The sequence below is a fragment of the Dermacentor silvarum genome, chromosome 7, assembly GCF_013339745.2.
Source record: "Dermacentor silvarum isolate Dsil-2018 chromosome 7, BIME_Dsil_1.4, whole genome shotgun sequence".
NCBI classification, from domain to species: Eukaryota; Metazoa; Arthropoda; class Arachnida; order Ixodida; family Ixodidae; genus Dermacentor; species Dermacentor silvarum.
The window spans coordinates 83074521-83137961 of NC_051160.1; the positions used below are offsets into that span (position 1 = coordinate 83074521).

General features: G+C 42.6%; 1 long non-coding RNA gene across 2 annotated transcripts; it reads right to left on the bottom strand.

Moving 5' to 3' along the window:
* Positions 1 to 47970: 47970 nt before the first annotated feature.
* On the bottom strand, positions 47971 to 60735 carry LOC125946839 (uncharacterized). 2 transcript variants are annotated; one of them, XR_007467916.1, is made up of 4 exons: positions 60072 to 60735; positions 59313 to 59406; positions 54483 to 54747; positions 47971 to 48818 (listed from the first exon to the last, which is right to left on the bottom strand). It is a non-coding gene; the product is annotated as an uncharacterized LOC125946839 (long non-coding RNA). The 2 variants fall into 2 exon arrangements; XR_007467915.1 differs by having other exon boundaries at positions 47971 to 48821; positions 60072 to 60733.
* Between the last annotated feature and the right edge of the window lie 2706 nt (positions 60736 to 63441).

Below are 63441 nucleotides of genomic sequence, written 5' to 3' on the forward strand. Positions count from 1 at the left end.
CGCTGACTTTGATATCCAGTGTGCAATATGGTCGGATTACATAATTACGCTGTCATGGATAAAAGGCGGCACAACTAAGTGGAAGCAATTTGTGTCGAACAGAGTGAAAGAGATCAAGGAAAAAACCGATCCTTCTATGTGGAGGTATTTCCGGGACAGGTGAATCTAACAGACCTACTGACACGTGGAGTTTCAATAGATAAGTTAGTGTCTAACCATATATGGCAGAACGGACCAGACTGGCTATGTGAGGCAGAAGACGTATGGTCACTACAAACCCCAGAACCTATCAGCACCGGCGGTAGGATAATCTGTGAAAGACTGCCGTTAACGTTGCGATCTGCAGTGAGGCGACATCGACATCGGTTCTGGAGATTGACAGGTACAGCAGAATCGAAAAGCTGCTCAGGATCACGGCATGGATCATCAGATTCATCAAACACTGCCGATGCAAAACAGAGCACGCACTGGTGTTCTAGTAGCCGAAGAAATGACTGAATCAAAAAATATTAGATCAGGCATTTACAGCGAAGATATAAGATCGATTTCGACAGATACATCAGCAACGGCGACCTCTCGCATCAAAGACTCTACCCGTTCTTGTATGCCGACAGCATCCTTCGGGTGGGCGGGTGCCTGTTACGCCTTGACGCATCTGAGGAGGTAAAACGCCCAGTCGTCCTCACGCACAATAATCACTTTTCTACGTTACTGAGAATGCGAGAACACTGCGAAATACTACACGGAGGCGTGAGAGACACTCGTCACAGTTGCGAGAGCACTATTGGATCTGCCGGGCACGAACATTGGTGAAGATGATCATACACGGCTGCTGTACGTGCCGACGCTTCAGAACTGGTCCTGGCGACGCTCCAAATGCTCCTAATGCACGTCATTGTTTAACGCCGACGAACCCATTCGAAGTCACTGGAGTTGACTTCGCAGGACCACTATTCGTTATGACTCTAACCCGGAGAGACAAAATGTTACATAGCGCTCTTCGCATGTGCCACATCACGAGCAGTGCACCTGGAACTGGTTTCCAGCATGACCTCAGAAGCCTTCCTCATGTCTTTACGACGCTTGTAGCGCGAAGGGGCCTACCTCGCGTTGTTTATTCATACAACGCAAGAACATTTAAGAAGACGTCAAAAGACTTAGAGAAGCTCTTCGATTTGCTTTCTCAAGAGGACGCAACGGCATACTTGAGCCAGAAGAGTATCACCTGGAAGTTTATTCTTCCCAGCGCTCCATGGTGGGGCGGCTGGTGGCAGCGTCTGGTCAGGACGATCAAGCTTCCAATGAGAAAGGTTCTCGGCAAAGCTCGACTTAACTTTGAAGAGCTGATGACTGTGCTTACGGAAGTAGAAGTGGTCGGGAAGTCGAGGCCTCTCACCTACGCTGAGTAGGACAGCGGAGATTCTGACGCATTAATACCGGCAGACCTCATCATTGGACGGAAGATATATAACGACGCTACCGCAGGGCAGCAACGACGTGTCAGTGGACATTACGCGCACAGGAGCTGCCCGACGACACGCTTACACGAAAGCCTAACTGAGAACTCCTGGAAGAGGTGGACACGACAGCATATCTGCTGCAACTTCCATCAGTGCAATTTTCCGATAAGAGACCCGCCAAAGAAATAAAGACAGGAGACATCGTCAAATTCAACGCCGAGAAATTACCTCGACAAATGTGGAAACACACAAGGGTTCTTGAAGTCTGCAAAGGTGCTGATGGCCATGTCCGCTCTTGCAAGATTCAACAACAGCAAGGAGTTGTTACCACCAGACCAATACAAAAACTTTATTCGCTCCAGCTGAACGAGTGACATGATGGCCAGGAGTGTGTTGAATTAATCTCAGCACTGTCTCGGATTGAAGAAGAGGAAGCGCCTCCTTCTACGAGAGAGCCCGTGCTCACGAGCACGTGCAGCCAGAGTCTACCGGCACGGCGGAATTATTCCTGAAGCTTTAAACCTCGCTTTTTGCCAGTAAACCGTACGCCACCTTAAACAGGCCTATACGCAATCGTTTCTATGAAATCATTATGGCGAACTCAGGTATCCTGCAGTGTAAAACAAGCCAGGTGCATTGGCCGTGACACTGCATATCCAGAGCCCAGAGTCCAATGGCTCATCTATCGGCAGAAACTGCCATAATAATTTCGAAAACACGCGATTATTTACATGACATATATCCCCTACCCCAAGAACCCAAATCTTTTCTTAATTTGGAGTTGCAAGAAAGAAGCGCATGATAAAAATTGAAAGGTGACTTCAGAGCAAGGGGCGGGCGGTTGTTCCGTCACAAGTAATGAAATCACGCCACAACCCACAGTTCACGATCATAATTTTTCATTTTTCTTTATTTTACTGATGTCTATATGTTGTTGTACATTTAAAAATGGGTTTTAATGCAACAGGAATTATAGAATACTCTTAACGCCATCCCATGGTGTCGATGCCGTGATGCCACGAATAAAGTCTAAGTGCGAGCAGAAGAGGCGCACACGCGATGGCTGTTTCTGCGAGCGCAAGCCTGAGAACAATGGTGGCTTGATGCGTGCCGTCTTCCCGCATTCCCAGTATTGGATGCCACGTGATAGAATTCCACGCTACACTACGGCTGCGTTATATAGAAGAGTAGAGCACGTGTGAACTCTTTTATCCCGGATGTGGCTGCCTACGTGGTCCGCGCGCTTTATGTTAGTGGTCAGTAGAACAAAAGCCTGTGAAAGTTTTTATGAAAAAAAGAAAGCCTTGTGCATCAACCACATTTTAGCAGCGGAGCTGTTATTTCGTTATTCCGTTAGTCCAATGGCACATACCCCTATAAACTAGCGAAGCTCACCTGGCTAAGTCTAGCTAAGCATGGTTGGGACTACTTAAGCTTAGTTAGTCATCGATAGCCAATCAATAGCTAATCGATAATCAATCAATTATCAATACATTTCGGAAAATGCTCGGGATGACACGGTAGTGCTTGGCCTAGCCCAAAAGCGAGGACTAGCTAGGTGCCCAACAGCTCCGCTCTCTCTTTAGCATTGCGCCTTCAGTGCACGCTACGCTAGTTTTCTTTTTTATTTGTATAACAGTGCATACCCTGTTAGGTCACTATATCCTTCTAGCTTAGTTTTAGAGGAATCTGGTTCATATGGCTATTTACCGCTTCCTTACAGATGCGCAGGCGTTGACTATTGATCTCATAATAAACGTTTTTCTAATGAACTTTCATTTGTTATTCAGCGCTCGTACTGTTTGTACTTGATTTTCGGTTTCGCGTAGTTTGCGCGATTTTTGTAGAACAGAAAAAGGCTGAACATACCGGGACGGGCTAACATCACCAATTGCTTCATGCACGTCATCTTCCCATGCTCCCAATGTTGAAGGTCACGCCATCGAGCCCGCGCTGCCCTATGGTCTGATTGGAGGAGAGCGCGCGTCTCCTCGTTTGTGCGGGTCATCGCTGCACGGGTCCCTCCGCACGGCTTATAATATATATGCGGCCCGTGCACCAGGTATGTTGTAGGTCAGCCGTTGTAGTAGCAGGGCGAAGGGTGTCCACAAAAGGACAAGGCGTGATGACTGGTGGTTGCATGCTCGCTGTGTTTCCGCGCACCTATTGCGTAGGCGTTCGCTTAATCTCAATTTTCATGTTGCGGCAGAGTTTAAATGATGAAGCTAGCGGCAGCAAGTTACGTTCACATTCGAACAAGCACGTGCGTTTACGGCTGCCCGCGCTCTTTATGACACAGGCGCAGTCACAGTGCAAGCTGGAGGTCAACGAGGGAGACCTGTTTATGATTGAACCTGCGCGTGCGACACCAAGGTTGTTGAGGCAGTAAGCGAATGTTTATTGCAGTTTATGCCACCTACAAAATAGCCAAAGTACACTTCGAAGAATTTTATCAAACTTCGTTATTGCACTCAGTGCCCCGCGTGGGACTTTATTTCTTTGCAAACATGTTATCGCAATATTCACTGAATGACGTTTTGAACCATGTGAAAACCTATTTTGTCAATGATTTTGATGCCAAGAGAATTACTTATGGGACGTTGTACCAAAAACCTTAGTAGCGAAAAACAAAAGTGTAGACAATATTTTGGAAGCGCCGAAAAAGCCTACTGAAGCGCACGTAAAGTGGGGAATGTTTCGATCCAATGCTACTGCAAAATAGAACAGTCATATAAAGAAAAAGATTACGCCTTCCACTAGAAAACACGGCGTCTTTGGTGTGGCCCTCGGAAATTCCCGCCATCTGTCAAGCTTAAGTGAAGCGAATAACAAGTGCAAGATGTGACAATGCCGTGACTTTGAAGAACGACCTGTGTGTATGAAAAATTGACCAGCCCGAGGACCCCGGGCAGGTGGAGACCGCGAGGAGACTAAGTGCGTCGTGTTGAAAGAACGAGGCGGGCTTACGCCAGCTCTGCAGCAAGCTAGTGACAAATACTTCGCGCGATGATTTGTCACTGGCCAAAGCAATGACCTCGCCGTTACCCCATCATGTGCACATGTTCAACCAAACCAACGCGCCTTCCTTGAAATATGCCGCTTCATCACGCAGCACGCGGCAAGGGTATTTCACAATAGTGTGACATTTAAAGGGAAACTGGGGTGAAACTCTAATTTTGGTTGGAGCGACATAGTAGTATTCGAAAACTTTGATCCGAAGTTCTATACATATTGATTTTTTTTTATTTCGCGTAGAAACCCCAGCACCCTCATGTGCATGTGACGTCATGAATTTCAAATTATTTCTTTTTTTCATATTTGGGCTGTTGCGGCTCGGTAATAGCTCTTGAAACAGGTTACTTTCAAATACAATGTAGCCAATCTCTACTGATAACATACTAACTAGGTGAGATAAGACGCGTTGAAAACCCATGACGTCAAGCCGAGCTGATGCGGTAACATTAAGGTGGCGTGGCCACCCGCCTTTCGTTTACAGCGTCCTATTTGACTTACCTAGTCTCCTTTCAAGCTTAAGAGAGGCTTTATTGGTATTGTTGAAGTGTGGCCTAAAAAAATAATACCCTTCACTGGACTTTCCTGTTTATTGTTCGTTTAAATGGTCTTTAAGCATACTTTCTTCTTTCAGGACAGATGATGAGATTAGGTTTTGATGAAGGTGGAAGCTTCTGTGTGTGAGAGATCACAATATTTTGTTTACCGAGTACGAGCTCCTTATTCTCAGACACTGGTGCTAGGCATAGGATGACTCCTTCCGAAAATTCACTCACTCTGAGCATCCTAAAATAATACTAAATCTGAAGGTTGAATGCGGCGGTGTCAGGGAATCGGCTTCTCGCCGATTCGCAGACACCGCCGCATTCAACGTTCAATATAGATGGCAGGTGCTCAAGTAAAGTAGACTGCTCGAGTTCCCCTCCTGGTAATAGTTGTGCACATCATTTCCGGCTGTCATCTCTGGCTGAGATACGCGACGCAATTCTGACGCCAGAGAAACCCGAGCGGTTGTTGATCCGTGTTATTACATATCGATCCTTCTCCGAATGTGCCTGAGAATGGCGCAACCTGCCGTGAACCCTGCGCCGCGATGTGTCAATCTCTTGTCCGAGCGAAATTCAGTCTTTACGACGTGGAAGTCTGTGAAGCCAAGTGTATTTTTTGTTACATTGGTGTCTATGATTTTGTTATGGTGGTAATATACCACTTTTTTATATTTACCAAGACAGTTGCATAGATTCCCTGAGATAAGATATAAACCAGTCCACAGTACGTGACACCGACGTTAAGCAACAGCCGATTTTATTGTGTATTATACATTTATTTATATATAAAATAGAAATATTGCGTTAAACAATCGTGACACTTTTGCATGTGGAACCATCAAATAAGCGCGTGGAATCGCTTATCAGTTTATGGTTATCAAGTGCCAATATGAAACACAATGCACGTATTACGTGAAACTGAGCGAAATGCCAAAGGCGCTGGCAGAAAAAAAGGAAGAAAACGTAATATATATTCTACTCACAGCCTAAAAGGCCCGCCACGTGCTTCGGCGACAACGCGCGCACGACCAAGTACGTACTGCAAAGATTGGCCTTACGGCTATGTGGCCACTGAAGAAAAAGAGTCCGTATTTGCAAATCCGGAACACAATGTACCCTACAGTAACCTTGATAGAAACGCTCCGACATCTTTATGGATGTGAGAGTCGCCTTGGCTGCATTGCCAGTGGTCTATACTTCTATGTTTCTAAACCTCGGCTTGGTTCTCATTCTTATAAAGTCTGGCTTAATGAATTTTCTTTGTACGCAGGTGACAACACTATGCCCAAATTTAACTGTATGAACCATTTTGCTCTAAATGGAAATGAGATGTGTTGCTTGAGAGGCATTGCTTGTTTGCAGAAGCAAACATTATGGGAAACTGCCATAGTAGCCATTAGCAGCGTCTAATAAATTGCGGGACTCATTACTTGTTAATTTCAGCTGACGTTGCCCGCTGATTCACTCCTGTACATTTGTAGTCACCGGAGATTCTGTCATTAAGCATGTTGATTCTACACGAAATTAGCATTTTCACAGAGTTATGAGAATGTCACTGAAACTGTCAGTGTAAAACTCAGTGCCGGTGTAATATGTATATGTCAAATCGGCGCGGGTAGTTATGGATATGTTTCAGGACCTATAAATCAAGTTTTCAAGAAACTGGATATACCGTGAAGAAGGCATCAACTTAAACTATCAAGCAATGAGCGGGTGCGATCGTGAGCGTGCGTGTGTGTGCTAGTGCGCGAATTCGCCGACTCAAGTCGCTTCAGCAACATTGGATAAGACCAAACGACAGTAGAGCTAAATCTCAATCAGGAGAGAGCGAACTGAGCGGAAATGCGAAAAAACGCATTTTTAGCCACCCCGAAAAACATTGATCGATTGTTTTCTGAAAGTGTAGACGAGCTGCGCTTCTCGCGAAAAGAAAGCTAATCTCGGGTCTGTCATCCATAGCCAGCTGTGAATCCGTGCAAGCTACCAGCAAAACAACCCCAGCGGCGCTAACCAATGGTGTTAACGTTGTGGCTGCTTACGTTGTTTCGGGTTGAAGAATTCTACCCGCTTTTCATCATTTCTTTTCATCAACACACGTCACTTACGCAACATGTAATGTAAGGAGCTTTCAATCAAAAAATAAATGCAGACATTGAGTTTGTTTTACCGACAAACAATTGGAATAACCGGCGCATTGTTTTACTTCTATATGTATGTGAAACGCGAAGTGCGTGATTCCATAAAACGTAATGCGATTTTATTATATGGGTGGTTTTGTACTTGTACACACCAGGCAAAGTGCCTCGCTCAATTAAGGAAAAACGTGTATTTTGAAATCGCCACAAACTTTATTTACCAAGGCTACTTTGTATAGTCTGTTTTTTAATCAAGTTGTCTGCTAGTGTTTGCAGTGCGAATCTAATTCTGAGGCTCAGTCAGTGCTTGAACAATACAATAGAAAAAATTTGGAACGGAATAAAAGATTTATTTGAACACTCTCAGCGTTAGGGGCCTCTACCAGTTTTCAGAGAAGCGAATAGGGATGAAGTGGTGAAAGGCAGTAATGCTCTTTATTGTGAAAGTAATATATTCGCAGTAAAGAACGGAAGTGAAACTATGAGGTAGTTTCATAGACTTCATAGCGTCTGAAGATTGTTTTCGGGATATGGGAGTAATGCTATAGGTAGTCAAGGCAAGTAATTGCCCATAATTGTAGCTATTTATTTAGTATGATAGTTTTAACTTGAAGAATAAGAGAGGCTGAAATATCGTAGTACTGGTGGAACTTCAGAAAGGCATGTGACTACCTTAGTGTACGTAAAGGAGAATTGATTTTATCTTAGAAGTATATTACCTCAAGCCATTCTTTATTTATTTTTATTTATTTACAATACCATCAGAGTCAAATATACATTACTAAAGGTAAAGGTCTGGGGGAAATGGTAATATAGAGAGAGTTTCCGTGTAAATGACGACCACAGAGCGCTTGTCTCTTAGGAGAAGCTCTTTTTTTGTTATCGCAGTACATGTCTACTTATAAGGCATGTTCATCCTATGCTATTTTGCAGAGTTCTTAACATTGGCATACGATAAGGCAAATTAGTGCCAACTGGGGCCATCCATGAAAGCGAGACTATAAAACAGCGGCATGGCGTAGTGAAAGAAAACGACACATGCCATGGCAGCGAAAAACACAGCTTAATTTTAGCGCTGAAATTAATAAAATCCACCATTAACATTAATTGCAATGTAATCTTTACGCGAAAAGGCTCAGGTATTGGTTGGTAGCTAATCAGTCGAAGTGGAAGTTCTATCACGAGCAGCAACCTCATCATGTATCTCTAATAGCCCACAGAATGGATAAAATGAAAGTACTATAACGTCAGTTATCACAACGGGAGTGCCCATGGATCAAAGTGTTATTCTCATGCGCTATTTTTTTTTATATTCCATTGCCCAAGCAAAGAAAATGACCACCAAATGTCCTAGCAGTCCGCTAAGCTTTGTGTCGCAAACGAGGGAGCCTGTGATTTTTTTATAAAATGCACAGACCAGAGGTAGGCCAGGGTTTCTGTTTTACATCTTTCAGGTCGGGAGAATGTTTGTTTTAGATAAGCGTCCTACTTCACATGCCACGCGCAATGCTAAACGGTGGTGATTGGCTGCGCAGTTAGTATAAAACGTAAATCATAGTACAGACTGCAGCCAGGCGTCAGAGCTGTGATGCAGACCTATATTAGAGAGTTTAAGCATGTACAGTATTCCGGTGAACGCGGGTGGTTTGGGAGGATTGCCGGATGGTCGGGAGCGTAATTGTGAGCGGCCGGAGTGTGGTGCCCAGGCACCTGACGGCGTAGAGCTCAACCCGACAAAGACAGCTAATACGGCAGTAACGAAGTATGGTACAAATTTACAGCAGCTGCATATTAGTGAACCTGATTACGCTACTGACTAAATTTACACCAGCAGCGAAGAAAATACTCGGCTCTGTTTGCCAGGTTGAGCTTCACGCCACTAGATGGTGCCCCAATCCTAGCCACAATAAGTTTGAGGTGGTGCGTGGAATCTAGGAAAGGAGCAAAGGTGCCAGCGCTAACGTTCCCAAAAGCCATTCAATGCTTAAAATCTGATATCTTGTCGGGGTTGGAAGTTAACCAAAGATCACTAGGCCGGTTGGCTTTGGGAGCCCACGGTAAAACCACAAATGAGGCAGTGCAAGATGACATGGGTTGGGCCTCTTTTGAAGTCAGATAAGCAGAGAGCAAAATTAGTTTGACGAAAGACTCAGGAACATGGATGAAAATAAATGGGCGGCTAAAGCTCACAAGTATCTGTACATGAAAAGCGTGGACACAGAATGAAGGAAGCGGTCAACAAAGTTGGCAACCAAGTACAGGATAATTGAAGCTGTAAATTGACAACCAGGAGTCATCAGAAAGAAAGTGAGAGAAAGAGAGACAGCGAATTGGATGCATGAGATGGAAACAAAAAGGACTATGGATATTTACAAGAATTAGAAGAAAGAAATTAGAATGGAAAATCTGTACGATAATAAAAAGGACAGTGCCTTGCTATTTGAGGCTCGACCTGGTTGCCTAAGGACCAAAACATAACGGAGCAAATATTCGGAACAAGATGAGGCATGTGTATGCTGCAGCAAAAATACGGAGACCACCCAGCACATCCTCATGTAATGCGAAAGGATTCACCCAGTGAGACCCGTGACTAACGTATACCTTCCAGAAGCGCTTGGGTTTAAAGTAGACGGTAGCGTCAATCGGTCAGCAGTCGAGATAAGCAAGAGACGTTTAGAGCATTGGGGGAAAAAAGCAGGGAATAGATTGATACGACCTGATTTGATCTCTCACAGTCATAGCTAGCGGTGCAAGATAGATATTGAGGGAAAAAATCCTAATGAAATATATACAAAAATGCTACACAAATATTCTAAAGCAAACCTGGTTAAATCAAGCACGCTATATAACCATTTGTCACCAACCCGTTTCAAAGGGGATGTTATAAAATCGTCATTATCATCATCATCACCTCACGTTCACGTCCAAGCTCATCCTGCAAACCGTCCACGTTCGCCGGAATACCGAAAACGCTCCAACTCTCTATTATAAGTGCCTTTATGAGAACGTACCGCCAGACTCAGGCGCCAGTGATGATTTAAGAACACCCAAGGAACGAAGCCCTATACGAAGCCGTCAGAACGCGGGGCTATAAACCGCGATCGGAAGGGCAGACGCAGCGTGCAGTGATACACATCGTCAAACTACTCGCGTGCAAATAAATTATCATACCACTACTGGAATATGCCGCCGAAATCTATGACCGTTACCGAACATAAGTCATCATTGCGCTCGAATCAGTTCCGAATGGTGCGACTAGATTCATTCATCCTTTATTTTCATATAACATCAGCATTTCACTGGTAAGGCAGAATCCAGCCTTGCTTCTTGCTTTTCGTCGTCGTATATCCATGCTCTCTCATCACAAAGTATTTTACAGCTCGCTAAACCACCTACCTTACATCACCGCCATCATCTTCACGCATAACAGCGCACAAGCCATCAACTGCAAGTTGCTAGTCCTCGCTCTCGAACTGTGATAGTTCAATCCTCATTTTTTCCTCGGGCTGCCAGAGACAGCAATGCTGCTGACATCACAAGTCCTTCAGAATTCATGAAAACTGTTCAAATCGTATTTTCCCGTAACGCCAGCCTTCTCTTGTGTACAGATGTTTACCACCCCTTACGTAATACCCCGTACGGGGTCTTTAAGGTAATGAAATGAAAAAAATTGAAGGACACGTACTTTGTAAATTCCAAAGTGTGTTCGGCGAAATCCTGTGGACATTCGACTGGCTCTGTTATGTCTTTTTTGTCGTCGGTGTGACCAACTGTAACGCTAGTGAACGTTGTGGACCACTGACAACTGCATGTCTGTTCCTAGCGTCTTGGTTGATTCCCCGACAATGACCATCGGCCGATGCCTGACGCTTGTTGGTAGAAAGGCAATGGCTGCTTCTTGTCCGAAGTTTGGGGCCAAGTACACACAGACTACAAAGAGCCCAATCGACAACCTGACTGCACACGCTTCTCCAGGCCACAGCTGGCACCATTCCAGGGCACGGACGGACGGACGGTCGGATGCCACTGCTGTGCCATCACGTGATTGCTCAGAGAGAGTAAGGCGTAGAGGCCACAGCTGTGGCGGTGCAACTGTTGCTATGCACCGCTGGGCCATCGCGTGATTGCTGAGATAGTGTGAGGGGAGAGGCCACAGCTGGCACCGTTCCAGGGCACGGATGGACGGACGGTCTGACCCTGCGAATATGAGCCATTAAAAGCTTTCGCCTTAAAATATAACATGGGATATAAATGGGTCAGGCCCGTAATAGCAGAAGCACTTGAAAAGGCATGGGCGAGTTTGATGCCGTGTGCCCTTGGGCGCATTGTCATTGGCCACATGTCCTGGTGGAATTCAACTTCCGCAGGGGGCATGTCTTGTATTATAGAGTTTTACGTGCCAAACCCACGATTATCTTATGAGGCGCGCTGTAGTGGGGGACTCCAGAAAATTTTTGCCCACCAGGTGATCTTTACCGTGCCCCGTCCCAAGGCAAGGGACACGGGCGCTTCTTGCATCTCGCCCCCATCTAAATGCGGCCGCCACGGCCGGGATTTGATCCCATGACATCGTGATTAGCCGCGCAACACTATAGCCGCCTAGCCACCGTATGGAGTCGACCATGACCTAATGACGATGGCATCATTGACTGTGGTACAACAGGTGTGATTCACTAAGAAACTGACGGTGAAAGAAAAGCATTAATGTGTCGCCATATCACTCCCGAGTAAACTATCTTATTCGCTCTATATTCATTTCAGACGCAATATAGAGAACCAGTGAGGGACGAAAAGTGTGGCTGAACTTAAGTGCTCTTATTTCCGTTAATACAGATATTCGCGCGAATAGTGGCTTGAATGGGCGCCACTAAGTCTGAATGAAAGTAAGTACCAAAGTATCAGTGGGCGACAGTAAAACGTGAGTGACTAACGACGAGTATGACGGTAGAGGAGTTTCATGGAGTACCTAGCCTACGAAAATACTGCTGAATGAGCAAATAATTAAGTATCCTTTTTATTCGGCCGATCTATGAATGTACGATTACAATACACTTTCAAAGCTTAGAAAACAAAACAAGGAAATGAAGTAAAACATATAGCCCCATGCAGTCTGACAAGGATGAAGTAATATGTTGTTTTTGTTGCCTCCACACATGGCTCGTACCCACAGGGTGTTAGGATCGAAAAACACGGAGACGCACTTCGTATTCGGCTTCATCTTTGCAGATTTTACGACACTAAGCAGGATCAATCTTGACCTTCCTACTGAATGCCCACACTGCGGCCACGAATACAAAAACTTAGAACACATGCTCTTGCGGTGCCCTGCCGGACGTTCCTGACCTGTCCTCCTGGGACTCAGCGCTCAGAAGCACAGAGCTCATCGCTCAGCTCAACGCTGTCCAGAGGGCCCGGGCCGTCGCTGAAGGACTCTGTCTACCGGCCCCGACCTGGGTGGAGCCACTGGATTGATTGGCGGGGCCTCCGGCCCCGCTTTAATTCGTTCTCCTCAGGACCTGAATAAAGTTCGTACTCACTCACTCACTTGACAGGCATTTTACTCTAACCTTTGAATGGTTATGCTGATGCGGTGGCACGATAATAAAATAAATTCTGTTAACCCCATTATTTATTCACCATTTTTAGTTTTAACGAACATGCGATTTTACGGGGCAAGTCTGCCAACATGTGTTGTATCACACAGCAGCGTCTATTGTTTTTGAAAACACAAATGCCCTTCTTTGACAGGCTCTGCATCTTCAAATCTAAGAATTATGTTTTTAATAAAAATGACGCAAAAAATTATATTTTTTTTCTAGCGTTGCCCTTCCTCCCATGGTACTCTAAATCCAGCGAGGAGAAATGTGAAACTCTTCTTCTCCTCCTACGAAGGAACTCTCACAAATCACTTTTCTTGTGCGAATAAGTTCTTTTTCTAATTGGACGGATCGGGACACTGAAAGAAAGAGCTATTTCTCAAGGCTTGTATAACTAGTCATAAAGCACGCACTACATTTAATGGAAAAATCACAAGCAGCGTTTCTGCATTGGAAGACACTTGTAAAGATTGTGTCTACAGACGGTCGCGTCAGCTGTTTTTCACTCTGCAAATAATTACCGTTCTCGCGAATGTGTGAGCCACCTATATGCATCTATATTTTTGCGCATTTTTTTTTTGCTGTATTGAAGCGATGAGACAAAACAAGGAACTGTAGAGAAACAAATCTGGGGTTCTCTCAACATGGGCCATCGGGAAATAAAATTTTTGTATGCATGCATCAACCCTCTAAAGGAGAACGGGGTCCGGGGTCCCCCACATTTCACGCTTGTTAAGTTGGGCTGTCGATCTTCAGCGCCCGTTCCCAAGGTGGGCCGTGGGGGGCACAACGAAACACATTTTAAACATTGCAATAATATATATAACGAGTATTCTTTTTTTAGAATATACGTATTTTTATTAAGAAAAGGTTATGAGCACAGCGAAAGCGATGTTTTTGCAGAACAGTTCCTAAGTGAGGCGGCCATTCTTTGCCGCTGACACCGTGAGCTTCAGAAGAATAACGACCAAAAACTTGAGAATTGTCTTTTTTATGAGCACTTTCAAGCCAGTTGTTTATATGGCGAACTTCACTGCAGTAGCATTTTATAGAACCCCCAATTTTTAGATAAATCTTTATTATCGCATCAAATTTAAAAGTCGCATTCAAATTTCATCGCTCGATTAAGACGATAATAAAACAGTGTACCGGGAGTGTAGAAAAGGCTGTCCCGACATCAAGTCAGATGTAAACGCCCCATGACGAAAAGCACAAGGAAATTTTAAACTCAACGACGGGGCCAGTCTTATCATATACTGATATGGCACGTTTTGTGTGGCCAGCATCTGTCGCGACCTGCCTTATCAGTACTTCCCGCAACATATCAATCAAATTTTGTCAGAAACTTCACCGCGGGGTGTTTCTATCTGGCAAATCATTTGGGCGCACTTGGTTTTGAGATTTCCTGAATTGACCGTTGACATTTGATAATGAATATCTCAATTTGATGCAATTTTCGCGTTCTGAGAAAGAATGTGGGTGCAATAAAATCTGCCCTCAAGGCTCTAATAAAAAGGTTGTTTACAAATTTTTGGTATCGAGTCTTTTAAGGTAAACGCTATTAGCGTCAAACTGTGCCCGGCTCACTCAGAAACGCCTTTGAGAAACACCTCGTTCACTACGCTCATTTAGTATTTATAAAAAAATCGTGATAGCCTAAATAAAGCAGTCTTTGTACAGACGAACACCCGTTGCTACAAAAGCAGTTTTTTTGCAACTTTGTTGTCGGCTGACACATCATTGAATACCAACAGCCCTGTGAGTATATGATGCCTCTTTCCTCGGGCGCTGTGAATAGTGATAGTTAGGGGGCTATTTGTGTAATGAAACAAAACAGAAATCCACCAAAAGTGTTGAAGTATGGGAAGTTGGAACAAGATTTTGAGCACAGATATCGGGCAAGTTTTTATCCACAGCCTTTAAATTTATTTGCTTGCTTCGTTGGCGAAATATTACAAACATTCTTGGATAAGCAAATGTGCATGCCGGTTGCTTTTTGTCGTGCAGATAAGTAGCCCCCGTATTTGAAGCTTTGAGCGATGGCCTTCTATTTCAATATTCAGCCTTTGGCAAGCGTATTACACTAATCCGCCTAGCTGTTGGTAATTATAGATGTTCCACTTATGGTGCCATTTATACATAATCATGAGAACGTTTACATCTGCTGCTTGAGATGTGTTCTACGTATTAAAATACCTTACGCGTGATCTGCGGTAAGGAGTCCAATACAGTTATTGAATTCCTTCAGGTTGTGTAGTATTCCGGTAAAACAGCAGTTTTTTTGTCTTCAAAATTCTGGTCACTTTTGTGTTATTTATATTTATTTTCGTGTAACTTAAAGGTGAACGAAAATCAAATCATTCGAGGGTAACGCAGTCTTGTGCGCGACATCATTGCACGTCTACACATGGCCGTGCACTTCGATCGTCGAGTTGGTGCATTTATTGACTGAAGCAAAACTAATGTTAGTTTAAAGACAAATAATTGTAATGTGCGCTGTTCTCGCACCAAAAATACGTTCGACCGTTACACTGCCAAGCTGAAATCAGATTCCACGACAAGAACACCCACCTGAACGTTTCCTCCGCAAAGTCCATCTCAGACTTTTTACTACAAAATTTTATTTGAAAATAGTGCTGTTTATCTTACCCCATCTTCTCACAGTGCCATGATAAAACTACTGTTCAGTCGGTGAAGTGGCTGCTTGACTCGTTGTATGATGAAGTTATATGAAGTTTATGAAGTTATATGATTTTACTTTTGCACATAAAGTCCCCTTCTCTAGGGAGACTGACATATGGCCAGCATTACAGCGCACCGCAAACTTGCTTTACCTCTGTCCGGCATTCATGGCCGCTAATAACAAAATATCTTCAGGAAGACGTTAAATGTGATAAGCGCCATGGTGGCAATTTGTACAAGATTGCTTCCTGTGTCTATTTCACTTCGTCACGATCAATCGCCCATACGTGTTGTTATGCGAAATAAAAACAATTGAGCCAAAAACCATTTGTGATGATCACCTATATCATGCAAAGCGTTTTGGAAAGATATAGACGACGCAAATGTGTGCAAACAATAGCAACAATGGCATAACGACAATGGTGTGATCACAACTGCATGACGAACATGAGATGACAATGTTGGAGCGTCGACGGTAGCACGGCGACATGGCTGTGGGGAAGTGGGTGTTACAACAACCTGGTGCTGAAGCTGGAATGATGCTGAGGAGTTGACGATAATCAAATAATTACAGTGGTATGTCGACAAGGGCGTGTCGAAGATGACATGACAAGAAAGGGGTGGCGAGGGTGCAAGAAAGACGGTTGCATGACGACACAGCTGTGACAATAAACGAATTGACGACAGTGTGACCGCTACGACAAAATGACGACGATAGAACAACCACGAGGGCATGACCGCAGCTTTGTGAAGTTGACGAGATGTCGACAATGGCGTGAGGACGATCGAATGATGATGCGGTATGTGGACGATGGCTCGAGGACGGTGTGATTACGACAATATGTACAATGCCATGGGGAGCAACAAAGCAAAAATGTCTCAAAGATGGCGATAACAGGTCAAAAGAATGACTACAGTGTCATGAAGGCACTTAAAGGATGATGACATATCACGATGAGTGCTTGACAATGATGGCATGTTGGTATTGGCGCTAACGTATGTGCACATTTGGGCATCATCTGTGCATCACAAACATTCCTCGAATAGGAAATCTACCGCTGTCTTTTTGACGTGCACGTTAGAAGTCGTACATGTTTGAAGCAATCAGCTACGGTATACTTTTTGAATGTTTAGCCGATAGTAACCTTAATTATTCTCCTGTCACATATTCACCTAGCAATTAGTATTGCGCATGTTTTGCTCGTGGTAACATTTGCAAAATAAAGAGAACGATTACATCTGCCGCTAAGAATGTGCTTTACATATTTAAAGAAATACCATACGTATATTGTCTGTGTAAATGTCTATATTAGTTAACAAACTTCTTGGGTTCTTATGGCACTCTGATCAAACTGCAGTTTTCCGTTCTCAAACTTCTCATCAGATTCGTAATATTTACAGCTACTTCCGTTAAACTTTTTAGTGAGCTACAATGATATCTACTAGAGTAGGGCAGTCATCTGTATACGACATCGTTACACGCCTACAGATGGTCGTGTAGTGGTGGAGGTAATAATTGAAGCACATTAATTGTTTGTCATAAAGACAAATAACTCTGTAGCTCCAGGTCCTGAGATATGAACCACAAATCATCATTTTGAGTGTCTTAAGACACGACTAGGAGGAAATTCGCTCAAACATGTCTGCAATTATCTATAGATTGAGCATGTACTGCGCTTACTACTACGACGAATAAAACATACATTCAATAACTATCGAGTGTCTAGAAGCTATATGCTTCCTTACAAGGTGTAAATTCACTAAACTTCTTCATATTTTATGCCAGAGGTGTGCTTCATGATTATTAGCCTCTAGCTGCGCACTCAATAATGGTCCTAACGTTCTGTTCGCGCATTTCAGCCAACCCACCCCCACATTACCTTGAAAGTTACTGTTATTCAGCCATGTGTTTAACCATATTTGCTAAACCAACACATTAGGTATATTGTTTTATTCTTCGTTGTTGATATTATGTATATCGCGCTTCCTTTGTTTTATATATAATATATAAGCATTTTATAATGTCACAAGTAACAGTAGTCAGAATTGTTTTTGCAATTGGATGCCTTCTCACAGATGTCAAATATCATCGGCTAAATATGTAAAACTTCTGAAATATATGAAGGTCCCTAAGAGATTCTACGTAACGTCACCAATCCACTGTACCCATATTGACTAGCCCTTTTCGAAATTCTCTTGATCAAAGGAGGCTTCAAATGTTCCTGGCAAAAAGTTAATTGGACTTGATGCATCTTGCCTGGAAACATAACCGTAAATCAAATAAGGATGGCGCGCCACGTGTAGTGGATTATCTTGAGTGCACTTCGAGAACTTCTATTAAATATGCTCTCCCTCCATCCTCCCCCGCCCCTTCAACGTAAGCGTGTCTGCCTACATAGAAAGCAGTGCAAACAACCGAGAAAATAGATGCTACGGAGGTGCCGTGAGCACTTAGAAGATTGCTTGCAAACATCCAAAGAACTATTCTCAGCTAGAAAGAAAAAGCGTGCAATCAATGGTGTTGTGAAATTGGAGAAATTTAACGCCTGCTTATCTCTCCGCACCATGGGCTTGAATTCTCATCAAATTGATGCCGTCCTGGGTCTCTAGTTTGGCTTATTTCGGCAACGATAGACACCTCTGGCCTGACATGCTACTAATAATACCACGGCAGTAATAGCCTGCTCTGGCCAAGGGGGCCGTTTCGCAAAAGTTTCTGAGTTCTTCGGCTAAAGGAGTTCGAAGTAGTATTTTCGTCGCATTAAATGAACAAGCATATATTACACAACAGCGTAGAATATACAACCACCCATATGTCCAGAGCACTTGGATTCCTTGAAAAAGATCGTTAGTTTTTTAGGTCCGTTGCTGTTAGTACTTCCTTAATATATGACCCCTGCCCTTTTTATTTATTTCAAACATTTTTTTTTCAAATCCCCTGCAACAGGTAAATTTAAAAAAAGAAACACTAAATTTACTTACATAAAAAATTGTAATGACCATGTAGCCAATTATTATTTACGTATTAGCTTTTGGAATATTTCCGTGGAGCCCATAGTGCAGATATTTCAGTCGGGAAGTCATGCTTGCTTAGCGGAAATAGTAATGGTACCGTCACTTTCGAGACAAGCCACCTTAGGTGTGCTACAAAATAAAGTATGTTTCAGTGAACAGTTTCACAAAAGCGTGCATCAAGCATTTCGAAAAATTATCACCGTAAAGCCACTGCAGTTCTTAATTTTTGCTAAAAAGCACCTGACTTCACTACAGCTCGGGTTCCATTTCCGTGTTTCAACATGTACCCTGGTGTGAATAATTGAAGGATGTTTACAGAAACGTGTTGTTATCTAGATGGAAGTTGCGCTTTATCGCACCTGTATCGTCCACCTGTTCAAGTAATTCACCTGAGCAGGCCGAATGGCGTTATATGCTGCATGTAATTTTTTAATGTTTTAAGTAAACGAACAGTATATATGGTAACCTATTGCTGCGTTTATAGCCTTGATGGTTGAAAGATAGCGGTTGGAGCTTTAAACACATTGCCCGAGTAAACTGAACTTATAGGGTCCTGTATCCGAGCTAGTTGGTATCGTGGCATTTTAAGGCAGGTAAAGCGCAAATAAAACATGGACAGTGGAAAGAACAGGCGCTCACTAGGTTCTCATTCTTTCAGCTGCCCGTGTTTGATTTGCGCTTTACCTGCCTTAGGATGTTGCCCGATTAGAGTTGTGGCGTATTAAAGACAAGTACATTTGGACCTAATATGTTTTCTATGTGGTCATGCTTATAGATGCGAAAGCATCAAATACCCATTGAGCAAAAAAGTCATCGTCTGTACCAGCGAAATCGAGGAAGTAATCGAGCAAGTAATTTTTTACGGCTGCATTGACAATTAACCAACTCATCATTAGCACAAAAAAACGGAATTAGTGTTTCTCAGATATGAAGAAGTCAATTTTTCCATATCAGCCATTACCACTGAACACCGCGGCCGTGAGTTGCTAGTCGCTTTCAGCCTCAGCGGAGAAAGTTGTTCTCAGCGCTCAGGTTCGGTGCTTCCCGCTTCTTGCACGGACATTTAAAGTAAACATGTCACTAATTTATACCATCTTGTTTTCAACTACACTCTGACAATAATTCATTTCGTAATAATTCACTATCTCGCTTCCTTGCAGCATGCCTCGCGCAAGAAGTACAGCGCTAGTCTTAATGATGCAGTACTCAAAATCTGTGTTCCCATACAAGAAAACGACAAAACGGCCAATAAGGTTGTTACCTGAAAAAAAAGTGAAGCACTTTCCGTCTTCCGGAGGGGCAACGTGGTAGTGGGTTAGATTTGAAATAGCGTGGTCAGCGTTTCGAATCCTGAGCGTCAGCTTTTTTATATATTTTTTGCTGCAACGTTTGCGGTTTAATTACATTTACAATTTGCACCTAATCGTAGAAAGCCCCCTTTCCGGCAGGTAACCAATGTCCCAGTAAGCCGTGTCCCAGCAACCAGTATCTCAGCACTAAGTTACACGCTGCTCCAACATCATGTATGGCTCTGGGCCAGTGCAACACTGGGTTTTCTGAAAGGGACCGCCATAGTAGATTTTTTTTCAAAACTGCGAAAACGCATCTCCCCATTTAATCAAACCGTGCGATTCTTGCCCTCTCTTGCAGTAAAATACGGCTTCTACTTGTAACGTCCTAAATTAAACTACAGTGGCCTGTCCTTTCTGCGCAAAGTCTTTGGAAAGTATAACTGCAAGCAAGATCTAAGTGAAACCGCACAAACTTTCACAGCAGTAGAGAAGTATAGTATGGATATTGTTGGCCAAGCATTGATGGCAACAAGGATATACATTTGCATTGGATATACATTGTTCATCTCTTTTTACCGCATTGCATTCCTTTTCACTTACGTTTTGGTAGAGGTTATCCAAAAAGGCAAGGCCGAAAGTAAGACGAGACTTGCCCTTATTCCCAAGGTGTAACGCCAATACGTTTCGACCAACTTCACAATGGCGATATTGCTTGCTTCGGCAAGATTACAAGCGGTAGAATAGAATTCTGTCCAATATCTCAGTACCCCTCCATACTTGATCCTCTTAGATTCTCTTCCTTTCATCCCTATCGACCAATGGCCATACATCAAAGGGAGACGGCTACTGGGCAGCTTTATCAGAAATGAGAAGCAAAGGAAGAAACTCGTGGAAAAAAAGCAAAAGTTCAGTGGCCCAGAGAACACATTAGCTCCCTCTTTCGGTCGAGGAGTTTTGTCCGACCCGCTCAATCTCGGCGCGAACAGCTCCACCGATGGAGAAGATCGGGGTGCTACGTACTAAGGATCGGCTGGCTCTGTGCAGTGAACCAAAGTCCCTTGCGCTGTTGCTGCTTACAGCCAGTGGTTCTGTACATCGATTGGTAGCTCTACAATATTGGTGTGTTCGAAGCACTATATTTGCTTGTTGTCGGATTTTCCAGCCACTCCAGCTTTCTATTATGCTTTAGGATCTTTTGGGGTATTACTTATCTCTGCATTCCTGTATGATTTCAATAGCCATGTTTGCGCTGACGTATTGATATTCTAGCACAAATTACATGATTCAAGAAGAAAGGCAGAAATAAGGACATGCCCCACCTGCCTATTACAACGAATTATGAACTTTATAGATAGTGAAATTTGACTCTGCCTAATATTACAATATAATATTTCTATCGCAATCTGGTTGCCTCTTGAATTGGGAATGCAATTTCATAGCAGAAGTGTTATTGAAATAAATGATCGGGCATTATTTTAGTGACCTCCACACATGGCTATCCTAGGGATATGTTAAGAGCATGCGATATAGAGGCTCGGAGATTTAAAAAAAAGAAATACAGGCACTGCTTAGCTAAACTTGCAAATATTTTTTTCCAGCTTTACGAAGGACTAGCAATATTGTGCGGCCATTATCAGCTTTGACAGTATATAGCCAATTGAAACTGTGTATCGTTTGCACGACTATTTTTCTGATACCGGCGAAAATAAATGTGCACAATTATGCTTCCTTCCGTACATTTCTTGACATGTTATCGCATCAAAGGTGCCTCATTTGTAGAAAAGGTTGTATAGTCTACCCTTCCCTCAGCTACTCCTTCTGTCCTTTTTACCTGTAACTGTAAGCTGAGCCGATTTGAGAGATGATCTAACCTAAAGTGGCCTGGTCTGTGATGACTTGGTGCCACAGTTTTTATACATGTGCTCAATGCCCACCCTCACAAGAGCTTCATTTTAACGCGATAGCTGCTAAGGCCTGGTGTCGCAGAAAATGCGGCGTCGGCGTCTGTGTCGGCGTTGGCATATGCAGTCGGCGTCCGCGGCCCAAAAATTATCCCGAACCACCCCGACCAGGCAGGCCCGCTTGTGATGCAGAGGCGTTAGTGAATTGAATTTATCACAGTTAAATGCGTCAGACAAATTGTAAGTACAACTTAACCATAACCTGCAGACATTACAGCGTCGGAATGTAATTTGGATACACGAGAAAACATAATTCTCTTACGCGGGAACTCAACAACAAACCCCTCTTACAGCATTTCTACAATTCATACAGTGGCGTGCCGCGGTTCGTTCTTTGCAAAAGCACCATCCAGATGACGCTCGCCTCCTCAGCAGCCACTCGCGGAAGCGAAGTTGGGAGTAAAAAGAAAGCTGCAGTGGCCGGGAAGCCTGATAAGCAGCCAGGGATCTTTCAATGCTATTGCGTTCCACTCTTAAAGACGGATCTTAAGTATCCTCCAAGTTTTTGCCGTTAGAATCGCTCAAACGTTGGGAGTATTGCTTACTTGTATTACGAATATACGATATAGCGGCTAAAGCATTAACACAAAGGCACAGGGCAGCTGCTGAACATCAAGGGACTTCAGGAAAACGAGCGGTTTCGTGCATAAAAGGCTGACATTTGGTACGTAATTCCAGAACACGTGATATTACTGAAATCTTCCATCAAACACGCACCACGCACCCTCTCATTCAACTATAATTGATTTATTCGTGAAGCTACTAGGTGTGCTTAATAGGTATCGGCTTCCTTTGTGCAAAAAGCCTTGTACATCATTAACTGTCTGTAATTGGTAGCTTGACGTTTCTCTGGTACACGTGTGCTGTAATACTTACACGTGCACTGCAATGCGAGTGCAACCTCCGCGCACTGCGATTCTGATATTCCCAATAAAAGGTCTCGCATTACAGTACAGCTCATGCGTAACAGGCTCCCATTCCTCTACTGCTGAGTTTGGTATCTGTATCTCGCCGAGTAGATGTAGCGCTGGTTTCTCACTCATACTTGGGCTTTAGAGGGAATCCATGAAGGACATTTAGAGGACAAAATACACTTATCTAGGAAAAATATTTATTTATTTATTCGAAATACATTGCAGGCCCAATGAGGGCCGTTGAGTAAGGGGGGGGCCACAGTAATTACAAGAAGAATTAGTAAACCGAATATCACAAAAGGCAGCAAAACAAATATTACAAAAAGCAAAGTGCAACATCTTTATATACAATGTTATTACGTAACGAATTCACGTTATCATGGAATGTTTCACGATTACAGATGGATGCAATGTGATCCGGAAGACAGTTCCAATGTGCAATACCTCTAGGTAGTGGTGATGAGGTAATGCCTGCGTTTGACCATGAATGTGCATGAAACTAAGTGCATTGTGAATGCGTCGAGATGTGCTCACAGGAGCATGATTTGGCAAACAGTGATTTATTACTATAAATGTATCTGTGAAAGAGACATGACTCGGCGATCTTCCAATGACTGAAGTGCAAGGTCTTGTTTTATTCGGGTAATGACAATTATACGACAATGATAGTCGACAATGATAGTCGTAGTTGCCAGATATGAATCTGGCTGCCCTAGTTTGAACAGCTTCCAACATACGGATTAGATAATATTGATATGGCTACCATATGGATGAAGCTGTGGGCGAAGATGTGGGCGAATATAAGTGAGATATGCTAATTGTCGTACATCAGAAGGCGCATTGCGCAAGTTTCTGCGAAGATAGCCTAGAGATTAGGAAGTTTTTGATGAGACATCTGCTATATGCGTGGTCCAGGATAAGTCCGATGAAAGGTGAACGAAGAGGTATTTGTACGATGGGGTAGTAGAAATTACGGTATTAATAATCGAATAGTGAAATACCGAGTTATTGCGCTTTATATGCCGAGTTATTGCGCTTTATCGCGCTAGTTATTGTAATGTCTTCCATACGAATAGACCCATCGATGGGCGTCATTGATTACTGGCGTGTTTGTCAGAAGTGTAGAAGCTTTGAACAACCAGCGCTATGTTTAATACTTTTCTGCTTGTCGATACACTTCTTCACTTAATACCACCGTCACCTGTTCGTAAAACTTAATTACGCTGCAAGTTTTCGCTGCATCCGCACCGCTTACAATTAGGCTGTCTCAAGTTCCGTTTGTATTCAATCAAGGAATGCAAACCAAGTCTGCTATGCTATTTTGTGTTAGCAGAAAATGTCGACAAATACGTTATCGCTTTGCACACCATTTATTTGAAATCACTTCTGAAATCTGCACTCAGTGTAGATTCAAACGTGTACGCGGGTTGCATCTTTCTTATTTACTGAAAAATGTAGGACGCGTTACACGATAAAATTTGTATATACTACTGGCAGTTCTAGTCAGAATGTTGGTCTGCAGAAAAATCAAAAATTTGGTGTGAAATTCAGCAAGGAAATTAGGAGGTGAAGAAATGAGCTAGGTAATTCATTGATATTTTAAAAAAATGTTGCAGTTCCAGCGCACGTAATGGGCACTGCTAGTGGTAATGGGCACTGCTACTGTGCACTGCATGAGTACCGCTACAGCAATTATTAAAGTTTGCTGCCCACACAGTTTATTGTGATCTTGACCTGTAACCTTCAAATTAGCGCTAAGTTCAATGAACATTTATCGTAACAGATGAACATACGACTGATTCTTGAAGGAATTGCCTTGTTATATGGCAATGAGTCCCCTATATTCAAGGATTGTTCTTTTTGCTCCATGATAAGTCTCCTTAGAGTTTAGTGTATTCTTCGTTGCGATATTTGGTCGACTCTTCTCTATAGTAACTAGCATTATTACCATCATTCAGCTTTCTGCAGGTCAAGAGAGCGAAAATGAGCAAGAGCGTACCCTTAAAATGGCAGACTAAATTCTGCAAAAGCACTCGCATTTATTTTTTCAATCAAACAGATAGTAGGCTTGTGAACTGGGTAAAAATATATTACTTTAGGTGAGTTACCCATTTGGAACTTATTGGAAAGAGGCAGTTGCTCAGAAAGAATCGAGAAGTCAATGCGCAAAAAAATTAAATAAACACGAATTGCTAATAGTTCAAAAATGGCATAACCAAACCCTATTGCATGTTTCTGTACAGAAACGTGTCAATAATCAAACCAGACATATTTAGAATATCCTATCTACCACCCAATATTCTTTTGTCTCCATCAGCACGTAAGATATAAAAGGCATAAGTAAAAGATATGAAAAAAAAAACAAGCGATGTAACAGGAGAAAAACATAGGAAAAGTTCGCTGTTTAATCATTTCAAATGTGAAAACAATTACAAATATTCAGCTGTGGTGGGTGATTAGACAACTTTTGTAACTAACAAAAAGTCGACCTGCTCACTTCCCTTATTTTTCTGCCAAGGTGTCTACGTCTCTGCCTGAAGAGATTTCGTATAACCGACGGCTTATCTACTTGAGATGCCTTGACTACACGCAATTCTCCTGATGATAATCTGGCATCGTCACTGAGATCTTTGCAATAGAATTGTTGTTTCGTAAAAAAATAATAAAGAATCAGCATCTACTCAGTAAAACGATAATCCAACTGCTGCCTACACTGTACCTTGAAATCCTACGGTATTGTTCCTGCCCCTTACAAAATCGAGTCGCTGTCGATTTATTGAAGTATCCTTGATTCCACGGAATTTCATTGAAACTTCAACACTCAGTGAGCCACCAAAACGAGATTTGATTAAAAATTCCGTTGTGCATTGCTCAATAAGTTTTCTGTTGACCACGTTACACGGATTTCTTGTTGCATTTTCTCACATAGGGTGCAAGATCCAATGAAGGAATCCAGGCATCCTGGCTAAGTAGCTGCGTTACGTTCGGATATTGGCTGCCATTACAGGCCAAAGATGGACATTTTTTTTTTATTTTGGAGATCACTGTCCCACCTGCCCCAATTCCCCCGCTTTCCCCAAGGGCGGATCCAGAAAAAAAAACCTGCAAGAAAACAGTGAAAGCGTTGTCCGTGTTTACTTCTCTCCGCCCATGTGTAGCCTTGCGCTGTAAGCACCTATTTTAGGAAGACGCACCAACTAGCCAAAGCTTACGCTTTCCGCTGTCCACGAACTAACCACTGAGCGTGTCTTTTGTTGCGCTAATACCCCTCATCAGTTACCATGGCTGGTGACAGCATACCTAGCTTCATACCTTGCTCAATGCATGCAGAAGCAGATATAATACTAACAAATGACCAGTTTTTCAACTTGTGCTTTGAGCCTATCATACGTCGATGCACAGATCCTACTGGTGCTAACCAAAATGTCCATTACGTGGCATCGCAAGCTATCACGACGATACAGAGCCTGCGGAAGGCGATAGTTGAGTAAACTTGCACTAATACTTTACGGCAAGATATGCAACAAAATACAGTGCAAGAGCGCATTCAAACCGCCGATTGGCAGAGGTCATGCGACAAACCGCAATGATGATGATGATTATGATATTTTTCGGGATCAAAAACCTTTGAAACAGGGCGAAGACAAATGTAACCGACCTGCTTGATTTTTTCGGGTTTTACAACACCTATAAATGGCGACCAAGACGCGACTCATGGAGACTTATGTTCACCCCAGCAAGCGCGACCTGCCCATCGCCATAACAAAACATTTCGCGATTGATGCCGCTCACGTCTGCTCACGCCGTCATCGCCGCGTAAAATAACATACAGCACATTGGTTAAGCAACTTTGCCACTGCATTCGCGTGACTGAGAAATCAAGCACTCCGCGAATGAGCCAAAACAGCGATGATTCGCCATCATTTGCGAACGGTCGCTTTGGGACAAACTTGATCTAATTGTGGCCTTCGAGATTGAAACGACGCGCCGTGCGCTGAGGTGATCTCTTAGGTTATACGTAAGTGTTGTCCCTCAATACTGAAGCAACGCCGCCAATAGTAATAGTAAGTAGTAAATAAAATACTGCAAGCTTTTTTTGAAAGAAATATTTCGGAATGTTTTTCACCAAATCTAGAGAAATCTAAAAAGTTAACAAGCAGCATTGGCATATCTTTTTTTGCTGCCTATTGGATTTCTTGTTGTCACCATTTTGCTTTTTGTTTTTGTGGTCTCCGTGTTCGCGTTGTGAGTGTCGTGAGCTCTAAGCATGTGTGTGTGTGTGTGATGTCATGTGCTGCGGCGCGATAAAGCACATTTTAGATCGGAACTGTGAAAGCCTCGCTAGGTTAGTCTCGTTGTCGTGCTCATCATCGCCGAGCTGGAGAGAGTGAAAGCAGAGCATAGAACGAGAGCAGGTGCAGAAAGAAAGAAAGAGAGACAGACAGACAGAGAGAGATATAAATAAACATATAAATAAAACAAAATGAACTTCCTTGGCGAGGCGAGTTCGAAGCCGGGTACCCGCAGTCCAAAGGCGAGCGTCATAACCACTGCGCTATACACGCACTTTTTTTCTTGATTACATGGGAGCAGAATCTTCAGCAACACACGAAACAAAGCGCTACAGAAATTTACGGTGATTAAAATATACACCCATACTTGAAGAACATGCATTTATAGGAACCATATGGTTGCAATGTTCCAACGATTGTAACACAACTTGCTATGGGCAAGAGAATGAGAAAATGAGAGCGAGAAAGAAGGAGAGAGAGTGAAAAATACACAGATATATATATATATATATATATATATATATATATATAGAAAGAGAGAGAAACAAACTATAAAATTTCTTGGCGAGGCGGGATTTGAAACAGGTTACTCACGGTCCGAAGGCGAGCGTCATAGCGAGCGCCCTGTTGATAAATTTAATACGTATTTCACAAACATAGGCCCTAGTCTAGCAGAAATGCTTCCTGATCATACCTTGCCCACTTATTCTGTCACCCCTATAGTTAATTCTTTGGTATGCGTGACATTGATATGGAGGAAATACTTATTACTGTAAACAACCTAAGCACTGGGAAAGCAGCAGGACCTGATGGAATAAGTGTGAGGCTAGTCAAAGAAAACATTGATATATTAGGTCCAGAACTACTCCACTTATTCAATCACTCATTGCACACGGGAATCTATCCGTCAACGTTAAAGACTGCTACGCTCACCCCGACCTTCAAAGAGGGAGACAAATCTGAGCCTTCTTGCTATCGCCCCATATCTGTTCTAAGTGTTATCAATACCATCTTCGAAAAACTTCCTTGCTAAACGTATTCATTCTTTTTTAAAAAAATACCGTACTCAGTCCACAACAACATGGCTTTCCACCTAATCATTCTACGTCTACCGCAGTACTTTCATTACCACAGGCAATACGCAACGCGCTTCATAATAATCAACTAGTAGCAGTTATTTTTCTCGATTTAAAAAAAGCCTTAGACACAGTTGATAATAATGTCTTACTTAATAAGCTAAGTACTTATGGCATTCGCAACAACGTACTTGAATTCTTTCGTAGTTACTTTCACAATCGAAACCAAATCGTTGAAATAAACAAGATAACTTCATCCCCTCAACATCTGAGAACAGGATTGCCACAGGGATCTGTGCTTGGTCCCTTGTTTTTTACAATATATATCAATGACCTACCCCAGATTTTAACGTCCGCTAATGTATTAATGTATGCCGATGACACTGCTCTGATAATCACAGGTAACAACATCAAGGAAATAGAAGAAAAAACGCAAATAGAGCTTTCTAAGATTTCTGAATGGTTTCTTGCAAATAAATTAACAGTAAACGCCAAAAAACGAAATATACTGTTTTTCATTCACGTTCCAAGACCGTCAGTAGTGATTCTATATAATTGTCTATAAATCAATGTCCACGCGAACGCACCAACTCATATACATATCTCGGCGTTATTCTCGACAAAAATTAAAACTGGCAACGCCACATAGAAGCTCTTTGCTCAAAGCTAGCATCTGGCTGTTATGCTCTTCTCAGGGCACGGCAAAATTTTCAAATAAACATTCTCCGCATCTTGTATTTTTCATTTATTCAATCTCATTTAATGTACTGTATTGAGTCATGGGCATGGACATTCACAACGTACCCAGAACCTATTCGACGCCTTCAAAAACGAGCCGTCCGCACCATTACTTTCTCTCAGCGAAATGAAACAAGTAAACCAGTCTTTCTCAAATTACAAATACTGCCCTTCGATTCTTTGCGAGAAATAAATATGATCAAATGCGTTAATAGCATCATAACAGACAATCATCCATTTCATGTATCAATATTGCGTATGCCTGCTTGCCCAACACGAAATAAAACATTTTGCAACTTCAATAAACCACCGACAAGAGATATATAGGGCCAGAGATTAGTGCAACTTATTGGCATAGAAATATGGAATGACTTACCATTTGAGGCAAAACAAAACAAAAATGTATCACATTGGTTAAAAAAATACTATCTTCTGCAAATGTCCGCGGAACCTGTGGGAATATGTTCATCCCATGTACGCGCCAAATAGTATGTACTAGTTTATATATATGTTTTGTATGCTAAGTTGCAAACGAGATTTTTGTTGTCGTAATAACCAAGTGTTCCTTTCATTCTATACTGTTTTCTATATGCTCTATGTGTTCGTTATATTTATTTTGTGCTATAAAGTGTCACTTACAAGATTACTAATAAATATTTGTAAATGACCCCACTACTAGCCTTTGGCTAAGGGGTCATACAGTGTTTGCACACAATTTGTATTAACTTTGAAGAAATAAACTTGAAACTTCAATACCCACTACGCCATACACCCACGCTTGCAGAGCTCCGCTGTTTCATCAGATTTTACAAGCGTGGAACTGGCTTAAATGTTTTGTCATGAGCACAGAAGACGAAAAGCGGGATGAATCTATATCCCTTCTGTGCATTGACGAAGAGTCAGCAACAATTTTTGGGGAATTCGCAGGGACACCCGATCTGCTGATGATTTATTGTATGACCGCCCCATTCTAAACTTTGGAAGCGTGTTATTTTCTGGAGGTCCTACTTATAAGTTACGCCCTCTGGTTCTTTTAGAACGTGAATTACTACGTCTGTCTCGGCCTTCCAAAATCCGCGGCGAATAATATTCTTTTTTATGAAACTCACCTGCCTTCTTTTCAAACTCGATTTCGCATACTTACAGTGCAAACATTACTGAACGTGGATGCTTCTCCCCAGAGAAGCTCCTACTATGTGTTTATTCGAGACCCGACTGCATTGTTTGAGATTTATTGGTCCAGACTGCATTATCCCGCGGTAGCTTTTCTGCAGAAGTTATTAGACGAAGTATCCAAGACCACGAGACAAGCGTCTATCTGTGATTTGGTTTTCCCAATTTACCTACTGCGACAGTAAGCGCTCAACTCGATGATATATTTCCTAATAACGCTAAGCTTCTGCCTAATAGATACTTAAATGTTTTGTTAGATGACCACCTCAAGAACTCTCAAATAAATGCAGTAATAGCCACAGATCCTTCTGTCAGTGAAGACAAGGCAGGAGTGGCCATTTTTTCGGCATCACTAAATTGGTCTTTCCCTCTTCGACTAGCCGACTTTACACCAGTATTTCAGGCAGTGTTATTGGCGATCGTGCGAGCTGAACGCAAACTTCCCACATCGATTTACTCAGCGGTAATCATAACCAACTCCTTGTGTGTTTGCCTCCGCTCTATCCGTGCCTAAATTCATCTATTATTCTCCTGAGAATTTCGTTCATCGATCCCCCAACATTCAGGACTCATCCATCTGATGTGAGTAGCAAGGCACGTGGGACTCACTTTAAACGAGTCCGCAGGTTCACTAGCCGGGGCGTCTCTTAAAGGCTCGGTACTGAGAATCCTAAGACCATCGGCATACGTCCCTTCTGCAAGGTTAAAAAATAATTCCGTCCAAGAAGGACATACGAAATCTTGTGTATTAAATAACACCGATTTTCAGATTTCTTAGATTTCCTTGACACAGCAGATGGTGTTGAATAACAAAATTTGAAATTAAATTTACGCGAATGCGTTGCCGAATACATACCAAGGCTTAATTTCCATACCCATAGGTATGCTTTGACACCTATCCCTCATTTTTTTATTGCAATGAACCAGAAACTGTGGATCATTTCTTTATAGAGTTTCGTAGGTTCACCGTGCATAGAAAACGACTTCTAGGAGGTCCCCTCCACCAAATTGGATTAGCCATTACGCTACCTGTTATATTGTCTCTGTGGGCGTTGGCACTAGGACACTGCAATAGGAACGCCTGTGATGCCATATTTAATTTTGTAAGGGAAACAAGGAGACTGCCATTTTAATTTTATTTTTTTTTACTTTGCACAAGAAAATAAGAATTTCAACTTCAAATTTTAGGATAATATAGCATTCCAGTTGATATTACCGATTAGAAGTCATTTATTATCTTATTATTATATAAGGAAATCCTATTTAAGTATTCTTCCTTTTCCTACCCACTTCCACCCGATTCATAGCCAATCCTCCGTTGTGGGCTGTGCTATATGAATACGCGCAAACCAAAACAAACCAAAGCACTGGCTGACGCGGAGCTATGCCACCCACTGGGCTGTGTGGAAGCGTGCATGAAGCAAGGAGTGCGGACTTACCTAGCGATGATTTTTGATTTCGGTAAGCACTTGTACCGTGCTGTGTGTATAGCTGGTTTCCCAGTTATACACAAGGCACGCAGTTATACACACAAAACATTTCCCAAATGTTTTGACACGGCGCCGATGTCAAAACATTTTGCGCGGGGCCCGTCCGGAGTGCGTATGTAGCGTGCTGCATGCGCCTTAAGCCGATAGAGCACTGAGAGGAGGGCATGTAGTCCTTTAAGTTGAGCATTTAGCAGCCAGGCCTATTCATCTGCACTGCAACTTCCGCAAGTTTGTCGCCATTTCCAATCACTTAAAATTGACGGGCAACAAACCACTTCAAACAGGGGCGCCTGTTTCTGTGTTGTCATGCCCGTCCCTGCCCGTAGCGGTAGCTTAGTGACAATGACGTTGCGCTACTGTGATCGGGGTTAAACTCCGGCCGCGGCAGCCGCATTTCGATTCGGCTAAATACAAAAACGCACGTGATTAGATATGGGCGCTCTTTAAAAATCCCCAGGTACTCAAATTTATTGCAGAGCCGTGTACTGCGGTGTCCCTTATAATGATATTGTCACGTAGTAGTGTTGTATGCGAAGGTCACGTACGGAGGGATGGCATCCCACGTCTTGTGTTCGACGTCGACGTACATTGCGAGCATGTCGGCGATGGTCTTATTTAAGCGCTCGGTGAGGCCATTCGTCTGCGGGTGGTAGGCGGTGGTCCGGCGATGGCTTGTCTGGCTATATCGCAGGATGGCTTGAGTTAGTTCTGCCGTAAAGGCCGTGCCTCTGTCGGTGATGAGGTCTTCTGGGGCACAGTGACCCAGGAGGATGTTCTCAACGAAGAATCTGCCTACCTCGGCGGCACTGCCTCTGGGCAAGGCTTTTGTTTCGGCGTAGCGGGTGAGGTAGTCCATAGCTACGACGATACATTTATTCCCGGACGTCGACGTCGGAAAAGGCCACAGTAAGTCCATCCCGATCTGATGGAACGGTCGGCGAGGTGGCTCGATCGGCTGCAGAAGTCCGGCTGGCCTTGTCGGTGGTGTTTTGCGTCGCTGACAATCTCGGCATGTCCTTAAGTAATGGGCGACGTTGGCAGAGAGGCGAGGCCAGTACTATTTTTCTTGTATCCTCGCGAGCGTGCGCGAAAGACCGAGGTGTCCAGCCGTTGGGTCGTCGTGGAGAGCTTGCAGAACCTCTGGACGCAATGCTGAGAGTACCACGAGGAGGTAGTTGGCTGGAACAGGCGAGAAGTTCTTCTTTAGGATAATGTCGTTTTGCAAGAAAAACGACGTCAATCCTCGTCTGAACACCTTCGGCACAATGACGGTCTTGCCTTCCAGGTAGTCTACAAGGCTCCTTAGTTCCGGGTTGGCTCGCTGTTGTTCGGCGAATTCGTCGGCACTGATGGGTCCCAAGAAAGTGTCGTCATCCTGGTCGTCTTGTGGCGGCGGTTCGACGGGGGCGCGAGACAAGCAGTCGGCGTGTGAGTGCTTTCGCCCGGACTTGTAAACGACGGTAATGTCGAATGCTTGAAGTCTCAGACTCCATCGTGCGAGGCGACCTGAAGGATCTTCAAGTTAGCTAGCCAACACAAGGCGTGGTGGTCGCTCGCAACTTTGAAGGGCCTGCCATAGAGGTAAGGGCGAAACTTTGATGTAGCCCAGATGATGGCGAGGCACTCCTTTTCTGTTGTGGAATAATTTGCTTCCGCCTTCGATAGCGACCGGCTAGCGTAACTTACGACCCTTTCTAGTCCGTCAGTCCTCTGAACCAGCACGGTGCCAAGTCCTATGCTGCTTGCGTTGGTGTGGACTTCGGTATCGGCGTTTTCGTCGAAATGCCCAAGTATTGGCGTCGATTGCAGGCGGCGCTTCAGTTCTTCAAATGATTCTACTTGTGGCGTCTCCCACTTGAACTCGACGTCGGCCTTCGTGAGATACGTCAGTGGCTCAGCGATCCGTGCAAAATTCTTGACGAAGCGCCAGTAATAGGCGCACAGTCCAAGAAATCTACGCAATGCCTTCGTCTCAGCGGGCGGAGGAAAGTTGGAGATGGCCGCAGTTTTCTGAGGGTTGGGGCGCACTCCAGACTTGTTGATGACGTGGCCCAAAAACAAGAGCTCCTCATATGTGAAGCGACACTTTTCTGGCTTTAACGTGAGTCCGGAGGTTTTGATTGCTTGAAGAACTGTTTCAAGGCGCCGCAGGTGTTCTTCGAAGCTTGAGGCAAACACAATGACGTCGTCCAAACAGACGAGGCAAGTCTGCCACTTCAAGCCTGCCAGTACTGTATCCATGACGCGTTGGAAAGTCGCAGGTGCCGAGCAAAGACCAAACGGCATGACCTTGAACTCGAACAGTCCGTCTGGTGTTATAAAGGCCGTCTTCTCCCGGTCCCTCTCGTCGACTTCGATTTGCCAGTAGCCGGTTTTTAGGTCCATCGACGAAAAATACTTTGCGTTGTAGAGTCGATCCAAGACGTCGTCAATCCGTGGGAGGGGGTATACGTCCTTCTTCGTGATTTTGTTGAGGCGACGATAATCGACGCAGAAACGTAGGGTTCCATCCTTCTTCTTCACTAACACCACGGGGGACGCCCACGGACTCTTGGACGGCTGGATGATGTCGTCGCGTAGCATTCCGTCGACTTGTTGCCTTATGGTCTTGCGTTCGCGCGCCGAAACTCGGTACGGGCTCTGACGGATTGGGCGGACATATTCGTCGGTTATAATGCGGTGCTTGGCGACAGGGGTTTGTCGGACTTTTGTCGATGACGAGAAGCAGTCCTTGTATTGCAGGAGCAGAGCTTTTAGCTGTTCTTTCTTATGCCTGGAAAGGTTCTGGTTGACGTCGAAAGTTTGTTCAGATACTATAGTCGTCGTTGCAGGTGCACTGGAATCCGTGAAGGTGAAAGCACTGCTGGCTTGTACTATTTCGTCGATGTAGGCGACCGTGGCGCCTTTGTTAATGTGCTTGTATTCGGGGCTGAAGTTCGTGAGCATCACCCTTGCTTTCCCTGCACGTAGCTCAGCTATGCTCAAGCGACGCAAATTTCACGGTCGAGCAGTAAGTGATGATCGCCCTCGATGACGCCCTCCATGTCTGCAGGCACTTCCGTACCGACGTACCGACGGAAATCAATATGCTGGAGTGAGGCGGAACGGTGACTTGTTCTTCAAGCACATTCAAGGCATGGTAACTTATGCTTGTATCCGGTGGTGTCGCGAAACGGTTGTGTATGACGAAACTGGTTGTTTATTGGGCGAACCTGTGCCCACAAAAGCAAGCTACACTCAAAGGACAACGATAGCGGCTAACACAGTCGGCGATCGTCGAAAATCTGATCAGCGGCGAAACGCGTCAGCTTTTATACGTGAGTCATCGAATGTTCCAGATTAATCCCTGGTGCCCGCGTGTCTTCTAGTAAGTTATAGACAATTCGCGTCGTTCATACAATCAGATTACATGAGCGTGGGTGACCACAGACGACGGATAAAGCATCGATAACGTTCCAGAAGCTTCCGATGCAGGTGCGACCTGGGCCGAGCGATAACGTTGAACATTTGTTAGCAGGTGGAAAGCGGCCACCGGTGAAAGATAAACATGTATACGTGTCAGTATCGTGGTTTTGGCTAGTAAAAAACCCAGAATGTCATTGCTTAACCTAATGCTTGACCCTGTTTTAAGTATTACTGTTGCAGCAGGACACATGCCACAGCCGTTTATATGAACGTCGAACTCGCGGTCCATTATTTTGTTGTATCGTCATACAATAACCAAACAGAAATGTCGTGACCAATATCATCATCAGCAGCAGCCTATATTTATGTAAACTGCAGGACGAAGGCCTCTCACTGCGATCTCCAATTACGCCTGTCTTGCGCTTGCTGATTCCAACTTGCACCTGCAAATTCCCTAACTTCATCACCCCACCTAGTTTTCTGCTGTCCTCGACTATGCTACCCTTCTCTTGGTACCCATTCTTTAACTCTAATGGCCCACCGGTTATCAATCCTACGGATTACATGGCCTGCCCAGCTCCATTTTTTCCTCTTAATGTCAACTAGAATATCGGCTATCCCCGTCTGCTCTCTGATCCACACCGCTGTCTTGCGGTCTCTTAACGTTAGGCCTAACATTTTTCGTTCCGTCGCTCTTTGTGTGGTCTTTAGCTTGTTCTCGAGCTTCCTTGTTAACCTCCAAGTTTCGGGCCCATATGTTAGCACATGTAGAATGCAATGATTGTACACTTTTCTTTTCAACGAGAGTGGTAAGCTCCCAGTCAGGATTTCGTAAAGCCGGCCGTATGCACTCCAACTCAAATTTATTCTTCTGTAATTTCCTTCTCATGTTCAGGGTCCCCTGTGAGTAATAGACCTTGATAAGCGTACTCTTTTACAGACTCTAGAGGCTGACGGGCGATCCTCAATTCTTGTTCTCTTGCCAGGCTATTGAACATTGTCTACTGCATAATAATCTCCGCCCCCACTCATATACTTTCTCGGTTAAGGTCTTCAGTCATTTGTTGTAATTCGTCCCCATTGTTGCTGAATAGGACAATGTCATCTGCAAACCGAAGGCTGCTGGAATATTCGCTATTGATCCTCATTCCTAAGCCTTCCCAGTCTAATATCTTGAATACTACTTGTAAGCGTGCAGTGAATAGCATTGGAGAGGTTGTGTCTCCCTGCCTGACTCCATTCTTGATAGGTCACTTTCTACTTTTCTTGTGGAGAACCAATGTAGCTGTGGAATCTTTCTAGATATTTACCAAGATATTCACGGTATGCCTTCTGTACTTCTTGATAACGCAATGCCCCTATGACTGCTGATATCTCTACTGAATCAAATGCGTTTTCATAATCTATGAAAGCCATATATAGAGGTTTATTGTACTCCACAGATTTCTCGATTTCCTGTTTGATGACATGGATGTTATCCATTGTAGAATATCCCTTTCTGAAGCCAGCCTGTTCTCTTGCTTGATAGAAGTCAAGTGTTGCCCTGATTTTATTGGAAATTATCTTGGTGAATATTTTATACAATACTGAAAGGAAGCTAATGGGCCTATAAATTTTCGATTCTCTAAGGTCTCCCTTCATATGGATCAGTATAATGTTGGCATTCTTCCAGTTTTCTGGTACACTTGAAGTCATGAGGCATTGCGTATAAACGGTCGCAAGCTATTCAAGCATGATATCTCCTCCATCTTTTATTAAATCGATATCGTGAACGCTATCGTGTCCTGTCTAATAAGCGCGGACCATTAAATAAAACAACAAGGTTGATCATCCCCGAATCGACTGCCACCGTATTGTAAAAAATAAAAAATAATGCTCACACCGCATGCGATCGACGCCACTCTTTTCTATGCGAGCACTGGATACCTTTTTCACGTCGCAAGGCTATTTGTACGAAATTATTTGTGTGCTCTTAATAATCAAAGACCAATATTTTACTCGTGGCGCATGAGAGAAAAAGCAAGCTATTCAGATGTTACTATAAGTATATTCCTTCGCACAAAAAAAGGAAAATAAAATCTGTGAGAGTATGCAAGACTCTAAATAGGAGCTAGAGAGAGAGAATAAAATAAAATTCTACTTTTATGTACTCGGCGCAGATGAGAGAATAAAATTGCTACTTTTATGTACTTGGCGCAGAAAAGTGCCTATTCTCATAGGATTTTTTCATAGGAAATAATGTCATATTATCAGTCATTTATTTTGAAGTTTTCTTTTTCTTTTGAATGTCCTGCGACAGAGTATGTAAAAGAAATTGGGTATTAGTACTTCGCTATAGCTAAAACATTTGCATGAACAATAAAAATTTTAACTCAATCATTCAGTCACATACAAACTTTTCTCACACAGTAGCTGGTAGCAACAAGCACTTAGTTGCATAGGCATCAAGCGCTTATATGCAATTTTCATCCTTGACAGCATTTCGTTGTGTAGCTGACATATAATACTGCGTTTGTACAATTCTTTCAATAGTGGCATCCACAGCATCTGGAGAAAGAGTATACGGCATGACTTGTGTCTGACGCCGTTGCAAACATTCTTCTACCAACTAGTTAATGTTTTGTGTGAATTTATTTTCTCACACAGAATAAACAGTGGTATGGAGAACAAGACACACTTGCACAGGCCCTTCCAGATAAACAGCTCCTGTGCTCGTGCCCTCTAATACTTATGAGTGTGTAGGTGTTGAGGCCCTCCAGCAGCATTACGTAAGAACTTCATGACTCGGGGCCAAAAAGCGAACTGTAGCAATGTTGTGCCTGTTAGCCGTCAATCCGTACCAGCTTTTGTAAGGAATATTGAATACAGTGGCATCTTTAAAAAATAGTTAAAATATGCTGATACTGGTGATTGTTACATTCCTTTTGCTGCTGAAAAAAATGCCTATGTTGTTTTTTTATTCAAAACGACCTATGCAGCATGTGTGCAACTGAAGTGCAACAGCTCCAAGAGGCATCCCAGGAACGAAATACGAAGTGTGAAGAAGATGCGAGAGCAGCATGGCAATGTTGCTGGTTGAATAACATTGTCACAACAACATACATAAACTTTAGGAATGCTAATCCTATAAAGCGGTTACTAGCACAAAATGTTTGAAGAATTCAAACAAGGCAGAACTTGCAGAATGAGATGGAGGCTAGAAGAGATCAATAATGGTCGAACATAGAATATCACTTGAACTAACATTTTGGCAAGAAAATTGTCTTATTCATACCAGCGGCTGTCTTTCTGCTCCCCCACCTTCAATGGGTGAAGGTGAGAATAAGGTGGTGCATAGAATAATGCAAGGGAAGTGTGTGTGTTCGAAGAAGTGGACAGGAAGAAAAGAAGGAGATGTAGGTTTCTTGTGATAGAGAGCATATGGGGTTACAAGCGTTAATTCGTCCAAGAAGTAGGGATTACACACTTCGGAAGAGAATTTACGTGTGGATGCAAATGTTTCCTGTGTTGGGCCTAGTTTAGCGAGAAAACGGGAATGAACAAGCTATGTGTTTTGGATATAAAAAGAAATAACTAGTAAAATAATCTCAGTTGTATCCAGATATTTTGGTTAAGCATAAAAGCATGAAAAGGAAGCGAAAGGCACGAATGCATATCTTGTCAAAACCAGAGAGCGGTAAAGTAAATCTTCATATAATAAATGATTGATTGAGTTATGGATTCATCATAGCGAACCAGCTAGTACGCACACAGTGCTAGGTGTATTGGTCTCTAGATGACTAGGATGGCACATTTCAAAATAATGTTAGCCATTTGCGACGCACTACCTGTTTTTAAGCTCGTTTAAAAGAAAGACCTATAATTTTTTAATAGAAAGTTATCGGCTTCACTCAGCTCTCACACGTAGCTTATTGCTATCACAACGTGTCATGCACTCGACTCATGGTGAATGCCCGCCTCATCATTAGGAGGACCTTAGCAGCCATAGAAAGATGAAGAGTCCCATGACATTTGCGTGACAGGCACAATATGCATGAAGTTCATTTAGTTAAGGAGGCTCCACAGAGCCTAGAAGAGTTGCGGTCTTTCTCCTAAAGTCATAAAAGGAGGTATAAAGGAAGTAGTACATTGAAAACAAACGCAATATTTTCAAATGTGCTTTGCAAGCCTTGTGTTGACATAGTGACCATAAATTAATTTTAAAATAATGCAATTTGTAATAATGATTGAGGCAAGCACACCAAGATATTAGAGGTTTCTTCTTGTGGACACTAAGAGCATAAAGCTAGTTTAATCTGCGTAGAAGTTCATGTATTGCATATATGCACTTATTTCATAATTCATTGCATACAAGTTTATTGAATATCCTCTCTCGCAGCTGAGACATAGCTCTTGCCACATTTACAATGGCTCGTTTTACAGTTATTAGAGCTTAAACAGAACACTTTCACCGTGCATTAAACCACTAGAGCTTCAACTAATATTACCTGCTTACTTTTGTGGCTTAAGCATATTCTTTCACTGCTAATGCAACTTGTTGATTGTACATGCTGATTATCTTGCTGATAAAATGCTTTGTTTTGCAGAATATACCTGCACGATGTTTCCAGGCGCAATCGTTTCTTATATAAAAGAAAGCCTGTTGTCTCGCCTAACCTGGGAACTAAAAGCAGTCTATAAAAATGCCTTCTCAAGCGCCTTTATTGTGTCCCTGTTGGCTGCACCTAATATTGAGCCTCAGTGAGCCAAATCTTGCTACATTAGACCTTATTGGGATATATCCCAGTGCAATGCAACTATAATGGAGATTCCCCTCGGACTAAATCCAATAAATATACAATAACGACCCAACGGAAAAACAACAGAGTAGTAGTCTAATGGACCTCCAATGGATTCAAGGTGGCCAATTTTCTATGACTGCTCACAAATCTACAATGAAATCCCAATGAAAATTCCACATTTTTTTGTTATTGGTGCCACAATGAAAATGTAATCTGATGAAAAACCTATGGAATTTCAACAACCATTTTTGTGAGGGTGTGTACTTGTCACAAGCTTATTTATCCTGAGAGTTGCATAGCCAATCGTCAAAAACCACATATGTTTGCTTATGAAGAGCGCAAGAAACCAACCAATGCAATATTGCGATAGCAATTATATGCACCTCTAGGCGAAATTCCGCCGCCGTCGTCGTCGTTGCTGCCTCCGTGAGGTTTCGTTAAAGTCCACGGGCGATAAAATCCTCGTCGCCCGCCGTACACTGTATGTGCGAGTGAAAGCATGTGACGGTCAGCCGGCCACCGCCGCTCGCGCACACAAGGGCGGTAAAGCAGGAAGAAAACGTAGTTTTCTAGTCACGAACAACGCTCCGGAGGGAGGATGGGCAGGGGAGGGGGCGCTTTACTGCTGCCGCCGGGTCTGAAGGTTTCGGAGGGGAGGGGTGTAGGGTATTCTGCGCCGCGAGCGCCCGCCCCAGCGGCTGTATATTGAAAGCCATCTGCGGAGGGAACAGAGTCTGCCCTCCCTGTGTTTTCACGGGTAAGATCGCGTCGACGTGAGCGCCGGCACGAAGCTCAATAGACTGATCCCACCGACCGAACTGCGCATGCGCCGGTTTTCCGGAAGTAGCTCTGCCACCATCTTGGTTGTAGTCAACTGGTCAACCACACCACTGCAGTCCGCGCTCGTTGAGTACTGTGTATGAGCTTCCCAAACTTCTCTGCGACTCCACCACCGAGAAAATATCGCCATGTATTTTAAGAAATTACATCGGCTGTGCATTGCAGCATGCGAGGCGAACGTAGAAAAGTGCCAGCTGCTCTTTCATTTCGGTAGTTACCCGCTAATTACGCGTTCAGTATCGTATTTGTTCAAGCTTTGTATGTAGTACATGCTGATGTACGCGGTCGTTTTGCGTTACTATTTTTGCACACGTGCATCTCGGTGATTGCAACGTTATGTTTGCTTAGCGACGGACATAATAGGGTTTGTATACCTGCTGTATACAGGCTTGAAATGCGGCGCAGAAACTTTCGTGCCCTAATGATGCTTACCTACATGGGTTTCGCGCACGACTTGCAGACTTCGGTAACAGCGATATCTAGAAGTTCTTAGGTGAGCTAGGCGGCGCTTTTAACAGCGGATCTGATAAAAACGCCGATAGCCCATTATCGTCAAGTCATCGATAGCCAATCAATGGCTAATCGATAAACGATCAATAATCAATAAGTTCCGGAAAATTGTGGGGATAACATTGTAGTACTCAGCCTAGCCCAAATACGTAGCCTAGCCCAAATACGATAGCCAATCAATAGCTAATCTATAATTGATCAATAATCAATAAATTGCGAGAAATGCTGGGGATGACTTGGTAGTGCTTAGCCTAGCCCAAATACATGGCCAATACCTTGCAATAGCCAATGAATCGATAATCAACAAATAATCAAGAAAATTCGGGAAATGCTGGGGATGACTTGGTAGTACATAGCCTAACTCAAAAGCCAGGACTAGTAGGTGCCCATCAGCTCCGCTGTCTCTTTAGCATTGCGCCTTCAGTGCAAGCTACGCTAATTCTTTATTTGCATTCGAGCGAATGGTACGTTTGCTGCTTCGAAAACTCCGACTGCGTGGCATGAGGCAACCGTCCGATCTTTTGCGCAAGTGAATACGTGTAGCTCTCCAGTATGAGCAGCCGCGATATACTTTCATCAGTGATTCGCACTGGTAGATTAAGCCAGTTAAGACAGTATCATCGCTGTTGCTGCAAGCGATGGCGCAGACCTCATGCTCATGTTCGGGTGGCACAGTTGAGCTCTCTGGAACTTCAGGTTGGCAGGTGAAAATAAAAAAATAAAAACACGTGTTTCAGTCTTATAACACTCTATTTATTTATTTACCATACCCTCAGGGCCCAAGGGCGTTACAGAGGGGAGTTGGTTTTGATTACAAAAATTTGAACATAAACAGCAGTAAATATAGATATTATTCCAAATATAAAAGATGCTCACAAATAAAAAAGGTAAAATTAAAATTAAATATGAGGTTTTACGTGCCAAAACCATGATCTGATTATGAGGCACACCTAAGTGGGGGACTCCGGAATAATTTGTACCCCCGCGGTTGTTTAACGTGCCCTAAATCTAAGTACACGTGTGTTCTTGCATTTCGCCCCCTATCAAATGCGGTGGGTGCTCACCTGTTTTCTTCGGCCGTCTCCATTTACGCACCTGGCGAATGCTCTTGACAGCACCTTTAATTTGCCACAGAAACAATCAAATACGGCAGAAGGTAATATTAGTTTCCCCTTGTGTTCCAACCGTTTTGCAAGGCGTTTCGTGACTGAAATATAATATGTTTATTAATTTTTCCAGGCACGTTTATCAGCGGTATGCACGGCAACTTAGCCTGAATAATCAATCGGTCCGAATCAAATACACGCAAGGATAGCATAGATCTAGATGAAATTGCGAAACAGCGAACAAGACAAGAACACAATTCACACTGTGCATCACCTTTTCGTGCTAGATCATATTTCATGACGCAGCTGAAAGTACACTCATCACAGAATCTCTCAGCTTTAGATATGTTTACAATCAAAACAAGTAATTTTAGTCGCATTTGATATGGTACTTTTAAGACTTTTTGTAGTGACATTGTTTTTATAAAAGAGTTACAGTTGGTAGCTTTTTTTTTTTGCTCAGAAATAATTATTCAGGCGAACCACTGCGTAGTTTTCTTCGTTGCAAACAAGTTGAACACAGAGCCGCACTTATTGGAGCGTGGGGTGACACGCGCGATATTATTGCTACGCACCTAATTGTGCTTAGAGCTGCTAATCCCGAGAGCGCGGATCACATCCAGGCCACGGCGGCCGTGTTTCGATGGCGAGATGGAGAAACGCCCGTGTTCAGTGCATTGAGTGCACGTTACAGAAACCCAGGTGGTCAAAAATTATTGTGGAGTGCCTCACTACGGCGTGCCTAATATTCTAATCGTGGTTTGGACACGCAAACAAACCCAAACACCATTTTACCTATTTCAGCGGAAGCTTAGAACTTTTCGATTTACGGAGGTCGTAGGTCTCATCAGGTACTATAAGACGGGCCTTGTCTAACAGCTTTTATTACAATCGAGTGCAAACAGGAGAAGTTGAGCGGGCGTAAGTCTTTAACTCTATGTCCTTGACGGGCATATTTATTGAATATACAGGCAATACTTCGCATAGAACATATAAGAATTCTCGTGTACGCTAACAATATCGAATACTACACGCGGAAGAACTAACGCGGCTGACATATAGCCTTTATACGTAGATGGCAATACGGTCCTTTTCTATGTGGTCGAGCTGCATTATATGCCGAAATTCAAATCGCGAGAAATGAACCGAGGCATTTCGAATGCTGTTCTCCTTGCATTGCTCCCTGTGGTGGCGCGTGACTTCAGCGCTGTGCCCGAGGGCGTGGGATGGATTCCCAGCCCAGACGGCTGCATTTCGATGAGGGCGAAATGCAAAATCGCGCGTGTACCATGCATTGGGTGAACGTTAAAGAGCCTCAAGTTGTCAAAGTTAATCCGGATTCCCCTAATATGCCGTGTCTCATAAGTTATTCGCGATTTAGTCATGATAGTGGCTATGATGCAACTGTATTAGGAAGCATAATTTTTACTTCCAAGAGTTAGGCATGTACAAAATCCTACATTCCTGATCTCAGTAATTCAATAGGACTTTTATTTGAAATTTGCAGACGCAAATGAAAGTGCTACCAGAACAGCCTCTGGCGGGAAAGCTTTTGGACTTACAATTGAGTGAAAAACGATCTTCTTTATGAGAATTCTCCACTTCGCATTTTCTTCGTCCTTTTGTGTTTTAAATGCTCAGAAATTATTTTTAGTACTTGCTTACGGGCTTCGTAGCGCTGGCATATTTGATGATTTTAAGTTGATCATATCGATTTGTGAGAACTCACAACAAGAGATACCGGCCAAAAAAATCGCAGTGGGACATTCAGTCAGACAGAAAGGCCGTCAGAGTGAAAGGTCAGGCGGACACGCCTGTAGACAATGGACAGACTAAGTCTACTTTTGTCACGGTGGTATGTTCATGTCATGCAAACACTCCTCATAACCATCGAAGAATGACATATAATATAGATTTTCATTCCTTCCCTGTTTCTTGGCTATAAGAAAATGTAATGAATTGCCGAAGATCATTGTAGAAACAGGAAATTAGACACATGTAGGGAAGCGTTAGAATGTCTAGTTACGATTTATTTCAGTGTTCGTTTCTTTTATGCGTCGATTTTTGCATTTTATAAACTCATTCCTAATTGGGCTAAAGTGCATCTACAGTATTTATAAATAAGTGAAAGAATGATTTGGACACAAGATTCCTCAAGTGCAAAGCAAACTTCCCCACTGGCCAGAATTCTATACACAGTCAGCTTTTTCTCGTGCAGAAGGCAAACAGTGCAAACAGGGCTTATAACAGGGCTATAGCGCTTATAAGTGAGCATTAGTGAATTGTATGATATTCAAAGGCATTGATTATTTACAATAATGGGGAGAGTGTGCTGCAGATGTTTGTGCCGAAGTAGTGACACGAAAATATTACGAAGGGCAAATAAGCCAGTTATAAGTCAGGGGAAAATATGAAACGACTCTGGTTTCCAGGAAACCAGCTATTCCACTTCTATTATGGCGCTCGTCTTGCATAAACGCCCTGAAAACAAAGTATAGCAATAGGAAGCGGCATACCATTTCCGCAAAAGTGTCATGTTACGCCTGGCAAAAAGAAATCTCCTGGTCTTAATAAGCTACCAATGTCTTTCACACACAACAATGTCGGATTTTCTTTTTGTTTTTTCTATATCCTTGCATTGCACTGCTTTGTTTCTCATAATTTTTTTGCCGACCAATCTATCGCTCATTTGGTATTTGTGCTTTCAAGTTTCTTGACGCCAGCACATTAATAGTTTTTGCGCTTTCGATGAGGCCACATGCTTTACTAATTTGCGTAGAAGCTCCGTTTTGCCCGTCATTACCTCAATGGTACTTGCCAGACTGAGTACTCTCGATTCAGGGTTAACAGTAAACGAGTATGACACTCAATCATTACTCTTTCTCATCACACTCATACTGAACAGCAGCGATACATAGTGTGAATACGATAGTAGCAGAAGCATGCTTGACTACAGCAGGGCAGCTCTTTTAAGAACACCTGGAAGATAACGTTTCCAGAACCAAATAAACGTATAGTTCGAAATATAGGAACTTAGAAGGGCAGCAGGGATAAAGCTTAATGGCACTTCAGTAAAGTACACAACCAAGTCAACAGATTCACGAGAAGAAAGAGATCTTAAGTAATGAACAGTTTTGAGCAAGTAATAGTGTAGCCAATGTGCGTTATGTTCATCACAGCAAGGACTACTTTCTTTGGCAACTTTTATAGGTGACTCTCCCCGCAGTGGCTAGGAGCATATGTGGTTAGGGTCTTGCAAGCAAATTATTAATTCTACCTAGACACACATTAGAAAAAAAACGATAACGCACGCAGATCATGAACACACTATAGCAATTATTTTATTAACGTTGACATATACGTCCATCACAGATTTTGCAGACGCAAAAGTTGGAATCAGCTAGCGCAAGAGAGGGGTAATCGGAGATCGCAGGGAGAGGCATTAGTCCAGCAGTGGACATAAATATAGGCTGATGATGAAAATGATGATACGTCCATCATACACAAGCCGAACGAAAAGAAAACGTGAAACGCACATGCTCTAATGCAATCAGTGCCGCTTACTGGTTTGGCCTTATATTAAAGATGAAATACAAAGAGTGCTGATACACGTGCGAAATGCTCAGTGAAGCAGGCAGCATAAATTAGCATCCATAATCAAAAACCCTAGCCTGCATGCAGCCGCTTATAAGTGAGCATTAGTGAATTGTATGATATTGAAAGGCATTGATTATTTACAATATTAGGGAGAGTGTGCTGCAGATGTCTGTGCCGAAGTAGTGACACGAAAATATTACGAAGGGCAAATAAGCCAGTTACACGCGACCAGTGTGAAAGCGGTGGTCTTAGTTTTGCCAACCGTATCCGATGTTGGAGAGAGTACAATCTTAAAGAGCAGATTGTACAGTCATTTTTGGTTGTAAAAATTGTAATGTCATTGTTCTGTCTGATAGATTCAGAGGTTGAAAATATGTCTATATGTATTTCTTTATTCAAATAGTTCCGCTGCGTTGTATTTCATGTCCAGCGTGTAGGTGCTCAGAAGTTTGAACCTATTCGCTGTTATGTAAACGAACACTTAGTTGGTTATTCTGCGGTAAAACAAATACACATGAAGGTCGCGCACCATGGAAATTATTTTAAGTAGCGATTATGTGTCACGGAATAGCCGACATAACAGGCAGAGCACACAGCTACGTCACGTGGTTCGACGTCAAAGCTATTTAGACAATGGATCTTTTTTTTTTTTAATCAGACGTCCGGTGGTGTGCTGACACAAATAGGGCCCATCTTGTGAAGCGCGTGCACTTCAGTGGTTTTGCGCTTTTTTGGTTCTTGCTTTACGAACCTTTCAGAAAAACTAAGGAAGCTTCGCTTACATGAACAGACATCAGGGATCTCTTCTGCCTATTTCATTTTATAAAGCGGTGACTATTGCCGGCCCGCCCCGTCGGTCTCATCTCTGGCACAATTGAGGTTCGACGTCTGTAATGCCATTGGCTGTGGTCATAGCTCCTGTGATTTAAGACAAGTGGTACCTTTTATTTCTTCTTGAAGCAAGAGATGATATTTACAATGTGGATATCTCTTTATATATTCCTAATGACGCATGGTTTCGGGTCGTTGTAATGCAATAGCTCAAGGAGGGTTGAAGTGGAAAAATAGTGTGTGTGAATCTGAAGTCTGGGAAGCCGGTCACCTGACAGAGTTAGAGAGAGGATGGGAGAGCTTAGGAGAGCGTCTATGTATGTACGTGTAAAGGTGTGTATGTATGACGGTTGTCTGCAGTGCACACCATCAGTTTCACTTTGATCCCCGAAGAGACTGGACGTGTCTCGAGTGAGCTTATGAAGAGCACTTTGCGATGTGGGGAACTTGGTTTAAATAATGTGAAACTGGGACTTCGAATAGGTGCGACGTATTGCCACCGCATTTTTCTCGTATTTACTGCTAAATTGCCAATGATCTTTTTTTTTTCTTCTTCTTCCTCAGCTGTCTGGAGCTTCCGAAGGGGCACCATTCACAACTAAGAGAAAGATTCGTCGGAAGTCTTGATTATACACGTTTTATGAAGTTGCGTGCGATTATCTGATTTGTTAGTAGCCCCGAGGACCGTTTTCCAGTTATTTGTGAAAGGAAGCTGCTCTTGCTAGTGCCAAAATGCCCCGTACTGACGATTTTCACCGCGTTTATGTCGATTGCTGCAAGGCGCATGCGTTATAAATCACGGGCGGGAACTAATAACACGTGTAATGCTTAATGTTTAGACAAACGCCCCATTCGATTGGAGCAGGTTGCATACTCATATGCATGAAGTGTGCGCAAATGGCGCAAGATGTGTGCTCGAAAGTAGGCATCATATAAGCCAATACAAGCCTCTTCTAGGACGGCCGTGCGTGCCTGCGAAGTTGATGGAGGTTAGGAGAAATGAACACCGAAGTGCGGGAGTAATTTAAAGGAGCTTGATTATAATATTCTCTAAAGCTACTTTGATATTTACTGCTCATACTAAAGCCTGCACACACCAGCTCAGTAGGAACGCAAGTGTGTCTATAGTGCGCGTGCATACAACGCGCATACCCGAAAGAGAAGGTAGAAAGTCGCCCTTCCTTCGCCAATGAGGCCGTTAAGCGCAGTGCTTATACGGTGCATGTGTGAAAGTGTATGTCACTGTCGTTTTTGCAACCAAATTCACTCCTCGTCTGAGGCGATCTAGGAGATGCTGCTCAAACACTCAGCGTCCGAGCCGCGCATGCACCGGCAGCGCAACAGTACACTGTAAAAAAATTGCTTTGGTTTTACGGCCAATCTGCTGGTAATTTGTGACCGAACACTTTGCGTAAGTAAAGAACGGTCATTTCCGTAGAACGGACAACCGTAAAAATAGAGAGCGTATTACAAAATACGAGTGCTTATGTATTCAGAAAACGGAAGACTCTGTATGCTGAATCGTATGGTTCGACCGTTAATGTACAGGTGCTTTCCGTATTCAGAAAACGGAAGGCGCTGTATATTGAATCTGTAGTATACGGTCCAACCGTTAAAATACAGGTATTTTCGTATCCAGGAAACGAAAGGCTCCGTAGGCTGAATTTGTACTATACGGTCCAACCGTTAAAATACAGGTGTTTCTGTATCCAGAAAACAAAAGACTCTGTATGCTGAATCTCTACTATACGGTCCAACCGTTAACATACAGGTGTTTCCGTACTCAGAAATAAAAAGGCTCCGTATGCTAAATCTGTACTATACGGTCCAATCGTTAAAATAGAGGTGTTTCATGCATTATGTTTTACAGAGCATATTGATTATTTAGAGAATGTACTATTGGGGACAGAAGTGCCCAAAATGTGCGAATGACGACCGAATTTTAATGGTGCACTTTCTGCTGGGATCAGCCACGCTAACATTTGCATTCGGAAAGTGGTCTGCAACGCAGATGATAGCGGCTGATAGTGCAGAGATGCAATTTGGTCGACACTCGCACGTCCTGGGCACTTTTGTCCCCGATAGTACATATCCTTTAATGCAAATGTCATGAATGCAGCTCATTGCAGAAGCAGCAGGTCGCTATGGAGAAAACTGTCTGGCCAACACATTGAAATAGCTCAAAAGATCAAACACTTTGCTTTTTGTGATATGAATGAATTGCACGACATATATACAAATAAGTGCAAAATTTTATTCGTCAAGTACTTTAGATCACAGAAGCAATTTTATTTTCTTCGACCACTCGTCTTGCACTTTTCCTGGTGAAAGCTGTTCCCACATGCCTTGCAAGGATAAACTTGCTGCTGTTAGGAGAAACAAATAATATTGGTGAATTTCCATCCTAAAGGAAGTGGCAACAAAAGACAATCACAGAACACAACAAAGCGGTAACTGAAGTATTAAAAAACCATGAACGTGGTTCAACATTGTCAAAACAAGGGATATTGCTGTAGCCAACAATTCGACAGATACGTGTCATCAGGGCAGCAGCTGTTTTCCTTGGCAGCGGTTTTTGATGTGCATAGCTCACTCGCCCCTACCCTCATCTGGTGCATATAGTAGGTCAAGAGAAACCAAAGTGTTAAAATAAAGGTAGGAAGGGTGTGTTTCGCAGTGATTGTGATGGAGTGTGTAGGGGCACTGCTGTAAGTTGTTACAATGAGTAGGGATGACCTAAACAGAAAACGATCTGTAGACCTAGTAGACCTATTCTTCCCAGAAATCAACATAGGAATTAAAATAAACTGTTTGGACATTTGGCAAAAAAAAGCAATGAAGAGTTAGGCAAAATAAACTTTGTAACATGATGTGTCTGTTTAAGATCAGTGGAAATGGCAAATTAAGGTACGTTATCAATAAACATTTCATCAAGATCCGATAAAGAAAAAAAGATATTGGTCAAATAATAAATAAGTAAGGACACCAAATTAAACTGGGTATGACCATAAATAGTAAAGAACAGCCTGTGAAAAAAAATGGGACGGGAAATGATAAAAGGTGCAAGATAGGGAAAAGTTTAGCACTGTTTACTGTATGTTCATGCCACTACTGACGACTTGAAATTTCAGTCTTCCTGCTGAAGCTGTATTACTTGGATAAGGAAATGGATCACTTTGCAGACAAGTCTACGTTCAGATTCTGTTCAAATCTTCAATGTAATTTTATGGAAGAAAATGGTATGGACAGTCCTACTGGATGGGCATTCATTCAGCAGTACCATCCACAGGTATTAGCTTAAAATTTATTGGTCTCACTGGACCTTAGCTCTTGGGAAATCATTAGCTGTTTTTTTTATCACAGATGCCTTCAAGTTATATCGGTTGGCAGGAGTGCTAGCACACAACATTATACTTGTTGCCGCAGTCAAAAGTGATATTTGGTAACAATGAGTAAAAGAAGCAAACAGCATTCTACAATACTGATTCAAGTCAACCGAAAAAGCTGCTAAAATGAATGTACCCTGGCCCCCAATACACAATAATTGCACATCACATTGATGGTCATCGTGTCGATCATGCTATTAGAACACTAGGCATCAAGTGAGGAGAATAAGGAGATCAAAAAAATTAAATTATGGGGTTTTACGTGCCAAAACCACGATCTGATTATGAGGCACGCCATAGTGGGGGATTCCGGAAATTTGGACCACCTGGGATTCTTTAACGTGCACCTAAATCTAAGTAGACGGGTGTTTTCGCATTTCGCCCCCATCGAAAATAAGGGGATCAGAGGGCACATCCTTTTTTTTCGAACATTAAATGTACTTCGCCTTAATGTTGCCTTCCAACTCCGAAAGGAGCAGTTTGCGAGATGGTGACCGACACATAAGAAAACTCATGACATTCTGTGCAGCAGAACATCACGGGCAAATACACTTTTTCCTGCAAAATGACATACTGTAGTGAAACCTTGTGCACATGTGCCAACCTTAGAATTTGAAAAACACCACAGTGGAAGACACAAAGTGTTAACTTTGCTGGAAAATACTAAAATTATATGATTATTCATTCAAGATTCGCCGACTTTGCTCTCTACAGGTGCTGTAAACAGGCACCCTGCTTTTGCAGTTGTAGTAACAATGATCTGTAGAGCAGATGAGGAGAAATGGTTATAAAGTTTACGCAGGAGTATACGCCGCAAATGACAATCCACTTCACATTTTAATCTGGTGGAGGATGCGTACTCCAAAATAGAAGAAACTAGTGTACCCTAAAGATTTCTGTGGCCGATGCCTGTGCACTAGCAGGTACACATAACATGGCAGTTGCAATTATATTCCCCAAGCTATAGTTACTGCAAGCTACTGCCAGTGTACTGGTCCACAGCTGTAATACATTTAGGGCAATTTAAAACTCTCTAATGAATTTATCTCATATGACAGAATTGGAATGCAATATCTTGCAAATAAGTGATGCTGTATGTGCCGTCCCATACAATGAAACACCTTTGAAAAACCTGAATAGCCACCTGGGCCGTGACGAGAGGTGACGTGTATTCTGTGTAAACTAGTACAGCTGCATAGTGTAAAGCTCTGGAAAGTGCATTTAGTAACAGCTGTGAAGCTTTTTTCTTTTTTTTAAACTGCACACAGTAAAAACCTCCTTACAGTTTTGAAAAACTTTTTATTAAAAAAATTTTCTGCGCGCAAACAAACAAGGACGAAGAACCATTTGCTTAGAACCCAGAGATCTGCTCAATCCAATCAACAGGACACATCAACAGCGCATATAACAACACGTGTGATAAAAATGCCACGGATCAGCGCGACCCCGTCAACATAAAAACAGCAATGCACATAAAACGAGCACTTAAGATGAAACTATGTTAAGGATAAGATGACAGGAGCGAATTCTCTTTATCTAGCAATGAAACAGAAGGATGACTGATGCATTTTTACTTTAGTTTTGCAATCCAGTGCACTTCCACAATTTCCCTCGCGGTTTGATTTCGTTGCCTAAACAATGTGCCAGTGCTTTTAAGACAAGGTGAGCACGCATGTTCTTGACAATGCATGGCGAAATGCTTACTAGGGCCACCTTTCAGACTGGACAAGTGTTCCCTTAGTCTTGTGTTAATGCATCTTGAAGTCTGCCCTACGTACACATGACCACATGTCATACAAACCTGATACTCAACATTCTTCGCACAATCAAGAAATTGGTTCTTATGCGGATGTTTAATACTACATTCTTTCTTTGCATCACCCTTACTTTCGAACTTACTTTTTACTCTAGAACACACATTACCTCTTTTGTTTTTAGCCGAAAACACCACTTTTACTTCATAACTCCCAGCCACCTTTTTAAGTCTGTGTGAAAGGCGATGCACATATGGAATCACTGAAACCTTGAAAGCTAATTCTTTCTGCCTTAAATTTTTTGTGCATAGTTCCTTATCCTGTTCAAGTTTTTTCATTAGTCTAGCGCATGACACCAGCATCACAGCGAGCAGGTACCCGGCCTCTCTCAACTGATCAACTTGCTCAAGAAAGGCAATGTTTACAGTGCGGTAACACGACTTCAACAATGCTGAGTGGCAACATGAAATGACTGTGCCATTCTTTACAAGCCTGGAATTGCTTGAGGCATAGTTCATGTAGCTTGTTAACAAGAAACTGTAGCTTCTTATCTACCAGTACTTGCAAAGTAAAATTTAAGCCCTTGCCTAGAGTCAAAGGCTTCTACTACTATTGAAGGCTTGACTTTTACTTCGGAAGTACCGGTAGATAACAAGCTACAGTTCCTTTATGTCAAGTTAGAAATTCTACCAGAACATGTGTGTTGGTCATTCACGCCCCGAGCTGGAAAACCGCTAATGAACTATGCCTAAAACCATTGCAGGCTTGTGAAGAATGGCATAGTCATTTCATGTTGCCGGTCAGCATTGTTGAAGTCGTGTTCCGCACAGTAAACATTGCCTTTCTTGAGCAAGTTGATCGGTTGAGAGAGGCCGGGTAGGTGCCTGCTCGCTGTGATGCTGGCGTCATGTGCTAGACTTAAGAAAAACTTAAACAGCATAAAGAACTATGCACAAAAAAACAAAGCCAGAAAGAATTAGCTTCCAAGGTTTCAGTGATTCCGTATGTGCATGGCCTTTCACACAGACTTAAAAAGGTGGCTGGGAGTTACGAAGTAAAAGTGGTGCTTTCGGCTAAAAACGAGAGGTAGTGTGTGTTCTAGGATAAAAAGTAAGTTCGAAAGTAAGGGTGATGCAAAGAAAGAATGCAGTATTAAAAATCTGCGTGAGAACCAATTTCTTCATTGCGCGAAGAAAGTTGTGTATCAGGTTCCTGTGACATGAGGTCATGTGTACGTAGTGCAGACTGCAAGATGCTTTAACACGAGACTAAGGGAACACTTGTCCAGTCTGAAAGCTGGCCCTAGTAAGCATTTGGCTATGCTTTGTCAAGAACATGCGTGCTCACCTTGACTTAGAAGCACCTCCATATTGTTTAGGCATCGAAATCAAATCGCGAGAAATTGTGGAAGCGCACTGGATTGCAAAACTAAAGGAAAAATGCATCAGTCATCCTTCTGTTTCACTGCTATATTCGCTCCTGTCTTTTCATCTTAAGTGCTTGTTTAATGCGCATTGCTGTTTTTATGTTGACCGGGTCGCGCTTATCCGTGGCATTTTTATCAAAAGTGTTGTTATATACGCTATTGATGTGTTGTGTTGACTGGATAGCACAGATCTGGGTTCTTAAGTAAATGGTTCTTCGAAAATAAAACCAGTTGTTAGAACGGGATCGTGCTTGTGTTGCTCCTTTTCTTCGTCCTTGTTTGTTTATGCACAAAACATTTTTTAATGAATCTGTTCCACTTAGGCAGACTCACAGTTTTGCTTCCTTTTTTTAAAGGTAATGACACGTATGGCTATCACATACATGTACAGTATGACCTTCATTCCCAAACAAAGTGAACAGCACTACCCTATGGGTCAGGTGCCTTGTTTCACACATTCTCCCAAACATTATTAGCGCGGGACGCTGATGTTGGCAGGGAAACTGATTTATGGAGCAATATAAAGTATTAAGTACTCAGCTCTTAATGTTTTCTCTGCTGTTTAAGCATCGATGGGTCTTATAGTAAGAAAATACGGAATGCAACATGCATAATTCACGACGCAACCCCTTTGGAAGTATTTAGTAGTCTGAATTATTTGGATTGCATATTTAGATTAGAAGGATTTCATTCCACTGCAAGAATGGCATCATCCCAATAATTCTTGCATTTGGTGCTATATTTACTTTTATTTCAGTTGGAATGTAGATGCATCGACAGCGATATCGCTTGACATGTCTTCGATCGACTGTTTCTCCAACTTAAGCAAACTCATATTCTGAAATGACCTTGTAGATGATACCAAGAACTTGCTCAGCAGGAGTATGTCTAACATTCACGAGATCTGAGGCTCTTGAACGCATATGTAAGAAAGCCTGGGGTGCATGCTGCTCTCTCATTTAATCAGCAAGTTTCTGGAAATCATCTATAAGTTTTCTTGTGATGAATGTAAATTTGCTTGGACGGGAGAAACATGGAACTTGAACAGGTGAATTATGCAGCATAAGAATGATCTCAGCAAGAAGCAGGCATCAAGAAGCATTGTCGCTCAACACGCATAAACCGTCAATTAAAAGAATTATTGGGATGATTTAAAATTCTGGTAGTGTAATGAAATTTGTTTTCTAATCTATATTTAAACTCCTTGATTATTCAGCCTACTACCACTACCTTTGCCAGAAACATTCATAGTCATTATCCTACCTATGCCAAATTATTCCGACCAATATTCAAGCCTTCATAAGCTGTTTTTTTTTCACTGCCAATTCTCTGAGGGAGAAGAGGTGTCCTATTTCTCTCCACCTATTTCTCGTTCACTGTTCACTCTCAAACTGCATTAAGCTTCAGCAGGTTCTATGCTTAAAGCTGTGATTCCCTTTCCCTCTGCCATCTTTGACCCACCTGGTTAGCTAAGTAGGTAGAAAAACTGCAGAAGAAAGGTTGTGGCGCTGAGTTGGACTTGTGCCCCAAGGAACCTTTGCACGGTGGCTCGAGGAGCAACTGCTTGTGGCATGGAGTGGCTCAAGCTGTGATGAGTTCACTTTGTAAAATCCTGCTGGTCACTGCTGGCCCGTCTTTGCCGGAACAGGAATGAACGTTGGCAGTCTACAGTCTCGGTTTCTTCCTTGAGCGCCATGGCCATGTACAGAAACCTTGTCTCGACAGGCTGCATAAAAAAGGATAATTTGCTGAGCTAAGTCTTTTTTCCTAAAAGAACCCATTCAAAGTTGTATTTGTAACTTTGCGACACTTTCCGGGTGATGCCAGCGGTACTTCATTGCACAATGCCACAATCATGACTGAGCTGTGGCCATTCTGAATACAGCTTGCAACACGTGACAAGACCATATATACAAATGCAACCAAAATAGTAAACATTTGTTGTAGCTTCTGTATATGGCACTATTCGAATGAGACAATTGTAGCACTCTTCTCAGCTCAGTAAAGTTATTTCTCGTTATTTTACTTTTCATGAGGAAATTGCCATGAGCTTCTCTTGAAAAGTAAGTAAACATTCTTGCTTCAGTTTATTCTTCAAATTCTTGCATCACGAATGGATATCAGGAACCCATTTACACCACAGGCAGAGCTCCATATGTTTAAAAACATTATAAATCAAAGTACATCACAATTTTCATAATCGTGTCATGCTAGTATTATTGGTGGCTATGGCTGCTTCAAGCAATTATTTTTCATTAAGGCGGAAACAGTTATCATCTCAAATTGTTTGCAGCAAGGGTGTACAATCCACAAAATCAATCAAAAAGGTCACGTTGTGTTCACTATTCAAACATTTAGGATAGGTCACATACAACAGCTAATAAAGAATGCAAACTTGAAAATCTCAACTGAAGAAGAAACCAGTTTTTGAATATGGAGCAAAATGCCACCAGCTCATGTGGAGTACACCCTTACTATGTACTCCAAGCGAAGAATGTTGTTACAGCAATGCTTGAACACTATATGAATGTAATAATCAACAACCTTAAGCAGAATCTTAACACCACTAAACAAATTGTGCTTCGAAGATTCCTGATCCGAAATTCTCAACAAATTGTTCTGGTGTTGTACGTGTTAAGCTTGTTGTGCGTTCTGAAATGCAAGCTCACAACATCTACAATTTCTCTAAAGGCAATATCAGCTTTGTCAAGATAGGTATGACGTGCAGATAAAGTGGATAATGCATGACATCATGAACACTCAGATGTGTTTACCATTGGGCTCACTCTTGCAGCCATGAAATTATGAGATGCAGACACATTTTACGTTGAAACCGGTTTTGTGGAGTACTGCATGCTTCCCAGGCTTCTCCAGTTGTGAGAGCCGTCTCCCCTACACAAATGAGTGATGAGGAATAAAAAAAGAATTTCAACATGCAACAATATGTTGGTCATTTGCTAGTATGCAGCAGGCTTTTTGACTCCTAGCTTGCCTCACACAAATCTACCATGCACAGTATTTGCTTTGCCCAAGCATCAGCCACTTTACGATGCAATGTGTACAGAGCCCTTGCCCTTAGTTTTTCTGCTTTGGAAACAGTTACCGTGTGTTCAGCTGGCATCGAGAAAGGGGACATAAAATACTATGTGCACCACTGATCTCTACTATGTTTTGCTGAATGCCGCTTCGCTGCCCAGAGCCAGGGGTAGATGAAGCCAGTGGAAATGCAGTGTCGTGCAGCGGCTTGTCCCAAAAGTAGGGCATACGCTGCACTTACTAGTGTGTGCCGTTGCACAATATTGCTGCCATAAAAATTTTTCATCGTGGTTTTCCACATCTAGGCGATGTCTCCACATGTCTGGTGAGAGCTGTTACGATGTTCTGAACCCGTACGTGATAAGTTTTTCTTACAGAAAGCATTTTCTGATTGACAAGTGTTTTCAGCACGTGCCACTCATGTTAGCGATGCTGTCAGTGCTGTGATGGAAAATTCTGGACGTCTTCTCGAAATACTTCTCTGGATTGCTTCGGTAGCTTGCGGCACAAAGGGCAAGCATTATAGCAGAAATGCCGCACTCCTGTGCAGGTGAAATGCCACAGCAAAGTCGTGAAGTACCAACTTCTGGGACAAGGTTGGCTTCAGTCGAAGGCGCTCAATGCGCTATCCAGCCCCCCATAGTAGAGCTCAGTGGTGTGCAACCTTTTATGCTAGCTTTGCTATCTAGTCGGAACATTGGAAACAGCTCCCACCTTACTTTTCTCAACCTGTGACATGCAAACCGAAAGTCGCATCACTGTATTGATTCTATGGCTTTAGTTTTCTAAGCGAACTGCCTGCATATTCTAGCATGTTGTTAAAAAACACAGTTGGCACATTTTTACTGTTACAAGACAGGTTAGTTGGCTGACAGAAATGTGAAACATGTTACCAGCGCTCTGATAGGATGCAAAAAGGAGAATTGAAATTTACTTGGCACAGGGGCTACAGCAGGCACGTATGGTTACTGTATGCTCTATTGTTGTTTCAAGTAAAAGTTAAGTTTTTATGCTGTATTTCTACTTATTCTGAACCATCAAACTGCACAATCAATGTTCCAAGTTTATACATTCTTGGCGTTTGATTGCCCATGTGATTTATTTCCTATGAACACAGGCAGTAATCCCTCTATAATAAGCAAAATGAGTTAGAAAAAGAAAAGCCGTGATAATAGTCCACAATTGCCGAGGGCAGAAGTAATGGCTGATAGCACTTAATTGAAGCTACATAAATATTCAGTTTTCTCACAGCTTGTTCAGCAAGTAATAAAGAGGTATGCTGTGCACCTTTGCATGACCAATGCAATCTGGTGAGAGACTGTGCACTGAGTCTCCTTGGTTGTGTTCGGCAATTTGACTTTGGTATTTTGCTATACATAATTCCTTGGGTATTCGTAGCTTACTTTGCGATAAAATGGAACTTGGAGCAGTGGTCATCTATACATAAATATTTGCACATAAATAATGCAACCACAATGACAGCATGATGAGAGGGGGCAATATGAGACTCTCAGAAAACGAAAAAAAATATTACGATTATAATGTGACGTGATGCCACAAGAAAACAAAGCAATGCATAGAAGCAGATGGCGCTTCCATGCCACCAAGATTATTTACTAAATAGGCAGCGCTTCAGAAGTGCCCGCGACACAATTGAACAAGGCAAAGCTGCGTTTGCTCCACACGCGGTAGCGATCACAGCATTGTTGCCAAGTGGTTTAGATCGCCGCAGTTTAAGTTTCCAGAAAATGTACAGAAGAACAATCTGCTTTATAGTCTTAAAGAATATAACATGAAGTACATTACAAGGCCAGAAACATTCCTAGAAAAGTTGCCTTATATTTGCTTAAATCGGCAAGCAGCATGGCTTGTTTTACATAGAATAAATTTTCATGATACCGCAGTGTGCAGGGTTTTATAGACAAAGTGAAAAACATTCAGCCCATATACCACACTATGACGGTATGCAATAATTGTAATCTCATAATCTAAAAGGTGTAGTTGATTTTACAAAAGTTGACATTCTTCAATCTGAGCCCTGTAAATTTTAACACGCAGGGGCACCCCTTGGCTAAGCAATAGGGATGTAATGTGTATGCATACAAGCATTACCCCTATGCATTTGTACCACATTGCCCAAAAGAAATCAATTTTCCCGTCAAAGTCTGCCTCATGCAAGACTGGAATTAAAGCATAAGTTTATACAGTCATCCAAACAATAACACCTCATTTTCACATATGAAATTCATATAAATAGATCTCTCTTGATGCCAGCCTCCTGGAATGCTGAACCTTGCTGCATGCTTTAGAGAAATTATAGTAGTAGCACTTTACTCAAAAGTTATTTAGGGCTGCAGGGCTGCAGTGTTGCAGAACACACCTACAAATGCCGCATTTCATGTGTAACAACTTGGCTGATTTGCTTGAACAACCTACCAAGAGCAAATTAAAATTTCTTCCTGTTTAGCATTTTTGCCTGCTAGACCACAATCGAATGTCATCAGTATATTAACTTGGAGAAACAAATCTGGCTTATACGGGGCGTCCCAACACACAAAGGTTTGAAAATATGCAAATGCTACGTATCTGGACACAACCAAGGTAAAGTTTGCCATCACCTGGAGATACTCACTTTTTTGCATTCTGCCTAATTGCATAATTAAGTGTAAATTATTTAATCAACTTCTCACATATTATAATTACATGAAATATGTGCTACATGAAAGTTTTTCTGAGCGTGAAAGAAAGCCACGAATACACGCAAAGAGCCTCGAGCGGCCATTCATGCGGCAATTTTATGTGTATTCGCGAGCTTCTTTCCCGCTCGGAAGAACACTTATATGTAGCACTTTTTGCACAACAGGATGCTGTATCAGGAGTTGTTCATGGTGTTCTACAATTTCCTCATTTACACTTTTCATCTGATTAGAGTAATTGAGAGGTTGATTAATTAAGACTAATGATCTAATTAGGCAGAATGCAAAGAATATTCTCAGTATCTCCAAGCAATGGCAAACGTAATAACTTGGTTTTGTCCAGCTACGTGGCATCTTTATTTTAAAAAATATTTATGCATCATAGTTGGGACACTGTATATTAACAGCTTCACATATTGCCACAGCTGTGTGTTGTAACATTCAAAGGGTGCTTGTCCACCAGCACTCTAATGTCACTAACAGTGATCACCTACACAGCTAAGTGGATTGCCATGATGCAGGTTGGTAGTAAAATGCTGAGAGAAACAAATCCACTTACTTTGAAGGCAACAATATTGCGGTAACTTGAGAGACATGGTCTCATGGCAGGCAGCAGATCTCTTCTCAGCTCCAGCAGGACACCAGCAACTAGTCTTTCAGTAAAAGAAAATATTGAATCAGTAATGTTATGTTACCTTGTTCTTGCTAAGCATCAGCACAATCATCTGATTTTCATGCATATCTACTTTCTGCTGAAGCAGTTGAACTGAAGGATTTATAAAATACAGTCTATATTGATTGCATTTGCTTCTCTGGCATGTACAATTTTTTTGCAACTGATACATTTACAGCTAGCTACACGACACGAACGCTTGGATTGCCCAGACATCATTAGAAGCAAAACGTCTTGCTGCACCACAAGCAGTTGCACCAAGGAAAGACACAGCAGAGCTAACACTTTTTTTTTGGTAACTACAATGTAAATGCATGCAAACAAGGAGGCGACTATCGCACGTATAGTGACAGTACAAGCGTCAATAGGAATTATGTGCGCAACTGAATGCACTCTTATTCTAAGTTTTTAACGCGCATGAGCAATAGGTTATACGCGCCACACAAAAAATTTCGATCGCGCTACCATGGAGATCGATGTGAAATTATGTGATCCTTTTTCCCATTCACGCGCCATTTTTGCCCTATGACGCTGTTTACTGGCCTTTTGAAAAACAAATAGTTCTGTTCGCCACGCCAGCTTACCACACATCATCTAAACAGCTACACTATGCAAACCGAACAAATAGAATTACAACGGGCTTACCTCATACGTACGCGTACGCGCAGCGTGCGTACACTGTTGAACATCCGTTGAGGGCAGGCTATCCCGTATCCAAGCGCATACGTGCACCCGTACACAGGACTTCGATGCCGCAGCGTGCAGAGTTTTGTAGACGAAGGGACACATTCCGTTCAAACATCCCCGCGCTCTGACGGCACTTGACGAGCACAGAAGCGTACACCACACCGCGACAAATTCGGAACTTTGCCAGTCCTAACATGCCGAGAGTCGTACAGCCGAGAGTCAAGCAGCCTAACCATCCATCGCGTCTGTTCTTCGCTCACGATGCGTCAATCTCTGTTCCATAGGGCCTTGCTCCACTCTTGAGTACAAATCAAGACATATTTACGGTAAACTAACAAACTGTACAACATAAAAAGATAAACCGGCTGGCTACACAATGCAGCTTCGTCAACCGCTCGTCTTGTTACATCCTCCGAGATCGGAAGCGCCGCGCGTGGTTCCACCTGGTGCTGGGAGCGCGGAGAACAAAACAAAATCGGTTTCGTTTTCCCATTTATGCAGTAGTTGTTGGAAGAGTAAAATGATTGCTTGACAAATAATTGAACTCTGGAAGAGGAGATCGCTTTCTCTGCCACAGGGCATTGTATACATTGTATACATTGCCAAAGAGATATCTCTTTGTATACATTGTATACAAAGAGATAGAGAAAGCAAGGAGAGGAAAGGCAGATAAGTCAACCAGACGAGAGTCCGGTGAGCGTTGCAATGCCGTGCTAGAGTGTAATGCGATGCGTCAATAAGCTCTAGTATAGTGTTAATTTGGACTGGCTGGTGCATGTAATGAACGGGCAAATAGTGAGTTGTGCCATTACTTTTACCCACGGATAAAGCTCATGTAATAAATGGTGTTACATGTCGGGTTAAAAAAGAAATAAAGGTTGAATCATTATGCCAACTCGGGACAGGGCGTTTTTTTTTCTTTTTCTTTCTTTCTTTCCTTTTGACAGTACACACAGTGCTATATCCCTCATCTTCGATCACCTTCCCGTAGTTTGCACACGTATTGGTGCTTGTTCGATGCCGCAGCGTGCAAAGTTTTGTAGCCGAAGTGAAACACATTCCGCGCAAGTATACCCGCGCTATGACGGCACATGACGAGCACACAAACATACACCACACAGCGACAAATTCGGAACTTTGCCCATTCAAACATGCCGAGAGTCAAGCAGCCTAACCATCCATCGTTTCTGTTCTTCACTCACAATGCGTCCATCTGTTACTGTACAGCAGAATTCCGTACAAGAAAGTGTGCGCTCGCCGGTCTTGTTTCAAGATGAAACGCTAAATGATACATGATGATATACATTAATGACATAGCATTAAATATTAATTCAACAGTTCGTCTTTTTGCCGATGATGTGTGATTTACAGAGAGATATATGGTTAGCCCTAACGACATTATAACACTGCAATCTGACCTTAATAACTAACGGAATGGTGCTGCAATGGCAGATGCAAATTAACACAGAAAAGACCAATCACCTGAACTTCACTTCCGTTCCAAAGTCTCCAACTAATACTTATATTTTAAACAATAGCATAGTAAACTCGGTTACATCGGCTAAATACCTCGGTGTCTACATAAATTCTAGCTTAACATGGACTGACCATATAAAATATATCACAACTAAAGCGCAAAGGAAACTTGGCTTTCTGAAGCGACGCTTGCATCTGGCCGACAGGGACACCAGGCTTCAAGCGTGCACTTTCTTCGTGCGTCCCTCCCTGGAATATGCATCAGTCATTTGGCATCCCTACCAGATCGCCCTTACCAATCTACTCGAAGCCGTCCAGAATAAAGCAACGCGATTCATCATGTCATCCTACTCCCGATTTCAAAGCGTTTCATCTTTGAAGCAAACACTCAACATGCCGCCACTCGCAATGCGCAGAAATTCGCCAGATTATGCTTTTTTCACACACTGTATCACAGCAACACATCATTTGCCCGGTCACACATTTTACCGTCACCTCATACTTCACATCGCATCGATCATGCCTACAAAGTTAACCCTATCTTTGCCCGGACGGAAAAGTCCAACAATTCGCCGTTAACCTTATCAATAAAGAATGGAATCAGTTACCCTCCAGAATTGCCACGATAACACACAGTCTTCCTTATTTTATTCAGCATTACTAACGTATTTACAATCCTAGCACTTTTAGTAACATTTTTCTCTCCCAGAGCACTTATTCGCTTTCGCTATTTTGTTCTTGCTTCGTTGAGTGTGAATTTTGTAAGAATATTTACCTTGTTAATATGTTTCACGACTTGCTGTACCCCAAAGTGCTGTATTTACCACCTGCGATGCTCCTTCATTGTGAAAATTGTGTTCTGCTTTATGTCCCCCCCCCCTACTATGTAATGCCCCTGTGGGCCCTTAGGGTATCTAAATAAATAAATAAGAATAAATGCTTGCGATTACATCTTACCGCAAAAATTTACAACGCTGTCAACAATTGAACAGTGCAGAATATGCGTAATGGGGGTGTGTCAATGAATGGCAGTTGACAGAGATGAGATATTTTGCAAATACTATGGGGGCGATTGAAACCAAATACGGTACAGTTCAGTAAAACCCTTCCACTCCTGAGTTAATTCTTTCCTTTCCGTCTAAAATTTCATCTATAGCCGCAGTACTGGATTTATAGGCCGCCAGTTCTCTTCGCAGCCATTTCTTGTTAAATGTAAAGCCAATCGTGGTCATTATACTGCGTTTCGGTACTGATTTAGAGTGCGCACAATTTTTGCATAGCGCACCAATGTAATTGCCAATGCACCAGCACCGAACGGCGCAGGTTTGTTTACGTTGTCATGTATGGCCACCGCTCTTTGTTCACTAAAACTTATATATATATATATATATATATAATAATATATATATATAATATGTGCTGACACCAAATAAAACGTCAGTACAAACACAGGCGCCATTTGCATTGCAATAAAATATTCTTAGAGGATAAACTTTGTGAGTACAAGCGTTCACGCAGACAGCGTGTATAGTTTTCCTTGCAAAAATACGGATATTGATCGCATTAACAAAAATACGGAATTCTGTCTGTTTCGTACAGAACAGGTAGTCACCGTATTATTACGGAAAAATGACCGTAAAGCTTAAAACGGGGAGCACTTTCCGTATTTTAACGGAAATTTTGCTGTATTTCTGAAAATGAGATATTTTCCGTATTCTTACTGCAATTTTTCCGTATTTATTACGGAAAATGTCCGTAAAACTTAAAACGGGGAGCACTTTCCGTTTTAACGGAAATTTTGCTGTATTTCTGAAAATGAGATTTTCCGTATTCTTACTGCATTTTTCCGTAA